The 60,948-nt window shown below is 42.8% G+C and overlaps 1 protein-coding gene across 3 annotated transcripts; it reads left to right on the top strand.

Annotated features, from left to right (window-relative positions):
• Positions 1-13,440: 13,440 nt before the first annotated feature.
• Positions 13,441-52,655, top strand: LOC104691380 (desmoplakin). 3 transcript variants are annotated; one of them, XM_039548233.1, is made up of 24 exons: positions 13,441-13,948; positions 22,932-23,034; positions 24,646-24,794; positions 25,135-25,309; positions 27,923-28,051; positions 29,189-29,239; positions 30,187-30,348; positions 31,252-31,356; positions 32,548-32,643; positions 32,854-32,979; positions 33,747-33,899; positions 34,954-35,108; positions 35,509-35,635; positions 36,175-36,379; positions 36,883-37,100; positions 37,825-37,991; positions 38,306-38,444; positions 40,403-40,596; positions 41,464-41,626; positions 42,239-42,322; positions 43,234-43,341; positions 43,982-44,080; positions 44,918-45,415; positions 48,763-52,655. In XM_039548233.1, exons 1-24 carry the CDS (start codon positions 13,734-13,736, stop codon positions 51,955-51,957), a joined length of 6,816 nt encoding a protein of 2,271 aa, XP_039404167.1. In that variant the 5' UTR covers positions 13,441-13,733; the 3' UTR covers positions 51,958-52,655. The 3 variants fall into 3 exon arrangements, with proteins under 3 accessions (XP_039404167.1, XP_039404165.1, XP_039404166.1); XM_039548231.1 differs by having other exon boundaries at positions 44,918-47,209; XM_039548232.1 differs by having other exon boundaries at positions 13,638-13,948; positions 44,918-45,883.
• The last annotated feature ends 8,293 nt before the right edge of the window (positions 52,656-60,948 follow it).

Below are 60,948 nucleotides of genomic sequence, written 5' to 3'. Positions count from 1 at the left end.
CCTTATTTGTAAGTCTGCATATATGATCAATGTTTATATTAGGTAGCTGTTATGCTATTCTGAATCTGTTCTAGCTGTATTTTACCTAGACTGTGGTGACCTCTGGGCAAAGGCTGTGCTGTGCACGTTTATAAATCATTAAATACGCCACTGAGGCTCAAAAAATAAGAACATTATTCATCTTTGAAAGGGACTTTTCAAATTAATTTTATGTGTGGAAGCAGCTTGAGAAAAATCTGTGGGGTGAGAATTTAATCAATAAAGTCAGTGGGAATTCTGCCACAGGGTGTTTTGAGTACAGTCTTACAATTATTGTTGTCTTGTTGCAGATTTAGGTTATTAGTTTGCTTTGACTTTATTTTTATATAGATAAATATTGTCTATACAAAGCTCCCTTTCTGTCTTAAATGTCACAGATTCATATGTCTTCTGGCTTTGTAAATTTGTAAATGGGATTACGTTTTGCTTGTTAAAATAATGTGATCTCAATGAAGCATATTTTTTTCCCAAATGGGCCACACGGGGCAACACCTCCTCTTTTAGGGTGATATTCAGCTCCAGGGAGAGAAGACTCTAAAATACTCTGAATGCACGTTGCTATAACGTCTGTGCCAAAATATGTGGTGCTGTTACAAACTTCAGCCATGTAGAAACCCTATTGTTTATCATTCTGAGAGGCTCCACCCCTAACAGTAATTGGAGCGAAGCTCCTGCCATAAATCTTCTGGCATCCCAAGTGAAGCCGGTGCTCTCTGGAAACAGAGGTTATTGCCTCCTTTTGCTGCTGGTCCTTTGAACCTCCTGTGGTCAGGGAATCCTCCTGGTTTCAGCTAGAATAACAATTATGAAACTATCCCTGCTCTCCTGGCTAGGGTTCATGTCTAATTAACTTTAACAGGAGTCATAATTTTAAGAGTGATTTCTCAAAAGCGTTATAACTCAAGACAATTTAAGGCTTGAGAGCGCGCGAGACAGGGAAGGGAGGAAAACAGAGGCACTCCTTGGGGCAGGGCACTTCATGCGTATTAAAGAGATGTGACTCATTCCTGCCTTTAGCTCCAGCAGAAGTAATACCTTCTGAATAAGTTCTGCGTGCTAGATAAAAACTTGTTTGCTGGTGCAAAAATTGTATCGCGCGTGTTAGAACAAGCACCCTGATGGGCTATTCCCATCAAAAACAAGGGCACGCAGCAGTGGATCTTTCAGTGTGTCAGTGTAAATTTTGCTCAGGGTTTTCAGCTGTGGAACCTCATCAGTGTCTGCAGAAAAAAGGGATTGAGGGGAAGGAAATGCAGACCAATGAATGAATGAATGAATGCAGTTGCTCCTCTGGAACAGGATGTTTTTATTCTTGTTATGCATGAAATATGTGGTAGTGTATATAGAATACACCCATCAGTCAATTTGATAGGCAAAACCTGATCTTCTCGAGGACATGTGAAACTAGAAGGGAGATTATAGCAACGTAGAACATGAAAATCCTGGGGACCTCTAGGTCTGTCTTTTTGTGTGTTTATTTAAAAGTAGCTCTGCATGCAGTAATGATAGGTATTATCTTAAGCCAGGGCATCCCACAGACCTCTCATAGGCATGATGCCAAGGAGGACAACATCTCTATGCATGAAGGATCCAGCCTTCTGTGAACATATGGAAATCAGGTTTTGTGACAGAAATCTGAAACGTTTCCTTGAAATCTGAAATGATTGTAGGGAAAACTCCTGTTGCTACTACAGGGGTGATCCCTTTCTTTACTAGTGGCATGAGGATTCTAGAGGAAACAGGGTGGTTTTTATCACAAAACCGGCTCAGAGCAAGTTTAGTCAAATAGAGCCAGCCAGTGTACACAAAATCCTAAACGATGTTCCTGGGGATGGACTGTTGCTAAAGCCACAGTGGACTATTTCACTGAAGGACTGTATCCCCTGCTCCAGATGAAGCAACACAGCAAAATGAATATCTCAGTATGACGACAGACTACAAGTGAGCCTACACAACCCGTGGTCTGCTCGGGAAGCAAACCCTGACCGCCTCGGGAAGAAAAGTCTGACCTAAGCAGTGGAGTGTCTTGTGTCCTTGGAGCTGGGACTTGGGAATTTGGTGGCCTCTGGGAGGGAGAGAGTTGATTTTCTCAATGTAGAAGCCTGGGGGCAAACCAGCATATAAGTGGTATGGACGATCAGGGGCCCAGGAGTGAAACAGGGAGCAAACCGCAATGATAGTGTAGATGTGTCCTAAGGATGATGCCTAATGGTTTTACAGTGTATTGTTGTAAGCAATGAACATTAATCTTCAACTGTAAATCAGCTTGTTTGCTATTTATTCATAAGAATTTTGCATTGTTTTCTGCTTGTTAAATTTCTAATGTTAGCATAGCTATTGTGTTGTCTCATCTCATTAGGGTTCATTTGGCACCTCTCAGAGATGCCAAAATACAGGGGAGATTTTTGGAAAGTATTTTGTCACTATTGTTACTGGCAAAATTATGACCAGCTCTAGTGTTTTAGCATGCTTGAATGTGAATATCACTAGCACTTGGACACATCTATGTCCCTTATTCTTCCATTATAAAAACAATGCTGACAGCTCCACTTTGTCCTAATTGCTATCATCCAGCAACAAGAAATAAATTTGAAAAAACATGCCCTAGGAAAAGCCTTGTCTTCATCCACCCAAGACGCAGAAGTATCAGGGTCTCTACTGAGTCTGTCAGAATTTGTGTGTATGCTGATGAATAACAAAGAAGGTGATTTATATCCTTTGGAATGAGGACATTCCAGGCCAGAGAAGATGTGATGATGCTGCTATCAAACCTTTCTGGGGGACAGTGGTGAATGCAAAAGCTTTGTTACATGAATGTTGATTGGGAATAGTCAACATGGATTTACCAAGGTCAGATCATCAGATCACGTAGGCTGCAGGACCTCTAGAGGTCTCTCATCCCACCCCCGCACAAAGTAGGTCCGGGTAGAGCAGGTTGTTCAGGGTCTTGCCCAGCTGGATTTTGAGTATCTCCAGGGTGGAGACTCCACAGCCTCCCTGGGCACCTCCTCAGTTTACCTGAGTGTTTACCCTCATGGTAAACTTATTTTCCCTAATATTGACTGGGAATTTCCCCTGCTTGACAAAACTTATTGCTCTGTGTGATAAGGGAAGAAGAGGAGTTGTGACCTGCTTTGGGTTTAACTTAATGTTAGGCATGATTTCCTAGAGCACCTTTGTATCTAGGCTGGAACATTCTGGTCTGGACAGGTAGATTAGTAGATGGGTGAAAAACTGCCTTGTTTGTTGTGCTTAAAGGGTTCATATTCCACCTGGAGGCTTTTATAAGCAGAATTCCTCAGGGATCTGTTTGGGCAATTTAATATCTTTGTCAGTGATGTGAAAGTGGAGACAGTGTGCACCCTCACCAAACCTGCAGCTGACACCAAACTCACCAAGGAAAGCGACTGACATGTGCTAGGGCAGAACTGTCACTCAGAGAGACCTGAGTGGCTGGAGGAAGGAATCAACAGGAACCTCACGCAATTTGATAAGGACAAATGTGAGGTCCTGCCACTGGGGTGAAGTAGCTCCTTGCAGGAGTACAGGTCACTGCTGAGCTCTGCAGGCAAAACTGCACAGCCAAATATGTCCAATACACAGGAGAGTCCCTTCCTCCCCCCGCCCAGCTGCACAGGAGCTCTCCTTGGGCACAGTGTCTCTCTCATGCCAATTCCCATATGCCCTTTGCCCAGCTCACGGGCAGGCAGAGCAAGGCCTGAGTGCTCCTGCCTCTCCCAGAAGAGCCAGGTTGTGCTTCCTCTTGTTCTTGTCTGCATCAACAAGCTCCATTAGTTACAAAAGCACAAGAAAGCGCGGTGCTCTACACAGCAGTCTAGTTCATAATTATTATTTTATTGCTTTCTTGCAGACAAAACTTTTTTCGAGGATGTGGCTGGAGTCTGTCCTGGAGTAGGGGCCATACCAGTCATGCAACTGGCAGGACTGGACTTGTTCTTAATTAAAACTCATACTCCATCTAACAGAGTGGCATGGGCAAGTGAAATTTCTGCTCATCTTGAAGGAAATCATGTATACGGTGTGTTACATAGTTTTCCATATTGAGTGGTTTTACAGGATCTGTTCACAGGTATTTTAAACCCTACTTAGCACATTTAGGTCACTGAGACCAATGCAAAAGGAGGCATTTGTACAGTGAGTTGATCTGGTTTCCCACAATGCCAGTTAGAGGTAATTTTCTAGGAATCCATGCAGAAAAAATCAACACTGTTGATCCCTCAGTGCCAGCATAAGAGCTCAGAGCTGTGCCAAGAAAGTTAACACAAAGTAGTCCTTTTACTTCCTTGTTTCCCATCAAAGTCATTTTGTATGTAGAGGGTTGACTCTGGCTGAATGCCAGACACCCACCAAGGGGAGAGAAAACAGAACAAAGGGTTCCTGAGTTGAGATAAGGACCAGGAGAGAGCATTCACCAAATACCATGGGCAGAACAGACTTGACTTGTGGATATTAGTTGACTTTATTATTAACAAAATCAAAATAGGATAATAAGAAGTAAAATAAATCTTAAAAACACCTTCCCCCCATCCCTTCCTCCTTCCCAGTTCTACCTCCTCTGCCATGGTGGCACAGGGAGACAGAGAATGGGGGTTATGGTCAGTCCATCACAGGTTGTTCCTGCTGCTTCTCAGAGAGAAGAGTCCTTCCCCTGCTGCAACTTCGGGCCCTTCCCACAGGAAACAGTTCTCCATGAACTTCTCCAGTGTGAGTCCATCCAATGGCAACAGTACTCCATAAAGTGTTCCAACATGTGCCATCTTTCCACAGGGTGCAGTCCTTCAGGCACAGGCTGCTCCAGCATGGGTCGCCTATGGGGTCAGAAGTCCCACCAGGAAAACTGCTCCAGCATGGACTCCTCTTTCCACAGGTCCACAGGTGGAAAGTGGAGTCTGCTCCAGCATGGGCTTCCCACAGATTCACAGGCATCCACCTGCTGTGGTGTGGGTCTCCTCCATGGGCTGCATGTGAATCTCTGCATCCCCATGGTCCTCCATGGTGATGCCTTAGGTTTTAACTTTTATATTTTTCAAATCCTGTACTGCCTAGTGTGTAACTCTGAAGTTCCTTGCAGCCTGTTAACTTCTTCTCTCTCCTGCTAGGTAGACATAACAAAGCCTCTCCAGGCCTGCTCTCCAAGGACACCCAGACTGTCCTAGGCCCAAAAAATATAAACCAAAAGCCTCTTAAGGGGGGCAAGCAGAGGGGAATGACATCATTAAACTGAAGCTTTAATTGGAGAATTAACCCTGATATGCAAATGAACCAGACCTATAAAAGTGTGAAGAACTCGTGACCTGGGGTCCATCTTGGGGTCCATTTGGCAATAGCCTCTGGCTCCCCAGGGGTACCTTTGAAGGCCCTTCAAATAAATACCTGCCTTTATTCCCTTACTCCTTTCTAGTCTCTGTTTTTAGGCGGCCTCTCAAGGCATCAGTGGGCTGCAGGGACACGGCTGTCTCACTGTGATCTTCACCACGGGCTACAGGGGAATTTCAGCTCCTGGAACACTTCCTCCTGCTCTTTCTCCACTGACCTTGGTGTCTGCAGGGCTGTTCCTCTCACATATTCTCACTGCTCTTCTCTGGCTGCAAACTACTTCTGCAATAACTTTTTTTCCTTCCTAAATATGTTATCACAGAAGAGTTACTATCACTCCTGATTGACTCAGCCTTGGCCAGTGATGGGTCTGTCCTGAAGCGGTCTGGCACTGGCTCTGGGGAAGCTTCTGGCAGTTTCTCACAGAAGCCACCCCTGCAGCCCCTCTGCTACCAAAACCAGGCCATGCAAACCCAACATAGATGTCAGCCTTGTGGGTTCTTATGCTGCTAATCATGCAAAAGATGAGCATTTTTATGGAAACAGCTGATGTTTCCTAAAGGGAGCTAAATCACCCTAGCAGAAAAGTGGATCTGAATAGAAAAAGAGGAAATAAAACAGTAACTTTATTTCCTACATGTCTTTCTCAGACTTACTTACATAGAGAAGATATTGTAGATACCCACACATCCAAATCAGATGGAGAGCTGGGAAGAAAACACTGATGCAAAGTAGCGTCTTTAGCATCTCATCATATTAGGACTCTAATTCTCTGGTCTCTTTATCAGACTTTTGTAATTACATGGAGCATAGAATGAGAAGGCAGAAAACTAAATGCAATTGATTCTGCTATTTGAACTACAAAGTTTGTGTAGGTGTTTGGGGTAAGGAAACAAAGCACATCAGCTCCTGCATGCTGAGCAGCAGCACTATAGCGATAATTGAGGACTGAGGAGGAGAATATTGCAAGTCTGAGAGAAACTTAGGCAGCACTGGAATTTGGTCTAGACTGGAGAACACTTCCACATTTACATTGCCACATCTTGAAAGCTGCGGAAATCGCAGATGTTTCATGATCCCCAGGGGCTGCCTTGTAGTATTCTGGTCCCTCGATAACAACTGCTCAAAGTTTAAATGAGTTCTAGCAAAGGTTGTGCTTTTATAATGGAGGAAAATACCGCTGCAATAAAAGAGGTCCCATTTCTGATCAACACGACTCAGCTGGAGGGAGGAGAGAGGCTGACTTTGACTTCTCACTTCTGAATTTGTCCTTAGAGAGTAAAGGGATGTGTGTGTGAAAGACAAGGCTGCCTCTTTTTCCTTTCTTTTCTCACTTGTACTGCAAACTTGACAGTAACAAAATCCCCTGTTAAATGATGAGAATAAAAGGACTCCTAGGAAACTTGCTGAAGTCAAGTTTTATTTATTTGAAAAGGCTTTTTCCGCACCCATCAATCCTTAAAGCTGCCTTTGCCAAGTAGCGCAAGGTCTCTTTGGTGTGGTGAGCTCTTGTCGGCTGGGTGTACAAGCACACACAGCTGGAGCACACAACACTGCGATAACATCTGGAATTTGTACAGAAGGTATCTTGGTAAGGAGATTTCCAATTCTACCAGAAGATAAATTGCCCTTTGTAGCCTCAGGGTTTCAGAGAACAAAATATTCCTGTAAGGATGACACCTCCACAACTCAGCTGTGAGAAACAGAGTTTCTGGCGCAGTAAAGAACCAGATCTTTACTTTCCTTGGTTGTTATCAAAGTAGTTGTGGTATGACCCACAAATTGAACATGAAATTACAGGTCTGATTGCAAAAATTAGTGCAACGTGAGTAAATTGGAATTCCTTTATATATATTAGATCAAATTCTCCATTATCCTCCACAATCTTGTATGCACCATAAAAGTTCAGGGAGATGTGCATGAAAACCTTTTTATAAAGTTCTATCCTTCCCTCCTCCATTACGTCGGTAGAGATGCTTGGAACCTTTATAACTGCTCTGATCTGGTATTCACTCTTACAAGGTACTTTAAATTATGGTGGTAACATTTTAATAAGGCTATCAGTGCCTCAGGCCCGTGCCATAACCCAGTTATTTGAGATGCTGGGATGACAAACATCTGTTACGATGTGCAACCTTGCTAATGGAAGATTCACTCTAATGAGGGGGAACCCTGGGTGTCCACAGGGCTAGTGTAGAGGCTCCCATTTGATCCTTCACTTTCATTTCCAAGAATGAGGGCACAAGCAGAAGAAAGGGACGGGTGTCAATAAAATCATGGTACTCCTTATCCCCTTGGGCTTGAAGACACCTGGGTGTAAATTAGAGCAGCCTCATTGTGAAGCAAGTGTAAAGATCCCTTGAGAGCTTCTACTGTCCTACTTCTCACCTTGTGCTGCGTGTGGTTGAACAGCTCTGTGGTATCTAACACCAATTATCAAACCTGAATAATGAGGGGCAGATGCACCTTGCCAAAAGTTCATGTTTTATTAAAATAATTCATCCTCACAAATGAATGCATTTTGCATGCATGGCATGTGGCTGAAAAGATTTCTGTCCAACTACTAAAGAATAACCAGTCAGAAATAGCCTTGTATTGCTCTCAGCACTATTAAGTATCTTGCAATATGTTAACTTCTCAAGCTCCAGCAAACATCACCAGGTGTTGATGAAAGAAACAGAATAATGAAGTGAGACTTTAAAGGAACCATAATAATGTAACAATAAATATTTGACCTTGTACAGTCACTGTTCGAGTGCTCTACTTGCAGCAACACGAAATCAAGAGCTGTGTAGAAATACTTGTGTGCATGCTCTGTGGGTCATGGTAGGACCATGCTGGGAAAACAACGTCCCATGCTGGTGTCCTCCACCTGAAGCTGAAGAGTGAGGCATCATGAAACTTTTTGTCTGAGTAGTCAGTCAGGTTTGACAAGGCTGACACCTCCCTTACCACACCCTCTACTTTTGCATGGTATAGAAGGAATTGTGCAGTCCTAAGCTTCATTCTTCCTGATGAATTCAAAGACTTTTTTTTTTTAACCCTGCCAGAGACTGAGATGGTAATATTCCAGGGATTCTCTGGAAGGAGCACAGCAGGCGTCCAGTGTTGGGTCCCTCCCCTGCCATGTAGTCCTGGGAGAGGGGCCCTGGGGGACAGACACGGGGTTTCCCTGCCCCTGCTCAGCCTCGTTCCCATTGGTTGTTCTGTGTTCCCCTGCACGGGCAAGGACCCTCGGGTCCCGGGATTGAGCAGTTCCTTGGCGGATGGAGAAATAAACATCTCTCTGAAACATCTATCAAGAATCGGTCCATAGATATTTCTTTCCCACGGGCCTCGTTGTTTGATACAGCGTGTTGCAGTATCTGCACTGTAACAGTCCAGGGAGCTGGAAATGACAGCTCTTGGCAGGCAGCTCTGGACTTGACTGCACACAGGCTCACAGTGAGCGTCTTGTATCAGTTGTTCCCTGCCCTCCCCAAACTCTCCAAACACTCACTGGGGCATATCTACTTTTTAAAGTGCATTTTGCTGCAGGGCACTGTCAATCTGCCCATAATTAGGCACCATTTGAGTGTATTTAAGACAGATCTTCTCCAGTGTTGGGGTCTCCTCCCCCCTGCCATGTGGTCCTGGGAGAGGGGCCCTGGGGGACAGACACGGGGTTTCCCTGCCCCTGGTCAGCCTTGTTCCCCCTTGGTTGGTTTGTGTTCCCCTGCGCGGGCAAGGACCCTCGGGTCCTGTGATTGCCTCAGTTCCTGGGCAGATCCCGGCCATGTGGCTGGAGAAATAAACATCTCTGAAACACCTATCAAGAATCTGTCCACAGATATTTCTTTCCCACGGGCCTCCTTGTTTGATACATCGTGTTACAGAATCCCCACTGTAACACTCCATGATAGGGATATACCTGAATAAGTTGTCTGAGCCCTCTCAGTTTGTTGTTAATGACATTTCAGACCATGTCTGCTGTTGCTACAGAGGTGTTCCTACTGGCACCAGCCTCTTTTCACATGGATAGAACAGCTCAGACTCTGGAGTGCTAACTGTCCATTTGCTGGGGAGAATTCTGCCTGAGCAAAGGGAGAAAGTGGAAATTCCCAGGACTGACTTCCATGTCATCACAAACACGGACTTTGTGAATGCTGCCACTCAGCTTAAGCTGCCTCTTCCCAGGCAGCCCCTGCACAGGAGGGCTGGTGCACATCAAGCACCGTACAAAGACTCATAGCCAGATTAGTGGCTTGCACGTGCAAACTTGTCCTTACTGCCCAAAACTGTAGGAGTTAGGAACACAAGAGTCACATGCTGGTTTACCTGGATGATTTGATCTGTTTGGAAGGCCAGAGCTGGTTTTTTTGCAAGCTACCATAATGGGAATCAGTTACGAAGTCATATTCAGATTTGTACTTTGAATGTCAGATGTCACTGGTTATCAATGTGTTTCAGCTACTTTAAATTTATTTGGTTCCTATCCAGGCAAGGAGGGCATTAAAGAGAGGATGCCATTAAATAAGCTCAGAAGAGGCTATGTGAAATAGGAGGGGCTGGCAACTACTGCCAAAAGCAATGAATTACCAAGCCATTGAAGGGAATTTCAGTGCACCCCTGGGAATTCAGTTAAAGAATAAAATACAGAGATAAAATACAGAGGTTTCCCTGGTATAGGCAGGGACCAACACAGGGTGTTAAGTTCAGCTCAGGTAGTGTCCTTAGTAAAGACCCACTGTCCAGCAGCCTAAAATAGAGCTTTTAGATCCACCATTTGGGGTTGGGAAGGAGCCTTTTATTAAAACTAAAGAGATATGCCTAGCACTAATATGATGTATAAAGGAACTTTCCTATGTTTACTGAAGCAGTCGTCAGCTGCTGACACTTTGCCTCTTTGGAACTGCTGTTTCCTAATATCCTCATGGCATCTGCAATTCTAAGGGAGGCACATTAGGAAACAGGGCTGCAGCATGGACTTTAGCTCTAGCTTGGGTTCAGGTGCCTGTAGGGAATATTACATCTCCTTTAGACTAACTTGCTTACAGAGTTTCTCCTAAGACCCACACAATTTTAATAGATTCTTACCTTAGGAAACAGAATGCTACCGAAGGGAGATGAACTATAAACTCCAAATTACTGCATTTAATTCTCTCCTGCATGTAGTTTTCCTTGGGAAAATCATACAATCATGGTCTGGTTTGGGTTGGAAGGGACCTTAAAGATCAGCTGCTTCCAACTCCACTGCCATGGGGAGGGACACCATGAGGGAGGGACACTATGAGACTGCAGTTTACAGCTCACTGGCCATTTGCACTCAAAAACTCTTTGATACCAAAGAAAGTCAAGGAACTTAGGATGTGGCCTTAGGTATGTCCTAAGGACTGTCCTAAGGACTGGGCCTTTCCAGGAATAGTGGAGCAAGGTTTAAGTGAGATCATCCAGCTATGACACTGATATTTTCATGCATTTGGATGAATTTCAAGCAGTATCTATGTGACTTGATCCTGCTTCAAGATAACTGAGTCCAGGTAGGGTAAGCACCCAAGAAACATTGATGGTTTCAGCAAATTTAATTATTTGTATTTATTTCTTTCATTTCTCTAGCTATGAAAACAGCTAAGATAGGAGAACTGCTTTCCACCGTATCTCAGTCTTATCCTCTCACCTTCATTTCAGTGGGGCTAATTGTGCAAGTAGGACCACCAGAACCCAGTCATTATTTAAGCATTTAAGTATTTTTCTACGTGTCCAGGTAGCAGTGACTCATCCAGGCCTCTGGGCGTATCACACACATGCTGTCTCCATCACAGATAATGGTGTGTCTCACTGAGCTGGCACACCAGTCCAAGCTGAAAGGTGGGGCTGATTGGAGGTGGTGCTAAAACTCAGCAAGAACCTCAAATCAGCATAATACATTTGGATCTCTAAATATGCATAAGTATAAACAGACAGCTTTCAAAGGGACTTGCTGGGGGAAAAAAAAAGCTTTATGTTTGTATGTCTAAATACAAGTGCCTGGCTTGATACACAGTCCCTCAAAAAACTCTGACTTTTATGTACATTGGTGGTAGTAATTCAGAGATCTGTATTTATGTTTCAAAAAGTTTGGAGTGGAGTATCAAAGCACAAAGTTCAAGTTTCCGTCATTCTGCATTTCCTGCCTATTCTACATCTGTTTTCTACTTTTTTCCTTCCTTCTTTACAGCATTAGCCTCTATATTTGTTTTTCTTACTCATCCTTGATTTATATTCTGCTCCCTTATGGCTTTGAAACGTAATGTCAAACCATCAAATCGTGCAGATGTAATCTGTATTCAAAACAGCATCCCAAATCCATATATATGCACAAATATATATGTAAGTCTGTATACATATATATGCACTCATGATTCATGTTATATGTAACACAGCATATGTATTACAATATAAAAGTCACTGTATGAGTTCACATATAATAAGCCACCTTGCATTCTGCCTCTTCGTAGCGCTCTTTGCAGCTCCAGGCGGTGCCATCAGGATGCCCTTCAGGACCAAGCAACCCCACGTTTGCTTGGTGGAGCTCTTATGCTTCCACTATGCCACACTTTGCCAATCAGCTCCAGCAGCAGGGCAGGTCCTCACATAACCTGTCCCATGGTGCTCCCACAGAGTCCCAGCAGTTTCAGTGCCACCGGGGAGAACTGCACTCATTCAGTTTTCTCTTGAATAGTTTAGGAAGTCTTGTCCTTTGATATGTTTATGTGGTTATTACTTACTGTCCCATGACCTATCACTTGGATTTAAAATACCAGGATAATGATGAGTGCAGAAAAGACAGAAACAAGCACAAGAATTTATGCATGGTGTGGGCTGCTGGTGATCTCACACAAGTTTAAAAATTCCAGCAGGCGTCTTGTTGCAGAGCATCAGGCAGCTGATATGTCTGGCCCACGTACTGCACATCGGGATGAACACCTCAGGATTATTTCAGAAAAGCCTGGCAGAGTTATTAATGAGTGACTGCTGCTTCTTAAAATCTGACCATCTTTGTTTTCCAACACCACGGACAAGTGGCCAGACCAGCTGAGGCAGTGCCACTGAGAGCAGCTAAGCAATGGTTCTCGGCTGACACTTGAGACTAAACCAGTGGTCACTGGCTAACAAAGGCCCCTCTGGGCATCCTACAGCAAACTGCCTTTGCCGACACCCTGTACACACATGAATGTGTTAAAATGACTTTGTCTCCTAAGATATGGTCTGGGTTTTCGTTTTTAAAAGTTAACCACAACTTTCAGAGCACCTGAAGGCAGGAATCAAGAAAATCTGAGGAGAAAAGACAAGTTTAAATGCCTGTTTCTGAATATCTTCTTTCTCAGGCACAAATGCAGTCAGCACATGGTACTAGTCCAACATTTCATGCACTGGGGCACAAGTTTCAGCCCTGTTTCAGAAATACACTGGGCTTGGAGTGCCCAAAGCCCTCCTGAATGTGGGACCCTGTGTATTTTGGAATTGATGAAACACGCACGTCGTTTTCCCGACGTGTATCAGCACCCTGTGATGTGCAGGGCAGAGGGCAGTTCCCAGCGGACCGGACCCATCCTCTACGGAATGGTTACCCAGCGCTGCCTTGTTTAGGTGCCAGGTTCTTTCCGGACAGGCACGAAGGTGTTTGGCGTCGGGGGAACCCCGGCCCCGTCCATCTTCCCGCAGCGCTCCCAGCCCTCGGGTGAGCCGCCCCACGCCCCGGGGCTTCGGACGCAGCTCCAGGGCAAGCGTCAGCCCGCAAACACGGTACCGGTCGGGAGGAAGTTTCCAGTGGATTCCAACCTCCGCTGGCGACTCCTGAGGGCAGCACACGCACTGAGGAAGGTGGTGGAAACACCGGTGAGACGGTGACAAAGACCGTGCGGTGCCCAGGCGGCCACCGGGGAGCGACACCGCGGCGGCCGCCGGGCGCGGCGGGGCGGGGGCCGGGGCCGCGGCGGAACCCGGGGCGGCCGCCGAGGAGGCGCGGAGAACGCAGGCGAGGCGCGGCTCCACGCCCAGGAGCGCCGCTTAAAACCACCGCGGAAAGGTGTGGCCTCGCCTTTCCTCTACCGGCGGGGAGGGGACGGGACGGGACCGGACCTCCGCTCTTGCCGCCGCCGCCAGCAGCACTCGCCGCCCGCCCGGCTCCGCACAGTGCACCTGCCCTGCCCTCACCTGCGGGCCGCCCCGACCCCCGGCTCCCGGCCCTTCCCCGGCCCTCGGCGGACTGCGAGGGAGCGGCGGCACCGCGGCGGGCGCTGCCGGCCGTGAATGCCTTTCCTGCCGTCGGGTCCGGCTCAGCGTCCCCGTCGCTTCGCCCCTCGCCCCGCGTCGCCCCGGGCGGCTCCCCCGCTACCATGAGCATCAACGGCGGGTCCCACCCGCGCATCAACACCCTGGGCCGGATGGCGCGGGCAGAGTCGGGCACCGACCTGCGCTACGAGATGAGCTCCCATGTTGTGGGGGGAGGCGGCGGCGGCGGCGGCGGCGGCGGCGGCACCACCACTCACACCCACAAGACCTACTACTACCAGAAGACCTACGGCGGGGACTACGCCTCCGATGGATACGGGTAGGTGCGGGTCCAGCCGGCCCCCGGCCCCGCTCCCTCGGGGCCGCCTTTGGACAGCTGCCGTGAGCCCGCTCGCGGTGGGATTCCCTGGGTGCTCAAGCTTGCAAGTTTCTTTTTCCTGTTCCTCCTTGAGGCGTCTTAACTTCTAAAAGGCTTTTAAACTCAAGCGAAGAACTTACTTTTTGAAAACCGCTTTTGGTGGTGACTCTCCTTTGAAGAGAGTAACAGGACTAAAAACTGTGTCTCCCATTTGCGCTGAGGGCTGTAAATGGGTCTGTGCTGGCTGTATTGACCCAACAGTTCTCTGCTGATAAACCCCCGCTTTGCTCAGTGATGCAAAACAAGCCGAACTGAAGTGAATTGTTTTATACCCCATGCACCCAGGCGCTGCCTTCCCCAACAGTTGCATGACTAGGGCTATAAAACCATTTTAAGTAGTGGGAATTGTTCTCTTTTTAATTTTTGAGTTTGTTTCTAGCTTGTGCGAGGCTTGGGAGTTTAAGTCAGGATCTTTTATAGAGCGATCCCTGACATTTGATGGCAGGGGGCAAAGATACAGGACAAGCAACATCGGTTTGCTCTCCTTGCCTGTTACCTTTTTAAATTTCTGCTTGTCCTGTTGCTGTGAGCACAGTCAAGGTCTTGTAGGCAGGGTGCCAGCTGTGAATCCTGGCTTGGGGAATGTCTGTTCTCATGGATGCAGCTGTACCAGCAATCTGTGCACATCAAGTCTGACAAGGACTTTCTGCAGAGTGCAGTAATCATGAAGACTTCTCCACTTATCTCCTTGTCTGGGAGTTCACAGGACTAAAATGCAGGCAGCAGTTACAGTCACTGAAGGAAGCAGCGTTGGCATATGGTACAGCACCCATACAAAGCACAGCTGGTGGTGACTGGTTTGTGTGCATGGAATGGCTGTATTAAACCTATTGGTCTAATTATGGATGCTGCTGACTAAGGAATTGATGCAGAAGCACTGTCATGTATTTTGTGCTAGAATTTAAGCCCTAATTTTATGTACAGTACATAATTAGATTGCAAAAGGGTTAGAATTAAACAGACATAGTAAATAAACAGCAGATGAGAAAAGGCAGGCTTTTTTACGTCAAGCAGATCAATGAGAGTAGAGATCAACTGTAGAGAAGTAGCGTTATCTTAGAGAGCACAGTGTGCTCTGCTTAGGTATGTCAGATCAGTTGCTAGAGCACCACTGAATGAATGACAAAATTTGCATTCTACGTATTTTTTGTTTATTACTTTGCCCAGTTCTTAGTTTTAGTTCTTTGTTTGACTTTCGGTTTGTTGTGTGCATAGGTAAGTTAGTTACAACAAATTACAGCTAGACCACATCTAGTTACCGATACAGTAGTATGAGAATATCTATTTATTGCTGTATAGTAAGAACAATTCAGTACTTTCCCATTGGGGAGTGCACACACTAGGACTCCAAAATGCCACTGCTGCGTTTCATGTGTGAGGATTTGTTTCGCTAGTGGTGCTTCATTGCAAAAACCTTTACTGTTCACAAGAGACGGCCATGAAAATGAATGGCAGTGTGTGTTACTTCCTGGCCATTCTCTTTTTCCTCGCTTTACACTGGTGCAACTATATTTGGATTCATTAGGGTGATCTCCATATCACTCCCGACTTTCACTAGAGGAGAAATGCTTTCCTTTAATTTAGCATTCTTTGGCTATATAGTTACATATTTTAAGCCAGTCTGTAGTTTGTTAGGCTCTTCTTTCTGTAGCATTCAGTGGTGGTGTAGCAAAAGTAGAAAGGACAGACCTGATCAAAAAGTTAACAACCTTATGTCAACATTTTTTCATTTGCTTTTTATTACATAATATTCATATCTCCTTTTTGGGAAGGTATGCCTGGCAAGGAGGTTGCAATGAAAGTGGAACTAAAGGCAATTATTATTGAGATTAAAAAAAAAAAAAAAAAGAAGTATATTTATGCATTTACATATTGGTTTATGTGAAAAAATCTGACTGTACCAAATACTTTTAATATTTTTTTGCAACAGAGTATGTGTGTTTGCCACCTTACTGAGTTGCATAGGTTTATTTTTAAGCAGTGCTGATTTGAGTTAAAATGTGTCTCAAAACAAGGGGTTTGTTGTCAGTTAATGAAAAAAGCAGTTTTGCCTGATTTTGCATGTGTGTTGTGTGCAGAAAATCCACTAAATCCTCTGCATGTTGTGCTATTGGGATCAGGGCCATCATCTATGGAATTGGTTTTATTGATTGCATTTAGCCTGACATACTCAGTGCCAAAGTTTAGTGGCATCTACTGAACTCAGAAAACGGAGGCTTCTTTTTTCCATGGTGAAGATCACTCTACCCTAATTTTTAAACGCAGCAGGATTCAAGTTAGGGTCTAGTCTTGTAAGTTTTGGGGCGTATTCTGCCAAACAAGTCTGTGCTGAGTATTACATTACTCATAGAGCAATATGAGACGCTCCCTACCCTTAGGGCTCAGCAAGGTGCTTTTACAACATTCCCGGTTTCTTCTGGCTTGGGAACTCAGGATGAGCTTGGCCCGGAGTACAGATAGTCAGCTTGACAGTGAGTCACACGCTGCTAAACTGCCAATTCATCAGTCAAATATTTATCAATGTCTTTGCTATGGAGATAGAAAATCTGATAAACCATGAGAGAAAAGAAAAAAATGCAAAGTTGTGCAGTTTTATTTGTCATTTCTGAGATTAGGGAAAAAAATAGCCTAGGATTCACGGTCACTGGGTGACATGAACATAAATTAATTTACACGGTTCTACTTAAGGATTAACGTAACTTCTGTTCTTCAAGTTAGGACAGGAGTTAGAAATTACATCACCTGCCCTGACACTACTCTGAGGAACCAAGAAACAAAGTAAACGTGGAGAAAACAGACTCAAAGCCACGCTTTTGCCTTTCCCATCAGTCTCGCAAGGATCTGTAGAGTCCTGGCTAAGCTGAGTGGTGGTAGAGCTGGCGTGGTAACTTCCCCTTTGAGCTGCTCAGACGGCGAGGGAGGAATGTGTCTGAACCGCTGCGGAATACCTGCCCTGCCGGCAGAGCCTGCGCCGCGCTCGGGCTGGCAGGGAAATGGTGACGCTGCCACGCCGTGACAAGAGACTCAGGTTGCGCTTTCCCAGGTCACTGTTCCGTAGGGACGTGCGTGAGGTTCGGAGCTCCGTGCCTTTGCAGGTGTGGAAGCCTCTGTCAGGAGAAGGGGGTTTGCTGCGTTTCAAGCGGCTGCTCTCCAGCAGAGGTGTATTTCCATGGTCCACGCTAGAGCCAGAGTTTGGCACCTCCCTCTCTCCGAGGCGGAGGTGGGAGAGGCAGCGTGCGAGCAGCCTGCTGCATCGGGCAGGTACGGCCTTTGGGAACGGTTCTGTTGCTCCTGGTGATTCATACCAGTGGGAAAAAGCACGAGGATTCTCTGTGAACAGGTGTGGCTTGATCGCTTGTGAAAGCCTGCATGCTGCAAAGGCACTAAGACTCAGGGGTCTTAATAATTCAGTAATTCACTAGTGACTCCCAAGTTTTTGCACATTTGTAATGGTATTTAGAGCCTGATTGTGCCAGATGCAGAGGTCTTTTGAGGTTTCCAGCCATCATGCCCTAGTCTATGTGCATACTTGGCAGATGGGACTAGTTTGGTGAGGCCGTGGTGTGCCAAAACTGGTCCTAGTTAGAGCAGACATATGGGGAGAGCCCAGTTATGAAACTCTTGATGATTTGACAGTTTGTATTCGCCTTCTTTGAGGTGGGAGGGGGAAAACTGGACAACAGCGTTTTAATTCCTGGTTATATTCTTATGGATGTTATGATTCACCACCTTTATGCCATTGCGTTTTCCAGCTGGCAGGTGGTGGCGGATGGGTGGTGGTTTGGTCTGGTGGTATGTGCAGGCACTGTGCTGGGAATGCAGATTCCAGGTCAGGTTTTTCTTCTGACTTGCCTACCCTGGGCATACCAGGTAATCCCTTTATGAATCTTTTGCTTGTTCAAACAAGTTTGGGTGGAGGGGCGGGAAGTGTGAAGAAAAAGAAGCACTATTTTTTTGCTCTCGTTGGGTTATGGGAATCACTCAGTACTCTGGATCTGCTAAAAGACTTTCTTTTAAAGCTTCCTCCACTTTTTGAATGAATAAAAATAATGTAAAAGCTTTGAATTTTTAAAAGGCTGAAAGTTTTGTGGATTATTCTGATTTGTTTTAAATAGTATCTTCAGGACTAGAGCAACCTCTTTGTGCTTCCAAAGCTATAGGGAGCTGTGAAGCTGTGGGAAGGCCCCTCAGAACTGCTGGATGTGCCTCTGTGTCTCCTTTGCCCTGCTTCTCTGGGCAATGATCGCACCCTGGATAACCCAGCAGCCTCTGGATGTGTAGTAGCAAAGGCAGACACCAGAGCAGCCCCCACAGTCCAGGTGACTGTGCTGAGGTGTGCAGGTCTTGCAGCAGCAGGAGGCAGATGAGAAAGCAGAAGGTAGCTGGCTTTCTGTCTTGCTCCTCGGGTTCTTCCTGTCATCCTTGCAGTGATGACATCAGCTGCCATGTGGGGCCTGTGAAGGTGCAAGCTGAGTGTTTAGAGAAGATAATTGATTTGTTCAAAAAACATCACTTGGAATAATTTTTTGACTGCTTGAATAAGTCAGTGGCAGCTGTGCTCGGGGGATGTGGGCACTGCTGACGTGTCTGTCTCAACTCTCATAACTCATCATGTAGCCTTGAGCATGTTTCTCAGCCCCTTTTAGGAAAAGCAGGAATAGTTGTTTCTTGTTTCAGTAGAGCTGGGGGTCTTGTGAGATTCACTGGTACTGCTCATGAGTTAAACACAAATCCTAGTTCAGACACTTGGGATTCAACAGTAGAGTAATGGCTGAGTTTAGCTCAGGCGGGGTATATTCCAGCAGGGAGCTGTTGTCTGAGCTGCTATCCTGCCCAAATGCCAGTGGCAGCAGGGGTTGGGCTGTCCTCTCATTTCTCAGGGAGAGCAGGAGCATCGTATAGCAAGGGAGCAATGTGTTCTGCCTTGACATGCACTGAACAGGGTGGCTCCTGTGTGGAATGACAACAGGGAGATGCTATGCTTTTCCTAGGGCTCTTCTGACAGTAGAGAGCAACAGGCCTACATTTTAACATCCCAAATAAAATCAATTCATCTGTGTTTTGAACTGTTTTCATAATTTTAAAATGAAGACGCTACCCCCTTTTGTTTTCCTTTGTTCCTTTAATAGTTAATGACTATTAAAATTATTTTAATAAAGAACTCTGCTTAATAGGATCTTTTTGAAATTCATGAGTTTCCTTCCAAATAAGTGCCATGATCTAAAATGAGTTGTAGGGACAAAGACATAGTTAAGGTCTGAGGCAGTCCAGGCTGTTTCACTCAGCACTGTTCTGTGGGGTTTACAAAACCAAAGCAGCACAGCAAATTGTCAGGTTATTGCAAATGTATATATTTATTAGTAGGAGACCCTGCAATCTTTTGTTTTGAGTCCTGCTGAAAGACCAGCCTCCAGTTCTTTCAATTTCTGCTGGAATGGTTGATAACACATGCTGTATTTACAGAGGGGCAGTAAAACAGATGAAAAATCTGCCCATATTTTCACTGCCTGGTGTGCCTGCAGCGTCTGATACAGCAGGATTCTATTCATAGGTTCAAGGTTTAGACACTGCCAGAGTTAAATCAAATTGTCACAGCAGCAGTAGGTGTTATAGTGACCAAACATTACTCTAAACTTGTTCAGTTTCATGTAAACAAAATCAGACAAAACAACAGAGACATTGACAAAATACCATGTAAAGTAATCCACTTAATCTGTGTTCTCTGAGGATTGTTGGTATCCTACATTTTGTGAGAGGCAGAAATGTATTTTTATGTAGCATGTAGGTTACATGGTTTTACTTAAAAAATCCAGCTTTGTTCTTGCCTCCATGCTATGATGCTGTCCAGCACGTTCAGGGGTTGCCTCAGTTTCTTTGGTCCAGTGTTTTCTGGGTTGGATACAGTTTTACTTTGGCTGTCTGTTTCCTGCTGCCTCAGGGTTGGTTGTCTTATTACTCTGAATTGGAGTTTCTGCTTTGATCTGCTCATCCTGTTGGCTTCATTAAGAGGTGTATTGTACTGAGAGACTTTGACACTGCTAATGAAGTACCTTCCTGTCACATGGGTGAAAAGTATTGAAGGTGTGTCCCTGTGAGATTGTGCTAGTGCTATCTGATGTATCAACATCGGTATATGTATGTTGAGGTATAGTCTCGCTAAGTATTTTTATATTTTAAGTTCAGAGATTGATTTATGCCCTTAAGCATATTTGTACAGCCAAATCCCCTTCAGATTTGAAGTCCTTGATTCCTGTTGGCTTGGTGGAGCTATGCCATCAAACATCAACTCCTGTGCTGGCACCTGCTGTCTCTGGGTGTGCCCCACTAGCCCCGTGTAGCTCTGTTTGGTCTTCTGACAGATTTGAAAGCCAATGCCTCTAACAGGCCATGGCCTTTTTATCATTATCATAGGATTGATCTCCATATTTTCACTAGCAAAACTGGTTAGCTTTTTAACAACAAAGATAACATCCAAGATGTTAAAAGCAGCATTAATAAAATAGTGTGCTCTTTTCTGTTTTCAATTTGTATAGCTCTGACTTCTGCCATTATTTTGGTTATATCTTTATCTACTGGATTGGAGAGCCTTAAATATGTGCTGCTTTCTTTTTGTGAAGGTCCCTGTGAACTGTAAACAAGTAACTTGTAGATCTTTATTTGAAGACCTAGATAGGATGTGCTTAAGCCTCTCGTTTCAAGGCCTCTGCTTCTGCTCTTGAAACAATTTTGTGCATCTATATTTAACTATCTTCAGGTTTTTAATTTTTAAAATTATTTGGACAATAATTATGGATGTGGCATTAGGATGAACACAAAATGCTTGTATTTCTACTTTTTTTATATTTTAATTTGTTTTAATAGCTTGATTTACTTGAGAATGGCTTTTTTCCCATTTTCTTACCATGTTAACTATAATAGCTATTGTTTAGACCTTGTCATGGTGAAGTGATGTCTTTGAGTTCAGTAAAGTTACACTGAAGCCAGTGGAGATAGACTGATTGATGACAGTATAAATCTGGTCACCATCTATAGTTCATTTGGCATTAATGGATTTCCAGCATTTGTAGCTGCTAGAACATGACGGAAAAAGTGATTCAAGAAAAAATACTCTTCCAGTGTTCTAAAAAGAGAAAATTGCTTGGAAGGTTCCTTTCTCTTCTTTATTATGTTTCATTCATGAGAATAATTGTGGGCGTAATTAAATGTAAATTTCAGATGCAGTCAGATATTTCTATATCTAAACACAGCAGCGATGCCTAAGGAGAAGGAATGATTTAGAAAAGGCAGCTGACATGGAGCCTGGCACAAAATCAGACCCATATGTTATTTTTCATAATTGTTTCCTTTAAGCTGTTTCCAAGACACACAGGGTTGCATAGCACAGTGGGGCACAGTGTTTGTGCAGCCAAAGGGTCACAGTACAAGCCGGGGGCTGCATGTATACAGCTTGTTTTGTGTCACCCAGTGACTCTCCAGTCTTGTCTCTACATCTTTGAGGATCTGTTCCCTGGTATTGGGGGAAGCTGCTGAAAAGTTGCTCAAACCTTTTGCATTTGTTCCAGATGAGCTGATACGAGAACAGCAGGCTGCTGATGCATCAACTGCACATGCTGCAGAGGAGCTCTTAACAATATAGAGTGTTTCTCACCCCTCCAGTGATTTTGTCAAGGACGGTTCTGCTGAGTTTTTTTTTATTGTCACAATTCCTTTTGTGAAGAATGGTCAGAGTCTGTTCAAATCAGTGGAAAGATTTCCATTGAATCCAGATTGCTTGCTTGGCTCTGAGTTGGACAGGTTCACACTGGTAGTCTTTTTGGCATTAGTGTTGTAAGGAATGTTTGACTCTTCAGTGATTTGTAATGGAAAAGGTTACCTACTGTGAGTGCAGGAGTCAGAAAACTAGGCAAGGCTTGGAAACACCTTAGTTCTTACTGTCTGTTAGTGGTTTATTTCAGTTTCACTGGCAAGTGTTTGGTTTTAGGAGCCGCCCGGGCTTGCCTGGGAGGTCTGATCCCATCACCAAGGAATGGTTCCTCATTTGAAGCACCTCACCCCCATTCAACTAACAGTGGCTCACTTTGGTGGCTGAATCCTAAGCACTGAAAAAGCAACATTCTGGCAGTATGGATGCAGTAGATTATGTGTAAGACAACAGTAATGACACCGTTACCTGCCTTGGCTTTTTTTCCCACTAGTGTTGGGAAGTTCTGGAGTTTTACTTGGAGACTTCAAACTCATGCTTTATGTATTTGTAAGAAAGCATGTTCTCTGACTCCAGGCCCTACATCTATTTTTGTAGTAGCTTGTGTATCTTGCAATTAATTCCTAAGACACTGCACTAGCTTTGTGCATTTCTGCTGATAGAAGAGCCCTTCTTACACTTGTGTGGACTTGTGTGCTCATGTGCTTGCGTAGCCAAGGATCCTGCTTTCCTTGTATGCCCTGACATTGATGGCTGGTGGGATAACATGAACAATTACATCACACAAAGACTATGCTCTAATGTACTGACTTTAACGAAGATTGTGAATAATTTGTTCTCGCTGTTAATGCTGCCAAAGTTTTCTCTATAAAAGCTACAAATACCTGTGCTGGAAGAAAAACTTTCTGTTTTATGGCATGCCAGTTTCCATGTTCTGCTCTATCCTGTGGCAAAGTCAGTCCATGCCTGCTACTGCAGAACTATAAAGTGGGTCTGCCATTGTGGAATTGTCATTAAAATTTCACAGTGCGGTTAATGTGTGTGTGTGTCTCTGTGAACCTAAAGGAGGTGGATTATTCCATGTAACTTCTCTTAGCTGTTCTGAATTTGTGTTTCTTGTATTTCTTCAAAATGTGCAATTCCTCTGTATTTACTTCATCTTCTTCTTCTCCCCCACAACAGTCAGAATGGGACCTGCACCATGTCCAGACGCCAGAACACCATCCAGGAGCTTTTGCAAAACTGTTCGGATTGCCTGACACGAGCCGAGCTCATAGTGCAGCCTGTGAGTGCTTCTTGTTCTTCTTACCCAAAGTGATTATGAATATTACATACATATTCTGTGTTGTTATCTGGACTCACAGGCTCTGCTTCTTCATTTCCTTTCTCCCCGTTCAGCTGCTTGTGTGAGGCAACTGGGAGTGAAATAACATACCTCCCTCCTAGGTCTCCTTCTTCCCTCTGTACTCCATTCAGTAAAACTGATTGAAATGTATCTGGTTAATAAAAGGGGTCTTCTTGATTTTTTAAAAAAAACCAAACCCACCCTCAAAAAGATTCTACTGCATCTTATTTTTCACTTTTAGATCAGGACCACTGTCAGTGTAAACACCTGTTACTAGTGTTAGGACTACTCATACTCTCTTAGTGGAAATACCTTCATTACCTTTATTTTATTTTTCCAGAGGATTGCTAAAGAAGTAAATGGAACTAGACTGAAATCTTCCTGGCTGTTTCAGCTCAAATACATACAGATAATCTCTGCAGTATGCTACGCTGGTACAAACCCAGAGTGCCTGGGGGCGGGTTGCTCACTGATGCTAAATTCACTCCTGGCAAACATGGGGTGTCCTCTGTTCCTGCTGAAGTCAGAGGAGGTGCAGGGTGGTGAGTGCATCCTGCTGTTGAGGCCACTGAGATGTGAAACCCATTCACAGTTCTGGCAGTAGATGTGATTTAATGCACACTTTTGGACCCTCTGTGGACAGAAAATTCTTTCAGAAATGAACTCTGTGGTTAGGAGTTCATTTCCTTTTCAGAGATACAGGACGTGTGAGCCTGTTTATATAAAAATCAATGCCAGAGTAAACACTGCCTTTTGTTCAGGATTAATATTATTCCAGTGAAGTTGAAAGAAAGATATGTTTAGTTCCAGCTTGGTGCCACAACATGCATTGCTTACTTTGTTTATTTCTTTTCTTTCTGAGGGACAGAACAATGAGGTCCATAACATTTTATTTGCAAAATCAGGTCACAGCTGCCTTATGTTTTGTTCAGCATGGCTGTGTCAGTGTGGGATGAGGTCAAAAAGCCATGTCTTCCTGGTTGAAACACCATGACTATGCTGGTCCAACTGCAGTGAGAGGGTGCATGGATTTGCCTAGACTTTGGGTGATAAGGTGCAAATGTGATGGGGCATAGAGCTGGACCCAGGCAGATGGTACCACTCATGTTTTTGCAGGAGGGGGAAGTCTTAGAACCTATGGGAAACTTGTGGAAAATCAGGAGCAATATCCACCATCTCCTACTAGGACAGTGTTTCCTTCTCATCTTCTAAACACAAAAGCATAATGTCTTAAGAAATTAGCACACCATGTGAAGCCTTGGCTCCACTGACATAAACATCAAGATTGTTCTTTATGGAAAGTTCTGTTTGGTATTACATTTTAATAATTTTATTCCATATTTTATTTTAATAAGAACTTTCCAGTGACTGTGGATCCTTGCTAGTCGGCCTTCTGCTGGTTAAAGCTGGCAGTCAGAGATTTGGCAGTTGAAACTTTCCAGGCTTCCTAAGAAAAAAAATCAGTCCTCACAACATCTCTTTTAAGAAAACCAAAATGAAGCTTAGATTATGAATATTTAATTTAATCTCCCATCTTTTTTTTTTCTTTAGGAATTGAAATATGGGGATGGTGTCCCACTTAGAGGGAACAGGGACCTGGAAGACTGTTTTGCACAGGCAAATGAACAAATGGACATCCTGGATGGGCTGATCAGAGAGATGAGGCAGATGGGCCAGCCCTGTGACATGTATCAGAAAAGGTATTGTCAGGGAAGGGTTGGGGGTGGGAATGTGACTGATAGAAATTTGTGGTACTTCAAGTATCCCTGTTGTTGCAGGATGTGATAGAAATCAGTAAGGTGGAACTAAATCTGTTTGGTCATGCTAACATGGAGAAGGGCCTTGCAGTAATATATTTCTGATAGAAATTTATGCCTTAGTTATCTCCATGAAATCTTAGTCAGTATATTTTTTCCGTGGTCTTTGCTTTCAGCACTTTGTTTTGAATAGTTGGTGGTCCATTAGGAGAGATAAATTGCATTGTTTGCATGTTTTCTGGGTGTTTTGCTCACAGGCACTAAGTGGTTCTTTGCCTTTCAGGCTGCTTCAGCTCCAGGAGCAAATGCGTGCCCTGTACAAAGCCATCAGTGTTCCCCGTGCCAGGAGGGCCAGCTCCAAAGGTGGTGGCTGCTTCTCCTCTCAGAGCGGCTCAGGCTGGGATGAGTACACGAAACGTGTCACAAGTGAATGTTTAAGCTGGATGAGGCAGCAGAAGGTAAACCTGTGCAAAACCCAGGGACAATGCTAAAACCTGGTGTTGTTCATGAACATCACCTCATATGTAGTAATGTTTTGGGTGCCAGTAGAAAAGTAAAAGTACACGTGAATTCTCACATATTATTCCAAGTTCCTTTTTTTTTACCCTGTAGTACTGTAGATATAGTGAATTCCCACTGAAATCCAAACATGGATCGCGGTCTTCTTTTGCAGAGGAAATGGTGTGGAAGTTCAATTTGAAAGCTAAATGAAACACAGGTGTTAACATCACAAAAGGCATTGGCATATTTGCATTAGAGATTATTGTGCTCAGTATTTCCCTCCTTCCTTCCTTGCACAGATTTCCTTTGATTCATACTTATTTTAACCCTTTACACAGGACCATCTTCACAGATTTAACCACTGTCCAGTGTTTTACAGTTGTTCTCCCCCTCTACTCTGTCTTTATCACAGAGAGGTAGAACTGATTGCCATGGGACTAGGCTGTCAGAAGTCAGTGCTGAAATGCACACAGAAGTGCTGAAGCTACTGTTTGTTGCATTCTGAGAACAAATTTGCCAGTTCACAGCTGTTGCTAATGTAACGTGGAGTGGAAAACACACACTGAGAGCCCATACTCTGTGCTATTGAGGTGAAAGTTGTGGGTTTGTGGTTGGACAGCCCTTTCTGAGGGACAGGTAGGGAGGATGGAACAAGGTGGCTGAAGTCACACTTAGCAGACTCCTTGTAATTTGAAATTGCATTATTTTTATCTCTCTTTATTAGTTTGTTTCTTTCTGATTCCATCCTTATTATCTGGGTATAGCATTTGCCAGGTGGGTCTTACACAAACCAGGTGAGGAGGGTAGAGCTCTGTAGAGCTGCAGTATTTTTAAGTGAGTGCTAGTTATATTCTAGTCTTTCAGTGTGGCATGTTTTAGAGGGGGAAGGGGAAGTGGAGGTGCACTCCTTGTGTTGTAATGTGTGTTAGCATTGTGCCTGGGCAGCAACAGCAGAGGTTATTGCTCTGCACATGCTGTGGGAGAGAAGGCTAATCATCCATGGCTTGAGGAGTGATGTTGGACAGACTCTGGGCATGCTTCCAGTGATGAAAGATGGTGAACATGCTGCCCCTCCCAAACACACCATGTGATGCCCTGCTCAGACACCCCTCGCTAAACACAGGGAGCATAAGCAAGTGCTTTATAGCTGTGTTCCCACACTAAACCTCCTGTGAAAGTAGAAGGCGCAGACTCTCTCTCTCTCTCTCTCTCTTCGCCTTCATCCCTACAGCAAAGCTGAGGTGGGGCCAGTAAGCACTTACCTCACTGGGAAAATATATTTTGAACTTGCCACCATGCTGCTTCTTTCCGTCGTGACTTGCTGTGTCCCATTACTTGCTCACATTGAGACTAGGATAATGTTTCCCCTAGTAATGTGGAAATGGGAAAAAGTTCTGAGCACCTGCAGTTTTTTGCTGTTTTTCTGTTTCTTTTCTGGATGGTTTGCTGATGGGAGAATCAGGTGGTAGGGAGGGTTGGTCAAATTTCCAGTGCAGAACTAGGGAAAGTGCAGTGAAATCCAGACAGCCTTTGTTCACATATGGCAGCCAGCCATGACTGCCACTGTTGCTACAGTCTCTTTAGACTTTAAATATAACGACAAGGGTCAAAGTCCTGTAACTTTTAAATGGCTGAATGAAAAATGGTTTCGTTTGTTGGATCATTTTCAACACTGCCTTTGAACCCCTACGCCTGAGTTCTGGCTTTATTGTCATCTGTTGACTCATAGAGATTAGACTCCAGGCTGGTAATTACTGAATTCAGTCCCAACCCAAGATTAAGGTACCTATTTCTTTACTGGGCATGTGCACAGACGGGCATTCAGACAGAGCCCTAGTGTGTCTTTGCAGCATAAAAAAGGATTTGGAGTTTGTGGAGCTGAATTTAGAGTTAGGTAGCTTTTAATATTTGAAAAAAATGAAACAAGGAGCTGCAGTCAGTTTTTGGGTTAGTAGTTAGCAGGTGTATTACTGTTCTCAAGGCTGTTTCTAGAGATTTGCACTTGGCATCCTACAATAAATGTTGCCAAAATGCAAGACAAACAACACGTTTTCTAATCATTTCGGTTTAGCTTCTGTGGGGTAGTTTTTCATTTAGTGTTTCTCCATTTAACGGAGGTTTTTGAAGTTTACATGACCAAATTAAAATGGAAATCTGATGTACTGGGCTATAGAACTTAACTGGGCATTGTCACATGAATTGCATGAATAGCATTGTTTGATAAAGTCATTTGTTTTCAGAGTGATAAGAATGTAATTTTACTGTAGAACATAAAATAACAGTTTGGTCCAAAGAAAATCAGATGAAAGTACACTAGTGAGTGTGTTTCATCTAGTCTAACTATAAAACACTGAAATATTTTTCCTATTTTGTTTCTTCTGCTTTGGGAGCCTGTCACACAGTTTAATTGATGGCAATTTAGAGAAATTGTAACCCCCTATTCTGAACTTCTCTTTATTTCAGTTTTACTCTCTACCACATAGTCTGTTTCCTTCAGTTGAATTCCTTTATGCTCCATTTTAGGCGGTAATGTTGGAAATGAAAGTACCAATCCTGTTTCTTGCTCCTAGGTTGAAATGGAGCAAGTGAAGTGGGGGTTTGATGCAGCATCCATTGAGCAACAAATTGGCGAGCACAGGAGAACTCACAATGCCATCGGAGACTATCGTTGGCACCTGGACAAAGTCAAAACAGATCTGGTAATTACTGTCCTCCCTTACACATTGCTTGGTCTGGATTTATAGCATTGTCTTACTGGTGTTCCACTACAAAAAAGGAATGCTGGAAAGTTCATCCTCTCTTCAGAAAGCACTGGTGTTGTGACAGCAACCACTTTCAACCCTAATTCTGTGATAATTTTGTGTTTCACTTCTTTACTCAGAATTTTAAAATGAAAATTTAGTAGCTATTTGACATTTTGTTGTTGTGCACCAAGGCTGGGAAATAAATACTGCCATATTTTTTTGTGAGAAGAATGACTAAGAATGATTATTCTCACTTGCTGTCTGAATATATTAAACAAGAAAGTGAAAGAATAAGATGGAGCCTTGAGTCATGGGGGTTTTTTCTGTGAAAAATGTTCAAATTCTGGGCTAAGATTAAAACTTTTCTTAGGTGTGGATACTATTTTTAGTTTGGTTTTTTTTTCCTCTGAGACTTCTGTTGCCCTCTGAGTTTTGTGATTGGATTAGAATAAAGAAGTGACTGAAAATGCAATTGTTAACTTTCTCCCCTATCAGCCCAGCATTTAAGTATAGGAGAGACAAGGCTTATTTAATTTCCATTCATCTTTTATCTTAATTGGGAGGAGAGTTCAATCTAAAGAAAAGATAGCCTGTTCTGGGGCCCTGATCTCTCAACCAAGCTGAAGAGTGAAAAGGATTTTACTCCCTTTTCCCTTCTTCAAATAGGAAAGGTGATACTCTGCCCTGTGGAATACCAGTTCCAAGGCTGGGCATGAAACAGGGATAAAGACTGGAGCTGTCTGCTCACATCATAATTTATACTAGTTCATAATCTCCAAAGCTAGCTCTAGGACTAGCTGGTCTAGGAGTTTGGTGCAGAAAGAAATCCAGTTTTGAGTGTTGTTTTGGTATTGCAGATTATGTGCAGACTTGGTTATATACTAAGCATCCCTGAGAGTAGTAAGTTTGTCCAAGCCTTGGTTTTATTCTTCCTGAGTCATCCAGTGGAGCAAATCTGCTGCTGACAGATGTCTCTTGCAGGCATTTGCAGGTTACCACCTGCAATTATTATGATATTGACACTGTAAAGCAAATACCAGCAAATAGGCAACTTGTAAAAGGCTCACTAAGTGTTTGCTGTCTCTGTTCCAGCGGGAGAAGGCCGCGGTTCATCAGCTGGAGGAAGAATATGAAGGCCTGCTGGTAAGCATGGGATGTGATCATTTCTGATACCCTGTTTGCTTTATTAGCACCTACGTGATTGTCAAGGGACTCTTCAGGTTTTGGCACAGTGACTGATCCATATTTAAATAATTTTATTCAGCAGTGCTTTGTAGTTTCTGAAAGTTTCGTTTTGAATCACAGACTTGAGATTAATTCATTGCCTGCTGTATAATTGACTTATTCTCACAAGAAAGTTTCTAGTTTACACCTGATGCAGGGAGTTGATCACTATGCTGGCAAAGAGTGGAACTGTACCTCCTTAATGGGAATAAATATAGTGACGAAATTAGGCTGTATATGAAACTTAAAAAGTTACTCAAAGGTAGGACTAGAACCAAATTCTGTGTAGGGCTGTTCATCTTCCCTGCTGTGGATCTTCATGTAAAACACAGCGAGAATCTTGTGCAAATGGTTTATTTAACCCTTGGGATCAGAATCTGATTCCTGGCAGTCTGATTTCAAGCAACAGGATGTGTATTATGATGTGAAGACAATGTTTTCATGAAGTGTCAACTGTGCAAAAGATGCTGCTGTAACATCAAGGATGGACTATGAGCAGCAAATGCAAGTAAAAGTGATGTTAAATATTCAGACATTTCTTGCACTTCCCTCCATACCTTTTTGCTTGCCTGCCTACCTGTCTGCTACATGTGTTTGAAATAACTTTGAGAAGTTGCTGACATTAGGTTCCCATTGTTCTGTAAATCCTGACATGTTGTCCACTGTCCACTGCCAACAGGTTTCATGGTTCAATAAACCCAGGGACATCTGCTGTCCATTGCCAACAGATTTTACAGACATGTGGGTTTTCCTGTTATTTTACTTAAAAAAAAAAGCTATGCTGTGCTGTGCTCTTGACTTTCCTTTCTCCACCCAACTCAGGCATTTATGTGTTTATGGCTTCTCATTTCTGTACTTCCTTGCAGAAATACTCCTTTGAGAGAATGGATCAGCTTCGCCAATTCCAGAACCTCATCCAGGCCACCAGCAGAGAGATCATGTGGATCAATGACTGTGAGGAAGAGGAGCTCCTCTACGACTGGAGTGACAGGAACACGGATATTGCTAGGAAGCAGGAGTCCTTCTCTGTAAGACAGCTCAGCCTCCCCATGCTTTCCATGGGCCCTCTTGGAACAGTCAGGGAGGAACAGCCTCTCTTGGAGACACTCATCACAGGATGTTTCTTCACTCTTTTGAAGTTTCTGGGGTTTTTTTATCAACAGTTTTCAATTAAGTACTGTGTAATAACCTTTTGAGGCAAGGCAGGACATTTTTTGGAAGATTTTGCTCCCATTCAATGAGTTGTCATGGTTTATTTTGACCTTGGAATGCGGCCTTCTTGGTACAGTCCACTATGGACCAGTGATCACATGCAGCTTGTGCTGGCATGCCAAACTAAGGGACTTGAATCAAGCAGTTTTATTTCTCCCTCTTAGGACTATGCAGGGGTCAGAGGTCCCTGTATTTGGCCCTGATTATCTCTCACCGGGAAGCAGAGCTATGCTCTCTTCCTCTGGTGGTTCTGCCAGCAGCATGTAGAGTGCATGGTCAGACATAGTTTGCCCTGCTCCTTGTCGTATGTGGGTGTGTAGGGAAATTGAGCATGTGTGTTTGTTTAACCAGCATTGGTGCTGATCACCAAATTGAAAAAGGAATGAAAGTTCACACTGTTAGGGAGGTGGGTTTTTTTTTTTAGTTCAGTTGTTCTGGATGTTGCAAAATGCAGTCATTTTTGCTTCCGTCATTCCTAAGAAAGGCAGAACTTTGTGTGTTTTGCTCTGTGAAGCTGCAAGCCTAGAGACTAGAATCAAGAAGATTGCACCTTCTTTGATTCTACTGTCTTCATAATTAACTTCAGTACACCTAATGGAAACACAATAGTGTTAGAGGGGATAATTTTACATTGTTACAGCTATCTGGGAAATTTTAATCAAATCATCCTGTGCAGTGTACCTTTGGAGCTTGTTTAATGCTGTGTTTTGGTTGTTTAGAAACGTATGAGTGAACTGGAGCTTAAAGAAAAAGAACTCAACAAGCTAAAGCAAGAAAGTGACCAGCTGGTGCTCAATCAGCACCCTGCTTCAGACAAAATTGAGGTGAGTTAGACTTAGTCTGATTTCACTTTCTCCTTTAGTTGTGATATGGGAAAGAGTCTCAGTGAAAGTCCACATACAAAATGCTGCATTTTTACCCAGGAAGGGTTTGTCTGCCCAAAATTGTGTCCATTTCACGTAGCCGTATGAGCTGCTCTAATAATTTTTACTACCTTCCTCTACAAACCTAGCCATTAAAAGTTGCATGATGATAGATGCATGTAAAAATTAATTCTAAGCTTAGGGAGTTATCTGAGTGTGTTGAAATTGCTGTATCTCGTTTGAGCTGACTACAGTGCAGTGGAATTTATGGTAGGAAGGCATGTCGTTGCTGTTCTGCTGTCTTAGAAGGCATGTTTTGATAAAAGCCACACCCTTTGTTGAGGGTTTCTGTTTAATCCAGGTGCAAATACTTTCTGCAGCTGAAATTCATAGTGCCTTTCTACAGCTTAGCCAAGACAGTTTTGCTTTCACAGCTTGATGTACACTTACTTTTTAATTAAAAAGGCTGCAACAATTTGGAAGACTTCATTTTGTTAGGAAATGCTGTAGTTGTTACAGTTTCAAGAGTGCATAAGAACCCTGCAACTGAAGAAGCTAAAAGGAAAAAAAAAATTAATCCTTTCTGCTTTTCAGTGTGTTTACTTTGTTAACTGTTATCATGTTGTATAAAATCCAATTTCTCCTGTAGTCAGTTTCTTTCTTAAAAGAAAGATCCTTGTAAGCTCCAGCAGTGAAGTGAAAGCTGCATGTAGTTTTTTAAAGAATATACATTATGGCTGCTTGAGTATTTTGAATCTAAAAACAACCAGCATAAAGTATCATGTTTGGAGGTGTTCCTTGAAAGAAAGAGAACATGGCAATTTGCAGCTGAAATACTTTATTTGCACTACTTTGTGTATTTCACCCCTTTTTGTTAACATACCTGGGGCTTTATGCTGATCAAACAAATTCATGTCACGAACAGATTTATCTTTGTGTCTCACAAGCAGGTATTTAACTCATTTCAGTTAGGTGGATGCTTAGAAGTTGCAAAACCATTTGCATGAGTTACATTGTTCTGGTGTGCATGAATTTGTTTTAGCAGATTTTTCATTTGCATTTATGTGGAGAGTAGATAATTTTGGTTGAGTCTAGGTGTGGGAGAGAGATCAGTGTGGTGGCCTGAGTTGTGCATATTACTGTTTTTGTTAGGCCTACATGGATACATTGCAAACTCAGTGGAGCTGGATTCTTCAGATCACCAAATGTATTGATGTTCATCTGAAGGAGAATGCGGCTTACTTTCAGGTGAGTAGTGATGTGGAGAATTCACATTACTTTTTTTAAAAGTATGGCTCCCATCACAGATGTATCTGTTGTGCATAGCACACTTGTTGCCATGTTATAAATGCTACCATTGAGCCAGAGATAAACTGGGATTTCTCATTAAAGGAGTCTATACATTTTTTGCAGACATTTTTAAGAGCTACAGCCAAATTCACAACTTTTCTCCCATAGTTCTTTGAAGAGGCCCAAGCCACAGAGTGCTACCTGAAAAACTTACAAGACTCTATCAGAAAGAAGTTCATCTGTGATAAGAGCATGTCATTGCAGACTTTGCTGGAGCAGATCAAAGAGCTGGAGGTACTGTCACACTCTCGTGATGGATTATGTTCTGCTTTTCTGGGAAATCAGCTGCCCTCTTTAGATACCAAATGTAAACCCAAGTGCACTGCAGTGTTTAAATACAGTACTGTATGAACTTGAGACCACTATATTTTTAAGTTTGTAACGAGTCCAACAAATTGCCAAGTTTCTGACATGCTAACAATTGAAAAAAAAATGAATACTTTTATTCTTAGGTGGTAGAATAGATTTTGCCTCAAAGGATAAATGCATTTGATAAATGATTCATCATGTCACTCTATCACCATAGTCTCTTTGAAAGGATATATGTCAGCTTTTTTAGCTGTTTGCTTATCATGAATTCAGTACTACTGTCCCAAATTGGAGAAAAAATGGTCAGTGGTGTAAAAGGCCAATTGATGAAGTTAGATTTAAAAGTGTAGTTGCTCCCTTTTTTTTTTGGTTAGCATTCATTTTGTTAGATTCTTTCAGTTTATGCATGTGTTTCTTAAACACCACTTTAACCACATTGAAGATTAAAAACCTGCTATGCAAATTTTGCAAACTTTGCATCTTGCCAGAGCTGCAAAGGTACTTAGTTGGATGTTTCTCTGCTCTTTTTAAAACTGCAGTGTTACATTGTAGGCCAGTCAGTCATCCCACTGGAGCTAAAGTAAGTTTTGCCGACTATAAGCTCCACATGTATCCCTCTCTAAATAAAACAGTGGGAACTAGATGCCTTTTCTTTTTAAAATAAAATTTTAACATTCAATTAATCTTTGCAGAATGAACGAGAGAGAATTCTTGAATACAAGAGGCAGGTGCAGAGTTTGGTGAACAAATCCAAGAAGATTGTGCAGCTGAAGCCGCGTAACCCAGACTATCGAAGTAACAAGCCCATTATCCTCAAGGCTCTGTGTGACTACAAACAGGATCTGGTATTGTATCCCTTTTTGGCTGAGAATTAACATCATGTAAACTAGAACATGGCAAATTACTTAGTAAGCAAACCATTGAGCTGACAGGTGTAACCCCTTTATCTGCTTTTGGTCAGCTTGAACTTCTTTAACAGAAGAAATTCTGCTTTTCTTGCCATTATGAATAAACAAACTAGGTTCTGATTGGTTAATAGATGTTGTCATGATTATTATTATTAATCTATTAAATAGCATTAATACTCATATTTCAAATTAGCACATAGAAGTCTTGTTGATAATAGGATTAAAATTGTTATACAGATGCTTCCCAGCATCCACACCTTTTTTTTTGGTGATTGCTCATCTTTCCAGTGTCTCTCTGGATCCTTAGGTGAACAATTCATCTAACAAAAAGTGAGGAATATGCAGTTAGCCATTGGTATTCCCACTTTTTTTCTGGATGGGATATGAAATGAATGTTGATGTTTTTCTTCCTCCTCAGTACTGGGGCTGCTTGGGTTTATTTCTGTATTTTTAAGTTAGCAGTAAGTTTAGATGTGCTTTCTGCTTATGTACTTTTTCCTGCACCATGGCCACACCCGTGGCTGCCTGGTGTCAGGATTTCTGGCAGTTGGAGCTGATGAATCTGGCTCTTCCGCACTCACTTCCAGTCCCTTTGCAAATAATGGATGCAGCACTGAACATCGTTGTGCCTCCAGCTCACTGGCTTAAAGCCATGCGTGGGTGCATAGCTTACCAGCCCATGTGTCCACAGTCAGTCTTTGGTGTTTGTCGGGGTAAGCCCCAGGTCTGATCATCTACAAGACTGGCAACTGCTCTGAGAATTCTGTGGCTCACACCTGGGCTTTTTTGGGTTTTCTTCACATGGAAACCAGATTCAGGGAGAAGGGGTTGATCTGTACTGATCTTTTGCCCCAGTATGAAGCTGAGATGCGCACCCAGACCTGGCAGCTGGGAAGCACTCCTGTTTCTGTGATCTAGAAGTATCTTCCTTGTCTGTCTCTCCTGGAAGCCCCACCTTACTTAACTAAACATTGTTGTGCATCCCCTACAGAAAACGGTGCGCAAAGGAGATGAATGTATCTTGAAGGACAACAATGAGCGCAGCAAGTGGCTGGTGACCGGCCCTGGAGGAGTGGATATGCTGGTGCCATCTGTCAGTCTTATCATCCCACCCCCCAATCCATTAGCAGTGGATCTTGCTACCAAGTGAGTTGCTGCCTGGGTTTCGACACTTGCCACGGGATTAGAGTTCACCCACAATAGCAACCAGTCACAAAATATGTTCTGTGCTTTGATCAGAGTACACTCCCCCTACCTGTAGGGGTGGGGGATTAAGGACTAGAACCTTGACTTGAGGAGACATGCTTCAGTGAAACTTGCTGGGATCTAGGTTGTGGTCTAAAAAGATTTAAATGTTAATGTCTGTGAGGTTTTTCTCATCTGTAATAATGAAAGTCATGTATAAATTAATTTCCAAGATTTTTTCAAGTAGAGAACGAGTCTTAGCATACTCCACATCTGGTGAGTGTTTCTTGGGATGTTTTGTGGCTGTGCTACAAGTATAGATGCATTTTGATCGTGCTTTTTTTTTTTTTTTTCATGCCAGAATTGAGCAATACTATGAAGCTATTTTAGCTTTGTGGAACCAGCTGTATATCAACATGAAGAGCCTGGTGTCCTGGCATTATTGCATGATTGACATTGAGAAAATCAGAGCTATGACTATTGCCAAGGTAAGACACCAGCTGGCCTTGCCTGCAGACCAGAGACATCCATGACTTGATGTCTGCTGTCCCAAGCAGACCCTTCAGTATCCTGTGCAGATGTATGTTCAACAAAACCATGGGCCTTCCTTTTGCTGGGTTGCACAAACACTCACACATATGGAAGTTGTAATTTTGTTAAAGGAGAAACAAAATGCTTTCCTACTCAAACACAATACAGATTAGCAGGAAGATTAGCTAAAGGAATTTATTACATACTTGCTGTACCTGTTCCCACTGTACAAGGGCATGGATAAACAGAGTAAGAGGTAGAATTTCAGACTGCTCTTAAGTTACGAAATGATGGTAACAAGGATAGATTAACTCTGATGGTACTCTTAGCACCATACTTTCAGAGGCAGCCTAGTTAGGATTTATTCTAAAGCGTGATTACTTTGGGTTTTTTATAGGTTTATTAGTTTGTTCCTTGATGATTAACTAGTCATAAAACTTCCCCAATTGATTTTTTTTTCTCTTTTATTTTAAAATTCCTTCCTTCCTTATTTCAGCTGAAAACAATGCGTAAGGAAGATTACCAAAAAATAATAACTGACCTGGAGATCCATTATCAAGAATTCCTCAGGAACAGCCAAGGCTCAGAGATGTTTGGTGATGAAGACAAACGAAAGATCCAGACTCAGTTCACTGATGCTCAGAAGCACTACCAAACCTTGATCATACAACTGCCTAATCAACCACGACCGCCACAAACAGGTCTGTTGTCTTTCTGGCTCTTGCAGAGTTTGGACTGCTGAGGTTTCTTTGTTCCAGAGGTGGTGGGTGGTGCATTCTTTTTACGTGAAAATGTTCTCTTCAATGTATGAATGGGAACATGTTCAAGAACTGTTTTGCTGTCTCCCAACATAACAAAACTGGCCATGCACAGGGGAAGATTTTGTTCTTCCTTCCTTTGGTGGGAATCTGGGACTAGTCCTCCAAAATTCATGGAACTTGCTGGGAGAATGAGAGGAATTTAGTCCATCTGATACATTTTATTAGGAAGCAAAATCTCACTGTTGCATTTCAGGAAGCAAGTTTACTTTTTTGTGAAGGAGAAATTTCATTCCCTGAAACAGCTGCCTAAGGGCCCAGATCTTCTACCTGTCCTCAGTTCTACCGATCAGCTCGGTGCTTGGATGGCTTGGGCACCGCCTTGGCTTCCTGCATGTGGGTGCTCAGTTCTCTGGCAGTTGATGCTTACCCAATTCATTTTACAGTGGTCCCAACTGAGAGCTGTCCCGTGGGTTCCTCAAACACCATTATCGTTAACGAGAGAAACCGAGAGCTTGAGAAGCAGGAGGCCTGGCTGCTGCTGGAGCTTCAGAAACTTCGGCGTCAGATTGAGGCTTCTGAGGTTCAGATGGTTCAAAGAGCTCCTCTTGGAGTGGATCAAGGGGCTATGCATGACTTTTCAGCCAGAATAAAGGACTTAGAGGTAACTGTGGATGTTTTACTTTGAGCATCTCTGTGCTGCAGAGCATGCTGCAGTTCTGTTTATGATCAGCTGGGAAAGACACACATCCTGTGCAGAAAATTCTCAGTTGGGAGCTAATCATGATGATTTGGATTAGAATTTAGCTTCTAATTAGAAAAAGTTGATTCTTGAATTTTAGAAGTCAAATTCTGCCAGGCAAGGAATACAGAAAGACTGATGTCAAGTGGCTGTGAGTTCATGTTAAGCCTCATCCAGAGCTGAGGGCCATTAAAATCCTTTTCAAGGACTTCACTTAACTATCTACCTGTAAAGTGCTGTCTGTGGGATACAGACTGGATACACGAGACTTACTATCCCTTTGCTAGTTCTTTAGATTTGTAGGAGACCAAGGAGAGAAGATTGGTACAAAAAGATTATAGGTTCAGCATGTGAGAAATTCCTGTGAGGCAATGAGGTTGCAAAAGTCTCAAGAGCAGAAGGACCATGGCTTGTCAGAGCTGAGTTTTGGAGTGGAGATGCTCAAAAAGACATATTTTGGACAAAAAAGAAACTGCTCAATATTGCTTGCCTTGAAAAAAGCAAGCTCAGCCACTGCTTCAGTCCTCAGTCAAGCTGGTTATGTAACAGCAGACTGCTTGGATAAGGAGACCAATTCCATATGTGCTGTAGAACAATCATTCAGCCAACCAAAAATGTGTAAACCAGGCATTCTGTTTTTCCTTAGGGGGTGCAGAATGACTCTCAAATAATGGCTGAAACCCTCAATAAGCATAAGGACTTGCTGCCTAACTTCAGAGGCTGTGAGAAGTATGTGTACTTGCAATCGGAGATAAATGCCCTCTTTCAAAAACTGGAAAATATCAATGGTGTTTCTGCTGGCTACTTAGACAGGTAAGTAAATTGAGGCTATACCAGTAAATATTCATATTCTTCCCTAATCCTTAGTCCAGAAAACTGCCTTTTGTACCAGTAGTGTAAAATTACACCTTCTTCTCTGCAAATTGTGTACATGTTGATGGAAACAGACACTTACATTAATTTCTTCTCTTTTCTGGAAGACTTTAAAAAAAGAAAGTGAGAAGAATGGGTATCACAGAAATTTCTTGTGTTACCTATTCTCTTTAGCCAATCATCTGCAATTAATTAAAAATATCACCCTTCCTGCCTTAGTCCATAATGGATTTGTCTTGTATCATTTAATTTAGCTTGAATGCACTGAGGTGTCTGCTCCAGGTTATTCTGCAAACGGAAGATGTGATCAGAGTTTTTGAAGTCAGACTGTCTGAAGAGGAGACTGTTCCTTTGGATCTTGATAAAGTGGAGGCTTATCGGGCTTGTCTGAAGGTGAGGGGCCAAAACCCAAGGACACAGCAAAGCAAAATTCGTAGCTGCCAGCACAGATCTATTGAGCTGGGGGAAACCCTTCCAAAACCACAGGAGATGGAAATGCTGATCCTGTTGTATTTTATGTGTAGACATACAATGTTTTGTAAATCAGGCACAGTGTTGCTGGCTGGTCAAGGGAGGGGATTGTCCTGCTCTGCTCTGCACTGGTGCAGCCTCCCCTTGAGTCCTGTGTGCAGTTTTGGGTGCCTCAAGATAAGAAATATATGAAGTTATTAGAGAGCGTCCAAAGGAGGGCCACAAGAATGGTGAAGGGCTTTGAGGAAGCCATATGAGGAGTGGCTGCGGTCACTTGGTCTGTTCAGCCTGGAAATAGAAGACTGAGGGGAGACCTCATGGCTGCCTACAGCTTCTTCACAAGGGGAAGAGGAGGGGCAGACACTGATCTCTTCTCTGTGATGACCAGTGATAGGACCCAAGGGAATAGGAAGGAGCTGTGTCAGGGGAGGTTTAGGTTGGATATTAGGATAAGGTTCTTCATCCAGAAGTGGGCTGAGCACTGGAACAGGCTCCCCAGGGAAGTGGTCACAGCACCAAGCTTGATAGAGCTCAAGAAGCATTTGGCCAACGCTCTCAGGCATGTGGTGTGACTCTTGGGGTGGCCTGTGGAAGGCCAGGAGTTGTATTCAATGATTCTTGTGGATCATTTCCAACTCAGGAAATTCTGTGATTCTATGAAATTACTGAAAGGAATATATAGGTTATTACTTCTTCCACACCCTAGTTGTTGCTGCCCCCACAGCAAGGGCAGCTGCATGGAAAGTTTCTGTAATCCATTTGTGAACACTATTGTCTGTGTTTATTTGTATCACTTGTGAATGTAGATTTGAAGGCAGTACCTCCTTTCTTGCATACAGGCTTGTTAATTACCCTTGTTGTCCTCTAGGTGTAACAAGTGAATTTGAGTATTATTGTGTGTCCTGGTTTTGCTAGAATCTATGTCAAATCTTAGAGTGAAAAGTATCCAGCCTGTACAAGGGGAAAAGGGAAATAACTGCTTTGCTGAGCACAAAGTTGTCTTGCAGATCCAGTCTTTTATCTGCCTTTATCTGCCGGTCCTTTTGTGCACTGAATGCATTTGGGGGAGCAAGAACTCTTTCATTATTTTCTGTTCTTACATTTAGTAGGGGAAAAGTGTGTAGGTGGTGTAAATGGAGCACAATCTGCTTACCTTTTTATCACGTTAAATGAGAGCTGCAGTTCAGTTGCTGGGAGTTGTTCTTAGCTGGTGTAAGTTTGAGCTACACCAAAAAAAAAAAGAAAGCTTGAGCATATCACTGAAGGCTGTAGCCATCCCTGTGTCTGGGGGATGCAAGGCAGAGCCTGTGCTGTATATTTGGTGTTGTTTGGTGATGCACAGTATGCAAGTATATGTACCTAAACAAATGTGTGTGTGTGTGTAAAGAAACATCTCCCTGGAAGATGTCTATAAACATGTAAATAGGAAAAAAAAAATCTGTGCAGGTTTTTAGATGTTTAAAAACTGGATATGCCAGTCCTGAGGCTCGATTCCACAGCTGTTTCAAGTGCAGAAATCTTTTATACGTCAGTGAAATTTTCTAGTCAGTTGTTTCTAGGAACAAGCAAGATTCTTATTCTGCTCTAGTAACTGCTCTGCAGAGTTCAGAGAAACTGAAATGTTGGCTTCAGAATATGATAGCATAGACCTTAGGTTTGGAAAATTATTTAGTCTAACTTTAAACACATTTTTAAGCCAAATTGTACCAAAATAGGTGTTTCACTTTAAATAGGTTAAGTTCAGCTGACATCACTATACGTACCTTACTGAGTTAAAAACAACATCTTTAGATCCCAGCATATTGTGCATGCTGTTCAGTTGGTCAAGTATCAGTATCTTCTCCAGAAAAAATTAAATGACATTTTGGTTTTTTCTCCAGAAAATGAAAGCAGACCTAAATATGAAGAAGTCACTACTGAATACCTTGGAAAATGAGCTGCAGAGAACACTTCAGATTCACTCACAGTCTTGCCAGTCATACACCCTGTATGACATGGACATTGGAAAGTACTGTGACAAAGTTACCCAGCTAATAGACCGCTGGCAGAGGGCTGATAAGCAGATAGATAACAGGTTTGTTCATATTTTTGTAGAGTTTTCCTTATTGCTATTGCTACCAAGAACATCTTAGCAGTGAGTCTAAAAGAACTGTTGTGCACTAATCTTTGCTTCCAAAGGACAAATAGTGACTTCAGGGCAATAAGACTTGAGCAATTGTGAATAGGTTGAACATACTTCAAAAGGAATTGTGTAAGACCAAGCAGAAAAATATAGTTAACCATGCAAATGTCTAACCTATGTGCTAAAGAGTTGTTCTGATTTTCTTTTTTTTTTTTTTTTAAATTCTTACTAATGTTCTTGGATTAAATACTTCCAGTCAGCATTTTCCCCCCTCAAAAAAAAACAACCATGCTTATTCCTAAACACCCTATAGTTGAGGGTTAAAAAAGTAACACTAAGAATTAAGTAACAAAATCGAACCTTGGATCTGAATCTTGAACTAAAGGCATATTCTGATTGGGTGGGTAGGGGAAGGGTCGTGGTATGGCTTGTTTTGGTTTGCTTTATTTTGTTTTTATCTGTGGACAAAATGTAGTCCCAACTGGTTTCACTGGTTGTTCAGTGAAAACTGAGAACAAGAGTACTGAAGTCAGCGAACTTGATTTTTATTACTGCAGTTTTATCCATCTCTCACTTTGACAGGAAGGCCCAGCCTCTGTGTATTACAGAGTTACTCAAAAGTGAGGTATTAAAAACCCATATTGGGTGACTGAGAACCAATACAATTCTCATTTAAAATTTTTCTTCAGAATCTCCTTTTCAGAGCTTCCTGTAGTTTTACATTAGTTTATTTCTGTGTCTTATTTCTGAAAACTGTGTAAAGAGAGAGAAAGAGAATGCACTTTCAATTTTGACAGGTTTTTCCTTTTTTTCCCCTAGATCATGGGATTTAGAAAGGCAGATCAAACAGCTGAAAACTTACCGAGATCTCTACCAGGCTCTGTGCAAGTGGATCTGTGATGCCAAGCGTCGGCAGGATTCTATTGAGTCCATGAAGCTGTGTGATTCCAACACTATCATGAGATACCTACATGATCAGAAGGTATGTAGCACCTGAATGAGTTGTCTTCAATTATCTGGATTTTAAATTGTTTTGCTATACAGAAAATACCAGTATCAACACAGTCTGCAATACTGTGGCCTGTTTTGAATTATAAAGTATGCAAGCTACCAAAAAACACCACATATGTAGAAGGCAGGAGGGAGGAAATATTATTGTCCTCATTACTTTCTGTCAGCACTGCAACAGATTATGATACAGATTATGAACAAGGCTGGTTTTGGCTCCTTCACATTCACTGACACTTTTACACATCAGCTTTGAATTAATTCAAGGGACTGTAAGATCGTGCAACTTATGGGACAAATTACAGCACAAAAATAAAAAGCAAGTCACTACATCTAAGCTAAAGTCAAGGAACTCTCCCTACTCAGCTCTGGGTTCAGTTGCTGGGTGTTCTCTCTGAGAACAGCCTTCTCATGCCCAGAGAGCTTGCTGTTGTACAAACTGCCAGCTGCAGGTCATTTCAGGTCTCAGCCTCAGGGGCTGCAGTAGTCTCCTGCTGCAGGTGCTTTCTGATGGAGGCAGCGTGTACAGGAGGAAATACTGGTAAATCTTGCGGGAGTGTTTCAAGGCTCACTTTTCTCTTGACAGAACTTGCACAGTGAAATCTGTGGGAAGCGAGACAAAGTCGAGGAGCTTCTCAAGCATGCAGATCAGTGCTCAGCTGCAATTAAGGTACTTGGATCTCAGCATTTTTGTGGGGTGTGGTTTTTCATGGTCAGGCACATCCCATTGTCTCTGCTCTGCTGACGGGTGAAGAGTCAGCTCCCTGATGTGTGCGTACAAAAATTGGCGGGGTGAAGTACTTCTGAGTACAAAACACAATGAAAGCAATTTGTGTACTTACCACCTGAAGACTATGGGATCATGCAGCAGATACCAGTGAGAGCTTCTCTTCAGGTGAATCAAAGCCTCCTTCTAGCCAGACCAAACTTTCCAGTTCACATGTTAGAAATCATAAGGAAGTCAAGAACAGCTTGGTACCTTAAAAATTAGATCTGATGAGGATCTGATCTAGGAGGCAAGACAAATTCAGATTGGCAGGAGGAATGGTGTGTAATAGCCGTGAAAACCAATAGCATAGAGAGGGAATGGTTTTGTGGTCCTTGCATTTTTATGTCACCTTTATATCCTTGCTTTCTCCAGCTCAATCTTGCTCTCTGCAGCAAAGGTTTTGTTATATATGTGACATGGCGTATGTGATACAAAAGAGATGCAGAGACTGTTATTTCTGATGAAATTTGGGTTGATAACAGTACTTAGACCAGTTACTCCCATGAATCTTTTTCATCTGAGTAGCCCATAACTTACAGAAACACTTGTCTTCTTGTTTTTGTAAAATGTTTTTTCTCCTTTTCCCTTGTCATTCTCCTTCATGAATCTCCACAGGGGTACTTTAACTCATGAGCTTCTGTTTATGACAGGATCATCTGTACATGGTCAGAAATATAAACAAGGGAAAAATGTAGCTTTTCATTAAGAAAACAAAACCAAAAAACCCCAAAACCTTGCATTTTCTGAAATAGATTACCAGAGAATTCTTTGGCAGTTTCTCAATGGGTCTTGCTTTTCCTCTTGTTTTTCAGGATTATGAACTACAGGTTGCTTCCTACAGTTCGGGATTAGAAACCTTGCTCAACATACCTATCAAGAAGAGTGTGGTTCAGTCTCCTGCAGTGCTGATTCTACAAGAGGTATCTTTCTTTCCTCCCCATCAGTTTTTTGAATACATTTGTTTGTCTGTGTGAGCCCTTGTGAGTCCTACCCAGCTGTATTCTAATACCTGGCACCATCACTGGTAATGTGCACTAAGCACGTAATACGGCACAAGGAATTAGTGCAGAACAGTCATTGTGCTGTAAAATCAGACCTGGGCTTGTTTAGGCAGTAGATTAACCCTCAGGAATTTACCTCATTCCTGTGTACTGTCCACTGCATACATATTGTGAGAAAGGTAGATTCGTGCCCCAAGTGGTTTAGTGGCTTTCAGCCTGGGAATTAACTGCCATTAAAAATTTAACTTGGGTTACTTGTGACTGTCAGACCAGAAGAGCATGATGGACCAGGGGATGATGGCTTGAATTTAATATCACATCAGCCATGGGGAGAAAACAATCTTGAAAAACAAAATAGGTATGCATTTTTCAGAAGGAGGAATTAACACTTTTGGGGTCCTCAGAAAGTTGTGTGAATTTGTGAGGAGGAGAATTTGCTTTTTACTTTGTCAAGTGATGTGTTTGCTAAAGTAGATTGGAATCCTTTAAATGATCTGGACATAGGTACGTTCATGTCTAAGTCTAGTACAAGCTGCTAACAATTCTGTTTCTTTTGAAGGCTAATGAGGCTCAGTCCCGCTATATAGAGCTTCTTACAAGATCGGGAGATTATTACAGATTCTTGAGTGAAATGTTAAAGAGCATGGAGGATTTGAAGGTATTCTAACTCTTATTTTCTTTAGCTTTCATTTTTATCACGGGTTAGAAAACTATCACGGATCAGAGGCAGAAAAGTATAGTGTAAAATAGCTCACAAAACTATATCCAGAACTCAGAGGTGTCCTATGAAGGAGGCATATTAGCAGTGTCACGCATCTTTTGTGAAAGAGTACAGTGTTCTGTGAAGTGACCTCCAACGTCACATGTGAAGTGAGGTAGAGACCTGGTCTTCTTGGTAAATAAGGAGGTGCTCATCAAGGCACAACGAGTGATCCTTCCCTGCCCATCCCAGCCTTGACCTCAGTGAGAGTACATCTACCTCAGTGCTGAAAACTTGTTCTTCATGATTAAGGGCACCTCATTTCAGCCCATATTCTAGAGTGTTTCAAAAGAAGCAACTCCTGTTTTGATACAGCTCAGTGAAAAAGAGGGGCCCGTTTAAGAAGTTGCATATATGGAATGTGATTTTTACCCGTTAGAAAATCACGGAGGTTCTAAAGGTGACTATTTCATGCTTTCTTGGTGAACTTTTGATACACCACATTTTACTATCAATAATGCACCTCCCTCCCCCCATCAAATATTTTTTCCCCTCTGAAAGTCATTATATGCTCATTTCTGAATAAGGTTTGAATAAATAAGGATTCCAGAATTTGTCTTGATGACATTAAATTAAAAAAGGGTTTTACCTCTCAGTGAAGCATCGAAAAAATTTATTTTTAAATTTTCAGTGTTACAAATTTATATTGTATTGCATATCATTATTTTGAAGCAGTTGTCACAAGTATTTATGGGAGTTTTTCTGTTTGTTTGATTTTCTGCTACCATATTGCAGATGAAAAACACCAAAATTGAACTCCTGGAAGAAGAACTCAGGCTTGCTAGAGATTCAAATTCAGAGACAAGCAACAAACATAAATTCCTGGAGCAAAATCTGCAGAAGTACCAGATGGACATTTCTCAGCTTAAGGCAAAGCTGATGAGTTTGGAAGAAATGAAAAGACAAGCTGAAATGGATGGAAATTCTGCTAAGCAAAACCTAGACAAATGCTATGCCCAAATAAAGGATCTAAATGACAGAATAACCAGGTTGACTTATGAGACTGAAGATGAGAAAAGGAAAAGGAAGTTGCTGGAGGATAGATATGAGCAGCAGAAGAATGACTATGACCAACTGCAAAAAACGAGACAAAATGAGAAAGACAGTCTTGGTTGGCAAAAGTTAGAGTCTGAGAAGGTCATCAAAGAGAAGGAGTACGAGATAGAAAGATTAAGGGTTCTTCTTCAGGATGAAGGCACACGGAAGAGGGAGTATGAAAATGAGCTGGCTAAGGTAAGAAACCAGTTTAGCGAGGAGATGAGTAATTTAAAGAACAAGTATGAAACAGAAATTAATATTAAGAAGACAACAATCCAGCAGATAGCTGCACAGAAAGATGATGATGCAAAAGGCCTCAGAGCCCAGGTTGACAGACTGACAAGAGAGAACAGAGATCTTAAGGATGAGATTGTGAGGCTGAACGATGCCATTCTGCAAACAACAGACCAACGGCGGAGGGCAGAAGAAGATGCTCTCCAGCAGAAGGCTTGCAGTTCTGAGGTGTCACAGCAGAAGCATCAGTTAGAGCTGGAGCTGAAACAGATCATTCAGCTCCGTGGGGAAGACAACTCCAGATACAAGCAGGCTCTTGAGGAGGCTGCCTCAACTATTCAGGATAAAACTAAGGAGCTGGAAAGGCTAAAGCTTCAGCTTCAGGAAGAGGCTAAAAGCCGATGGGAACTTGAAAATGAGTTGGCTAAGGTAAGAAACAGTTATGATGAGGAAATTATTAGCTTAAAGAACAAATATGAAACTGAGATTAATATCACAAAGAACACAATTCACCAGGTCACCATGCAAAAGGAAGAGGAGACAAATAATTATAGAACACAGCTTGATAATGCCATGAGAGAAAATAGGAATTTGTGTGAGGAAATTAGGAGACTGAAGAACACAATAAGTCAGACAACAGATAATCTACGGAAAATAGAAGAGAATGCTCAGCAGCAGAAGGCAGCTGGCTCAGAGCTTTCTCAGAAGAAACAGCAGCTGGAGATTGAGCTAAAACAAGTTATTCAGAGGCACTCTGACGAAAGCATGCGGTACAAACAGTCACTTGATGATGCTTCTAAGACCATTAAGGAAAGAAACAAAGAGATTGAAAGGTTGAGAAAGTTGTTGGATGTAGAAACAAGTCAGAGGAAAGAAGTGGAGGATGAGAACAGTCAGTTGAAAAGAGTCCAGTTTGACCTGCAGAAGGCAAACACGAGTGCTACTGAGACAATTAACAAGCTGAGGATCCAAGAGCAGGAACTGGCCAGACTGAAAATTGACTATGAAAGAGTTTCACAAGAGAAAAAAGGCAGGGATCAAGAAAGTGCAAAGTTCCAGAGCACTGTAAAAGACTTGCAGATCCAGAAACATAAGTTGGAGGAGGAACTTTGCAGACAGAACAAAAATTTAATGGAGGAGACATCCAGGAGGAAAAAACTGGAGGAGGAAATAGAAGGCATGAGGAGATCTCTGAGAGACCAGTCGGTTAAAATAACTAATCTCACACAGCAGATAGAGGAAGTATCTATTGTAAAGAAGAGGAATGAAGATGACCTTAGACACCAAAGAGAAGTATTAGATGGTCATGTGAGAGAGAAGCAAAGATACATGGAGGAGATAAGAAAATACACATCAGATATTGAGACTTTACGTCGTCAGTTGGTCCAAGAACAGGAGCAATTAAAACAGGCTCACCTACGATACGAGCACTTACAGAAAACCTCTGAGGAAAAAAGCAAAGCCTTGAATGAATGCAAAATAGAAATTGAAAGGCTTCAGTCTCTCACCGAGAACCTCACCAAGGAACACTTGTTACTGGAGGAAGAGCTGCGAAATGTTAGATTGGAGTATGATGACCTCAGAATGGTCAGAAATGAAGTTGATGAGAAAAATACCACCATTGCTGAACTAAAGAATCAGCTTCAGATGAGCAGCAAGCAAACCCTGGAACTTCAGGGGTTGATTAATGATTTACAGAAAGAAAGGGAAAAATTGAGACAGGAAATTGAAAAATTCCAAAAGCAAGCTCTAGAGGTATTCACACATATTTTGATCCCAGCTTTACTGTCTCTCCGATATATAATTAATTGCAGTGTCCATTTGAACAAATTAATTCACCCTTTGCTGTTTGAAGTCACTGTACTTGTGATTAACATCTCCTTAATGACCCTTCCTCTTGTTAATTTTTAAATAAAAATGGCAGGATTTGGCCACTTCCTTAGCCTCTTTACTCCCTGGGAGCTGTTCTAGGGAGCCATAAGCTCTCGTCACCTCGGAGAGCCTTGTCTTCAGCCCTTGCCCCAGAAGAAACCTGTGTTCTGTGCCAGTCTCCAGCAAACCATCCTAGGGAAAAATGAAAGCACCTGGAGAGTACCACTGTACTTTAACAGTTCCCTGCTGGCTGTGTGCTTCCCAGGCTATTTCAACCAGGATGGCTTAAAGCCATCCTTTGAGGTTGACCTGAGTGCTGTCACAAGCTAAACTGGCTAAAAACCCCAGAACCAACAAGCTGTCAAGGTGCTGATTAGCTGGGTAAGATGTTGACTACAAGTGAGGATTGAAAGTCATGTTGTCAGCTGTACCTAAGGTACTAAAAGTCTATCTTTCATGGGCTGTTTTGGGGATTTATGTTCCTAAGTCACTAAGGGCATTTGAAAATTTTACTATTGGCCCTTATTTCTTAAACTTTAGGTGACAACATAAACAAGTTAAGAAAAACATTTTTTAATATTTTGTTCTGCCTGGTTTCCTGTACAAAGAGCTGCTCTTTAAATATATACAAGTGAGCATTTGTGAAAATGTTTTTTTCCTAGACTTGTCCATTATATTTCTTTTCTTGTTTCCTTTATTGTTTTTCTTTCCTTTATTCTAAAAATCCTAATGCTGATTTTTAAAAAATACTAACATTTAGCATTATATAACATCTGTGCATATATATATATACACACACACATATATATATGCTTTTATTACAAATAGATAAACTTGTATTCAGTTTAATATGGACTGCATACAAATGTGCATGCCTGTGAGTGGTTTTGCATATACATATATGAAGACATTGCGAGACTTAAAATGCAAGGCAACACAGGTAAAATTGTTCGGAGTGACATGTGAAACTAACAGGAGAGCAAAAATTGAGTAATGTATTTCCTTTTTATCCATGTATGACCAGTCCTTAGCTGATGCAAATTCCCCTGGATCAGTAGGACTGCCAGGACATCTGCTGAGCATCAGACTATTAATGAGTCTTGAATGCTCTGTGTGTTTGTCAGTGTACTGTGAGAAGAATCACAAAGTTATAGAGAAGTAAGTCAGCCAAAGACTGAGGCTGTGGGTAACAGAATAAAGTCTCTTGAGTCTCTGGCAGTACTGCAGACACTGTAAGTGAAGGGATAATGTGCCTTCCCTGGCTTATGTATATCCATAATCTTGGGTAGGGCACTGCTGTGACTAGAGTGTTTTCCAGTGGGAGCTTGCTGCAGGTTAAATGACAGGCTGGAGAGCATTGTAGGTGGAGGGCATAACTCTAACCAGCACAAACTCTAACCATCCTTTCTTGGTTTATTTCTCCTCCACAATTGTAGGCATCCAGTAGGATTCAAGAATCCAAAAATCAGTATAGTCACATTATGCAAGAAAGAGAAACCCTGCTGATAAAAATGAGTGCTTTGGAGCAAGACAAAGCCAGGCTGCAGAGATTAGAAGAGGAACTGAACCGTTTGAAAGTTACCCTGGAATCAGAATCACGTTTGAAGCAACGCCTGGAAAGTGAGAAGCAACAAATTCTCAATGATCTCAATCAGTGGAAGAGCCAGCACTCCCGAACAGAGGAATCCATAAGGAAGATCCAGTGTGAGAGGGAGAAGAGCGAGAGGGAGAAGAACAGCCTGAGGAGTGAGATTGAAAGGCTGCAGATGGAAATCAAACGGATTGAGGAGAGATACCGGTGCAGGCTGGAAGAGACCGCTGTCAAAAACCAGTCAGAGTTGGAGTCAGAGCGTCTCAGGCTGCAAAGAGAGATTGAGAAGCTCAAGCAGCGCCCATATGGGGCTCACAGATCTACGCAGACCGAGGAAGACTTCTGTATTGATGCCTCCAAGCTGGTGTTCAGTGGGCTGCGGAAGAAGATCACAGCCATGCAGCTGTATGAGTGTCAGCTGATAGACAAACTCACACTGGATAAACTGCTGAAGGGGCAGAGGTCGGTGGAAGAGGTGGCGGCTGACATTGAGCCCTACCTCAAAGGGGCAGGTGCTATTGCAGGGGTATCCCTTTCGCCCAGACAGAAGTACTCTTTTGTTGAGGCCAAACGGAATCAGCTGCTTACAGCAGAGAATGCAGTCCTGCTCCTAGAAGCCCAGGCAGCAACAGGAGGTGTGATAGACCCACATCGAAATGAGATATTAACAGTGGACAGTGCTATCGCCAGAGATCTGATTGACTTCGATGATAGAGAACAGATCTATACAGCAGAAAAGGCTATTACAGGATTTAAGGATCCTTTCTCAGGCAAAACCGTGCCAGTATCTGAAGCCATCAAGAAAAGCTTGGTTGACAGAGAAACCGGGATTCGTCTGCTTGAAGCCCAGCTGGCTGTAGGAGGGATTGTTGATCCTGTCAACAGTGTTTTCCTACCAAAAGAGATAGCTTTATCTCGTGGGTTGATTGACAAAGACCTGTACAGGATGCTAAACAACTGCCAAGGCAATACAAAGAACTTCATTGATCCCACCACCAAAAAGGCAGTCACTTACATGCAGCTGAAGGAAAAATGCAGGATTGAACCACACACTGGTCTGCTCCTCCTTCCAGTGCAGAAGAGGAGTATGTCATTCCAAGGGATAAGGCAGCCTGTCTCAGCAGATGCACTGCTTGAGGCTGGAATCATTAAGGAATCAACCAGGAATGACTTGGAAAGAGGTGCAATTACAGTGGAAGAAGTGAGTGAGAGAATTATTGATTTCCTTCAGGGCTCTAGCTGTATTGCTGGTATCTACAACGAGGCAACTAAAGAGAAACTTGGCATTTACCAGGCTATGAAAATAGGTTTGGTTAGGCCGGGGACAGCCCTTGAACTCCTAGAAGCCCAGGCAGCCACAGGATTCATAGTGGATCCTGTCAGCAACGTGAGGCTGCCTGTTGAGGAAGCTTACAAAAGAGGCCTTGTTGGAATTGAATTTAAAGAGAAACTTCTCTCTGCAGAAAGAGCAGTCACTGGGTACAAAGACCCAGAAACTGGAAACATCATTTCTCTGTTCCAAGCAATGAACAAAGAGCTCATAGAAAGAGGCCACGGCATCCGTCTGCTGGAGGCCCAGATCGCTACTGGAGGGATCATTGACCCCAAAGAGAGCTACCGCTTGCCAGTAGAGACAGCCTACAAGCGTGGCTACTTCAATGAGGAGCTCAACCAGATCCTCAGTGATCCAAGTGATGACACTAAAGGGTTCTTTGATCCCAACACAGAGGAAAACTTGACGTACTTGCAACTGAAAGATAGATGCATAAAGGATGATGCAACAGGGCTCTGCCTTCTGCCCCTGAGAGAGAAGAAGAAGGTGGTGCACACCTCACAGAAGAACACCCTTAGGAAGCGCAGGGTGGTCATTGTAGATCCAGAAACAAACCGGGAGATGTCCGTTCAGGAGGCATACAGCAAAGGCCTCATAGATTATGACACCTACACGGAACTAGCTGAACAGGAGTGTGAGTGGGAAGAAATAACTATCACAGGATCAGATGGCAGCAGTAGAGTAGTCCTTGTCGACAGAAAAACAGGTAGCCAGTATGACATCCAAGATGCCATTGATAAAGGCCTGGTGGAGAGAAAGTTCTTTGACCAGTACCGTTCTGGCAGCTTAAGCCTGACCCAGTTTGCAGACATGATTTCCTGCCGCAATGGCACTGATGAGGTGTTCCGGCATGAGTCAGTGACTCGGTCTCCCACTGTGCTGAGTGTCAGGAGTTCTTCTTCAGTGATCAGGAGTGGTTCTTTCTCAGAGACCCCAGATGAGTGCAGTCCTATTGCAGCCATATTTGACACAGAAAACTTGGAGAAAATCTCCATTTCAGAGGCTATACAGCGGGGCATCGTGGATAGCATCACCGGGCAGCGGTTACTTGAAGCGCAGGCCTGCACAGGTGGCATAATATGCCCTACCACTGGCCAGAGGCTTTCACTTCAGGAAGCCACTAGCCAAGGCATCATCGATCAGGATATGGCCACACGTCTCAAACCAGCCCAGAAGGCCTTCCTAGGGTTCGAAGGCATAAAGGGTGGACGCAAGAGGATGTCAGCAGCTGAAGCAGTGAAGGAAAAATGGCTGCCTTATGAGGCTGGGCAGCGGTTCCTTGAATTCCAGTACCTCACTGGAGGTCTCGTGGACCCGGAAGTGCGTGGAAGAATAACTACTGAAGAAGCCATTAGGAATGGATTGATTGACGGTCGCGCTGCCCAGAAATTACAAGACACCAACAGCTATCCTAAAATTCTGACCTGCCCCAAGACCAAGCTGAAAATATCCTACAAAGATGCAATGAATCGGTCAATGGTGGAAGACATCACTGGGCTTAAACTGTTGGAAGCAGCCTCCGTTTCCTCTAAAGGCATATCCAGTCCTTACAATGTCTCCTCGGCACCCGGCTCTCGCTCTGGCTCTCGCTCTGGCTCACGTTCAGGCTCACGGAGTGGGTCTAGGAGAGGAAGCTTTGATGCCTCAGCAAGCTCTTCATATTCTTACTCATACTCAAGCTTCAGCAGTGGGTCTATTGGGCGCTAATAACAAGTGAGGGAATGTGTCTGCATTTTATTATAATTTAGATTATGGTATATTCTGTTTACTAAAAAAAAAAAAACACCAACAAAGTAACTCAAAGCAAAGCCTTGAAGTCTTTTCTGGGTGTGTTACCCTTTTCTTCTGAAAAAGCTGTAAAATGCTTGAATGCAAACTTATAGAATATAGATTGGGGAATGCAAAAGTAATATTTGTGAATTTTGAGTTTCGGTTCCCATTTCCTTTTAGTCTTTGGATTTTAATAGGTCTCTGTATATTTTAAATACTGTGTCATGTGCCTTCTCCTGTTATCCATAACTATCAACCTATAAGGTGATAACTGAGGTTAGAAAGTCTTGGAGTAGTTAACTTTTTTTCTACATAGACCTTTTTCAATTTGCTATTATGAAAAAAAAGATATTAACAATACGGACAGAAAATGCCCTTAATACTGGTTTAGAATCTATACCATAAACATGAAACTGTCTTTCAGATGCTCTACTTCTTTATGTTTGGCTAGCCATTTTCTGAAGCATAACTTGGTGGATGTAAAGGGCTATTATTAGGCTGGGCTTCTGTTTTACTATTAATCCATATACATTTTCTACTGTTTTGCTTTATTTCCCTGTAACGAAGAAAATAAAAAACATCTAACTGTACCATGTGAGCTATTCTGGGCAATAAACTTCTCAAGTTTTAAAGTATTTGGTGTGTACTTACTAATTTTATCTGTGGACCTTCTTGGAGGTGCAGGTTGGAGAAAGAACCATTTTTAAAAGTAGTAGATACTAGCTTTGTTGTAAAAAGTGTACAGGCACACTACTTTTCATGATGCTGAGCCATCACTTTTGTGAATGAGGACTTCTGATTCTGATTTTTCAGTAGGAAAATGAAGATATCACCAATAATGGAAGCTATGCCCTAGAAGCAGAAAGCCTGTTTTCTCAGTTGCTTATATTGATGATGATAGGAAGCATATTTCTTCTGCTTGTGATCCAGCTCATTGTCTCTGCAGCTACAAGGGACTGAATCAGATTCTCCCTTATACATCCATGTAACTGCACAATGAGCAGAACTAAAAATTGGCTGGCTTAGCTGACCAATACAGTGGCACAGGAACATCTTTCAAAACCTGAACAATTGCCTCCTCTAACGTCCTTCTGCCTCTTCTGCTGGCTCCTGAAAGCCTAGGTTGAGAAAACCATGGTAGTATATCAGTGCTTGCATGATGTCTTGCTGTCATCACTTTTACGTAGGCTGCTGGCATCTCCTGACTCCTTTTATCTGAGCTGAGAAACCAGAGCAGGACTAAACGACCACAGTATTAGAGGACACAACAGTGATATTTGACACCACTTCAGCTCTAATTAATGTACCTTAGCCAGTGCAGATGACTGGTATACATGGAGGCTGTCCTGTCCTCTCCCCTGTGGCACACAGTGCAGATACCTCTGGGTAGGCACGATATTCTCAGCAGAGTGATTGATCACTTACAAGAATTTAGTATGGCTTTACACAATGGCTAGTACAGTGCTTTAATGACAAAACTATTAGTATAATTTGCCAGTAGCTGAAATAATGTTTTCCTTTAAGTTGTTCAAAGCATATACCTGCTTTTAGCCATGTAGGAGCCCTGCTGCTATATGAATTTTAGTTGCTATAGATAGGAAGAAACTTACGGACATAAATGTTAGACACTGTTAATAATGCTGCCTAATTTTTTTGTAGAATATTCCTTTTCTGTGGTAAGGAATAGCACAGGTTCTGATCCTGCTGTCTCTGGATAAAGTTTACTCTCTAGCCTGAGAAGCATTTCCAGTGTTTCCTGAAGATGAGGGCTGTGTATAAAATCTCTGCCGTATATAAAGTATCTTCAGTTACTGGACTAAGAAATTAATGGGACTCGTACAAGTCAGTGTTGGAAACCTCTACAGAAAGTAGGTGAGAAAGTGCATCCTGTCTTCTAGGGAATCTTCACAGCTTCAGAGATTTCTCTCTACAGCTGAGTTTATTAGCTGTATCATAGAGGAAGAGTCAATGTCTGAAACGCTTTCTGACTGCTGGGGAGAAACTACTCTGTAAAAAAAATTAAAAAGCACTGCTTTATTTAATCCCAGACTGGTTCTGCAGCTTTAAATGACTGTGGGGTTCCTGGGGTCTACAGTAAGAGTAAAGCTGGTCATTACTAAAGGAAAGTTCGCTGGTGGGTGCACGCACTCCTGTGGTTTGCATGGGCTGAGAAATCCTGCAACACTCCACAGCAGGCTAAGCATATGGTTTTTTTTCAAGGCATTCCTGGCATGTCTGATACATTGTTTAAAGCTCCATCTTTGCATACTACTTTTCTTACTGCTCAGTCAACATTTTGCCCTCTCCTACTGACCAAAATAGGAGATAATATCACAGAAATTATGGTGACAGTGCTTTCTCCTTGTAGTGGTTTGGTCTAAAATACTCATTACTGTTTATCTTCTGTGAGATAAGAATTAGGAGAAATGCAAAGCAGGCACCAAACTTGAAAGAATATAAAGAAGTTTATTAACAGACCTAAAAGAAGGGAAAAAAAAAATTATACCACCTTCAGAACTCTCCTTCTCCCCCCACCTTCCTCCCTTCTCCCACTGACTATGTAAAAAGACAACCCTTAAGATGTTCAGTCTATTTACCACTTCCATAATAACCTTGTTCAGTCCATTTAGAAAGAGAAGTTTCTTCTTGCTCATGCTATGAAAACATTATCACAACGAGACAGCTGCCCACTTCCAAATATTGTTCAGTCCATTTAGGAAGAGGAGTCTCTCTGCCTGCGTGTGAGTCCTTTCCCCCGACTTGCAGCTTTTCCCGCAACTGCTTTTGAGGGTCCACTCTTGAAGGTTTTTGGGGTACAATTTTAAGGTTGAGCCATTCAGAAACAAAAACAGAGGCCCTTCTCCTTCCCTGGGAGCAAAGGGTCTTCATCATCTTCGTTAGGACTATCTCTGGGAGCATCTCTAGGAACTGAGGTTTCTCCTTTCCCATTTGGAGCAAAAGTCCTCATCTGGTTCATCTCTCCGTCCAAACTTCTCATGAAATTACAGCTGCGTCAGCATCTGCCTATCTCAGCGCAGGTGCTTTTGCTTACGAGTTGAACACTCCACCCCCCATATCTTCATGAAATTGCAACAGGATACTCTGATATATCATAGCTTCACAACAGAATTTCAGCTTTAAGCATCTCCTCTCTCTCTTCCCTCAGGTTTTCAGCTCTTCACAGCAATAAAAGGGTTAATCTCACCTTGGCCTTGCAGCTTTGCAGCTGGAATGTTGAATTTTTCTTATCGCAGTGGAGAGGGGGAGAGCCGAGCCGCTCCGGCTGCCCACAGCAGGGCTGTGGGGGGGTTCCACGGCTGGAACAGGTCCATGGCTCCAGGATGGCCGTGGCCCGGCCCGGCCTGGCCAAGCAGGGCCTGGCCGGGCCCACTGGGCCCTGCTCGGGGCCCCGCAGCCACCTGTCCCAGCGCCGGAAACGAGAGAGAGCTTGGAGGGGGAGTTTGCCTATTCTTAAGTGTGGATCACAGAGGTGGTCACAACTTTAAGTGGCTTAAAGAATTGGCCATATTCAAACTGGCCAGCTGATAGGTTCTATCAGGTCCCAGAGGAAACTGTAAGCACCCCTTAGTAAGGGCATCCCTTCTGGGACTATGCTTGCTAACCTATGACACTCCTTCCACGCACTCCAGCAGCAGCTGCTAGTGCAAAATTAGTGGTGGCTTTATATGGCCAGAGGTGTGTGAGACCCAGGTGCCCAGGGCCCGAGTAGCAGCTGAACCCAGAGTAGGCAGCAGGTGGGGCAGGACACTGCTAATGGGGGATGCTAAAGAGATAAGTGGAGAGTTTTCTGCCATCATCAAAAGGTGCCGAGGAAGGAGGTTTGGAAGAATCTCTTTTTTCCATTTGCAACCCTGTGGGGAGGTCAGCTGACAGAGAGAGGCATGACAGGTGAGCACGTGCAGCGGGGCAGTGTGGGGACTGTTTGCAGCAGTGCTCAGCATTTCTGGGCTAGGACAGCCTTGCCTGGGTGTTGAAGACTAGGCAGGCTGTGGTTTGTTGTGGGATGTAGCAGGAGCACAGACATGAGTTGGGAGCTGCTGCTGTCTATTTGGGGCAGGATGTTCATAAGATCTGTAGCTCTTTTGCACCAAAGGTGGAATGATCTCTATACGTGCATTTTAAAAAGAAAGACTGGCAACTTTGGATGATCTCTGTTGCTGAGACAGCAATTACTTGACACTGAAAAACCTGAGTGTACTTGGTTCTGCCTGTAGCTGTGAGTACTTCCCTGTTCAGGAGGAGTGCTGAGCTGGGTGTTCTCACTAGGAGCCTCATACTTTCCAGCCACTCCTCTCAATTTGCTGCTTCTTGCTTCCTCCTTGTGCCTTGGGGTAGGTGATGCTCACCCTGTTCAATGGCGAATGTGTGCCCAGTGTGCTGACTTGGCCGCAGTGCCTGGGGAGGGTTCTCATTAGCGGGCTCAAATCTTTAGAAAATTGGTCTTTGCTCTGAGCAGGATAGCAATTCATTCATGAGAGTTTTATTGACTGATTTAATGGCCTTGATGTTGTGAATTTCCTTCGTTTTGAGGCTGGGAAATGACTGCTGGTTAGGGCCCAAAGCATATAATGCACCATAAGGTTTGCACAACACAGCAGTGCCCAAGACAGAGTTTTGTCTGTCTTAGGCTATTCGGAGATGTGCACATGCTATAGTTAATTAATAGTCCAACCTTATGAATATGGAAGAGGGGTGGGGAGATTTACAGAATAGCAGCAATATGACTTGGTATAACGATGTTTAAATTGCTAGTAAATTATAACTATTTAGGCAGAATGTGGGTTTTGGTTGGTTTTTGTTTTCAATTTGTTCCAATTTTTATACATTTTTATTATATAAATCTGGAAGAGTCCTGGCATTTCTGTAATCCTCGGCTGTCTCTGAGCTGAGCAGAATTTATGTGTTGTGTAACGCTCTCAGAATAACACTACACTCAAACCCACTTTTTTTACATGCCCAAACAATATGTGACTAATTCCTGCTTTGATGGGGAGTGACTCTGAGAGGCAGGGTGAAAGTGTACTAGTGTAAAATTTGAGGAGGATCCAAGTCCAGCACATGCACTGATACCAGCAGTGGTGAAGATTAGGAGGTCAGTGGGAATGGAGCAGCAAAGCCTTCTCTTAAATTCTCCAATATGTACAGCACCCTCATCATGCAAATCATGGAATCACTGAGGACAGTAAAGACCTCCAACATCTTTAAGTCCAACTGTTAACCTAACACTGTCAAGTCCACCACTAAACCTATGTCCCTAAGTGCTACATTTAGGGCTTTGGGGTCATCATCACTTAATCACCATATGGCAAATGCTTAAGTGAGAGTGGCTGGGTTCCCTGGCACTGAAAAGGCTGCTGGAACACAAAGCATCTTTCTCTTCCTTTTCTTCAACAGTCACACTCGTGCCATTTCTCTCACCAAGGCCTAGGAACACATCCCATTATCTGCCTGTGTGGTGCGAACTCTCATACAAACTCGATTTCTTACAGAGGTTAAATGACTTCTGATATTGCAGCACAGCTAAACCAGTAAATACATTGAAGCTGCTGCTGAGTACTGTTATTTGATTACAAATAAGCCCCCTACTGTACACGAAGCTTTCCACTCCTAAGACCTTGCATTTAATGGCTGAATTGATGGTAAATAGAGGATGAAAGTATTCCATAAGAGGTGGCTGTCATTCAATGTGAACATTATATCCAAGATCATGGCATCCATCTAAGCCAGAGAGACCTCTACCCAAATTGCCCTCCTACCTCTTACAGCTTTTGTCTCTTGGGAGACACAAAGTAAGAGGAGAAGCACATCTGGCCACAACTCTGCTTTGTGAACTGACCCTAGGGGCTTTTGGATTCCTACCTGCTTTCCCAGCTGTTTCTTTCACTCCAAAAAATCCCTAAGGTCCTCTGAGGCCAGGCTCTGCATTAAGTCTAGGCAGATCAAGTTTCTCTTTTTAAAAATATTGCAGATTTAAATTTTTTTTTTTAATAGGCCAAGAGTAACGTGGTTGTTGTTTATTTTTTTTTCTCCTATGAAAGCAAAGTAACGGAAAATTTTTACAAGCAGCCAAGGGTAGAACTGGGATAACGTTTGGTTTCTTGTCTGAGGAGTTTAAAAACATAATCCAATGTTTCTTTTTCATATGGTTTTATTTTTAAAACTTTATTATTAAATTCAGTTCAATTTTTAAAAAGTTGCTATAAATATTTGCATTTAGGAAATATCAGGAAAATCTTTAAACCTCTCTAACTTTTTTTTATCTGTAAATCTGTTGACAGCATTTAGCACAGCTTCAAAATCCTTGTAATTGATCTAGCATTGTTAGTTTTTCTGGCAAAATATTTGGGGGGTGTGTATGGAGGAGAATAGGATGAATGCACTTATCTATAGCCTGGAAACTTTAGAGCCTCCATTCTTTCAGGTTGCTATTAGAGATTGCAATCTAATATTGCCAAATTTATTCAGCTTGTCTGTGGACCCTCTGCTGTGCAAGTTGGAGGAGGAATGAGTCCCAGCATTGTTAGACACGTTTGACAACATTGGCCTTTGCAGATGACCTGGTTCTATTATGTGAATCTTGGGATGGAATGCAAATTATTTTTTCTGAAATTTTATAGGTCTCTTGGGATCTGACAGACCTCAAAACACAGGGGGAGAAGTGCCACAGCTTTACATCCAGCCTGCAAACAACTCCTATGTGAACAGTGGCTGTCTGGTGTGGACAATAAATCATATGCACATCCCTCAATATGATTGATCCAGATAGTTCCAAAAAATAATTTGGTATACCTGGGTTGGAATATCTAAGATGCCTCTACTAGAAAAACTGAACAGGTGGTAAAAGCAGATTGAGCAGGCTGTACTCAAACCATTTGACAAACTGGGAATCTTGAAGGAATGCGCTATGCCATGACTGATGTGCTTAGCAGGCCAAGTTAATGGGAAGGCCATGTATCTTCAAACCCTTGATTTGGCAATTTGAGGGATCAGGGATTGGTTACTCTTTTCTACCTGTGATGCCATCCTGTGTTCCAGCACTTGGGACAGATGTCAGGGTATTGCCACACCTTGTGAAGTGGTTCCTAGTGTTCAGGTCCAGAGTCTGCACCAAATTGCTCAGTTGTCAGAAGACATCATGGGATTTGTCATCTGGTAGGTGTAGAGAAGGTATAGACAAAGAGTTGGAACAACTATGGCTTGTGGCAGGTGGTGATTAAGAGAAAATTCCATCTATTTGGGACCCCAGAGCAATCACAGTGATCTCAGAATTTGTGGGTGGTGAAGAACTAGTCTTGGGATGGGAGATATCTTCACCAAAGCTCATCTTTCCAAGGCCTTGAGAGTGGCAAATGTAGGATTTTTTTGAATGGGACCAAGTTCCTTGTGTTGCACACACCCAGGGCTGTGGGATTGCAAGCTTTGGAAAGGGTAAAATTAGTGACAACTGGATTGAGCATCATTGGAGTATTTCTCTCAGAAAGCTCATCACTGTGTTGCAAGTAAGCCACCCCACATTTCTGGCAAGAGGTAGGGAGGACACTCAAATTAAGAACTCTTGGTGTTCTCGAGCAGAGAGTGAGACTTGCTCACATATGGGTGGGCATTGCCCTTTAGTTCAAGATGGAAGGGTGAAGAGGCACAACCAGTTATGCAAACTGCTGGCAGAGGAAGCTAAAGAATGGCTAATATTTCAGGAGTCACTTTTAAAAGACCATAAAAATTAATTATATAAATTAATTATTTAAACATAAAAATGAATTATATAAACATGACCTATCAAGGCAGGTCAGGCCTTTCTAGTGGACGTAACTGTTTAGATATGAGAGTAAACCATCACCAGTTGCTGATGCAGTGATGAATGGCTGAGAATTCTGCATCTTGAGGAGCAAGTCCAGGAGGTGGCAAATGCCAGTAATATAAAACTCATTTGATTTCTTATAGGTACATGTGGAAAAGTGCTGAGGGCAATTACAGGCTACTAGCTGAATTAGTACTCTCAAGTTCCCACCTAGCAAAGATTATCCACTGTCATTTGAATCAGGCTCTATTTACATCTGTGGACATTTTACTTATATTCACAAGTCAAGCAAGAACCATTTTCAGTTCTCTGTTAACCAGAAATTAGACCTGTTCCAGAGGATATAAAATAGCAGGCTGTGTCTCAAGTTCTCCACTAATGTGCACAGAGGCTGCATAAAAGGTCAGTTATACATTTTCTTGATTTTACTTGACATTAATAGTGCATTACTTTTCTTTAGTTATTTTTACATACACTTAGTGAGAGGTTTGTAAGTTTGCTTTCCACTCCTACCCCCTACTTCCCTCCTGCACGACACTTTTGGCTTCTCCTTCTTCTAAAGGTCATTTTTTGAGCAGATTTTCTGAGATTTGCCTGCTTTGCAGTCCTTTAATTTTAGTATTTGAAATATCTGTATCTAAAAGTCAAATTCAGACTTGGATCTTGAACTGTCTCAAAGTTTCGGTAAGCAGAAATATTTACGTAGATCTTTCTTCCCTCCACCTTGCTTCTGGAAACAAAAGTGGCTCCTACAAGCAAGGCTTCCCCCTTCTGCTGGCAACCTTGGGAACATGTTCTTTTAAAAATTCTCATCACACCCTGTTGAGCTCTGAGTATTGCACAGTGCTGTGTGCATCTGCTCCAGGGGTAAGTAGGACTCTGCTTGTAGCAGGGACATGACGTTTCCCTTTGTCCCAGCCACATCCCAGATATCCACGTAATTCACAGGAAGATTGTAGATACGTGTTTCCCTGAGAAGGTGCAGTTAAGCCCTAGCACCAGGGCATCTTTCTGCCATCTGCCAGCTTTCCTCCAGGCTTGGCTTTCCTGCTGGGCTCTGCAGTGAGCTGGAAATGGTATTTGAAGAAGTAAAAAAAAAAATTTAAATG

The sequence above is a fragment of the Corvus cornix genome, chromosome 2, assembly GCF_000738735.6.
Source record: "Corvus cornix cornix isolate S_Up_H32 chromosome 2, ASM73873v5, whole genome shotgun sequence".
NCBI lineage: Eukaryota > Metazoa > Chordata > Aves > Passeriformes > Corvidae > Corvus > Corvus cornix.
This window is presented reverse-complemented; position numbering and strand designations above follow the sequence as displayed.

Coding starts and splice junctions, on each gene's coding strand:
- LOC104691380 (XM_039548231.1), top strand. CDS start 13,734: ATGAGCATCAACGGCGGGTCCCACCCGCGCATCAACACCCTGGGCCGG. Junction 35,109..35,508: donor GCAGTGGATCTTGCTACCAA/GTGAGTTGCTGC, acceptor TTTTCATGCCAG/AATTGAGCAATACTATGAAG. Junction 36,380..36,882: donor ACCACGACCGCCACAAACAG/GTCTGTTGTCTT, acceptor TTCATTTTACAG/TGGTCCCAACTGAGAGCTGT.